This window comes from Terrapene carolina, unplaced genomic scaffold (assembly GCF_002925995.2).
Source record: "Terrapene carolina triunguis isolate 2854851 unplaced genomic scaffold, T_m_triunguis-2.0 Scaffold69, whole genome shotgun sequence".
In the NCBI taxonomy this organism is placed as follows: Eukaryota; Metazoa; Chordata; order Testudines; family Emydidae; genus Terrapene; species Terrapene triunguis.
In genome coordinates this window covers 35,874,267-35,935,214 of record NW_020664420.1, presented here as the reverse complement: position 1 = coordinate 35,935,214, position 60,948 = coordinate 35,874,267, and the positions used below count along the sequence as shown (strand labels likewise).

The window sequence follows — 60,948 nt, the reverse complement described above, 5'->3', positions numbered from 1 at the left end:
AGTCTGTGTTCATCTTCTGCACCACAAGCATGTTGCAAAAGGTAAAACGGAACCTTCTATATTTCAAATCTGCCCATTTATACATCTCATAAGATGAAAATAAAATCTTTAAAAAAATTGCACAAGTCAAGATGCAGTACATGATAAACATTCACAAAATATTTGTATTTTTTTGGCTGCACTATATACATACATTACTTGCTGCCACATATACAAATGAGAGAGTTGCAGTTTCAAAGATGAAACTGATTTAGAACATACAATGAAACACTATCTACCTGTACACAAATTAAATTACTAGAACAGGAACTTGTGAGCTGAAAAACTATCTTATAGTCCAGTTCTGCTTGATAGTGCAGTGCAACCTGAATCCTTTGCTTAAAAATATGGTTATAGCCTGAAGAGGGTTTCTATGGAAGCGGCAGAATGTCTCTCTTTGACTCTATCCTGATGGGCAAAAAAGATGTGGTTTCTAATTTTTAGCTTAAAACAATTGAAGAGCCCTCTTAATGCTTATTAAAATGCAGGGTAATATGTTTGAAAGCCTGATAGCTGGTCCTATTATAGGCTAGAGTGAGCCTAGGCTACACCACCACCACATAACATTTTAAATGCGCTCACCTGGGTCTCAGGCCTTATCTAGACAATTTAAGGTGTGATGTTAGCATGCTAGACAAGACCTTAATATGCATTAAGAGGTCTTTTCAATTGTTGTTAATTTGAATGAAAAAAATAATCATACCTTTTTGCCTATCAGGACATGCCAGTGGCTTCCTGCTCAGGTTGGTCAGTTTACAGTCACAACTGCCAGTACTGCAACTCAAACTTGACCATGATGTGTGAAGGTGGTCCCAAACATTTTGTCTGAAAGACCTGTTCAACAGTTTGTCAACACATTACTCTCCTCCTCTGATAATCAGGTTTAAGTTGCATGATAGCTGTGAACACATAAGATTACTAGTTCCATAGCTGACCAGAGCCATCCAGAAAAACAACTGGATGATGAAAAAATAAAAATCTAAGCAGAAAAAAAAATCCCCTTTGCACATTGAATTTGTGTTAGGATCTGCAAGTTAGTGGTTTTCTTTCTAGCTCACACACCATCAATAAAATAAATGCAATCAGAACATTAGCAATTCTGTTGATGTAGTCAGAAGACCATCCTGATCACACTTCCAGGGCTGTATTGGTTCTGTAGTGCTTACAGAAGTAAAAACATATTAAAGTTGCAAGCACAACTGAATACAGACACGTAAGATTGGTTGAGTAAGAAAGATGCCATTTTTACAGACTTTTTTTCTGGCCACAACTACATTTTAAAAAAAATCAGTCCAGTGGCCATAGAAATTATTCAAATTCAGCACTATTGGAAGACAAGGGAATGGTATGGAACATCCTTGTTTAAACACGCATATACTGGAAATTAATACAGAAGGCAAGAAAAATTCTGATCACAAAAGTTGGTTTGCTAAATGATATTTTAAATATTAAATTTGATATGATACAGTAGTTACTAGGTCATTGTATGCTAAATTCCACCAACACTAATTCAAGTCTTTCATAATTAAGAGCAAAATATAAGAATTCAGGTACCTTCCCCAAACTGTATAAAGAGGACAAGCTTTGTGCCACAATAAAAACAGTGAGCAAATATGTGGACTAAATGATGAAAGCACTACTCAGTTACATTAAGTTAACCATTGCATTCTGTGATTGCTGATTTCAAAGGACACATTTAAGTGTTTTTAATATAGGAAGAGGAAAAGCATGAGTGTGGCACAGGGAAATAAACTGATAGCTTTAAGGAAGTCTGTCTCCAACAACACAGTAAGAAACACGTGTTCACTTAACTACTGTAGATAATCTTATTACCAGGCTTTTGCTAACAGAATAGTGAGTAAGGCTTTTCTTCTGTTGTGTGTATATATTGGCTAAAGTAAATATTTTTCACTTAAATTTACACATTTTGTCTTATCTTGTAAAGCCCCAGACTGTTAATATGGATTACAGGGACATTTTCCTTAGTACTGTACAATGGTATAGTTTACATAAGTAAATCTGTTATAACAAGAGACATAATATACTAAATCCAGTCTATGGGTAAGTTTTTTGAACTAGATGACAGATTTAGGGTAGGCTCCATTACCTAGCCACAATAGAAAGTGTTTTTTTGTCTAGACATGGTACGTGTTCAGTTGATGGAAAGATACCATTCAGCTGCTCCTGAACAACACTGTGAGCTTCTTCACACCTATTCCAAAGAGTCTTCAATGATAAATAAGGTACTAAGAGTTCACTACCAGCTCATTCAGCTGCTCCTCCTCCCTCCTTATGAATTAACTTCAATTGACTATGAAATAGCTCTTTGCACAATACTGAGGTATTCAATGCCATAGAACTTACATATATCAATTGCATGAAATTCCACAATTAGTTACCCTGTCAAGGAGAAAGAAATCTAGGCATCTAAAAATAACTGGATTATACCATTTTAACAGGAAGAGCATGGCTAGAGGAGAGAGAGAGTTAGGATGTTCAGGGATGAAGTACTTTACACTTCAAACAATAATATTTCACTTGCAATTATCATAAAAAAGTATAAAATGTTTATTTTACATAGTGGTTCAAATTGATTTTCAGCCTCCCCAGTAAACAAGAACACAAAATAGTGCAAGGGCAAAACTTGCAATTCTGTTCTTCCCTACATCCACACTGCTAGCATGTGTACCGGTTGATTTTTTCTTACAAAAATTAGTCATTTTGATATAAATTTAAAATGATAGCATCTATTTGCCTTGGTGTACTAAAATTATGGTTAGAAATCAGTTTTATACAGAGTGAATAAATATAAAATTGTATATTCCTTTTTGTAGATAAAACTCTGCAAAAAACCTTGACTTCATATGCAGTTTAAGTTTTACTCTTCATAATAAATGTGTAAACATGCACGCACACACAGATTCCTCAAAATCGTTTTGAAGGAAATAAAGTATTTTTGGAGGCAATTTTGTTTCTCTTGTAAAGCGTTTTCTTTTCCCTTTAATTTTGACATGAACATGATTCTTGATTTGACTTTCCATACTTTAGGGAAGGTATGGAATACATTTGTGCTCATCCACACACATGTAGCAAGATTTCTGTTTAATAAACACCAAGTACAGTATTTCAGATTTACATTATTTCCACATATACAGCAAATGTTCTAGTCCATCTTATTTCCTTTATAAAAGCACCCTGATCCAGTCTCAACATATTAAGCTTTTATAAAAAAATCAAATATATACTATATTTGTTTCTGTACATTTATGTGCAAGATCTCCTGACAAAATAATACAAATATTGAATACTACAGTTTATATCCCAGTGGTGAATGTAACTTCACATCACATGATGTAAGTGCCATCTTTGTAGTATTTCATGGATTCCATTTGTTGTGTCATAGCAATGACTTCATGGAATCCTGTACTGAGGCCAGACATATGTTGAAAATAGGCTTCTTTCTCCACCTGGACAGTTAAATTGTTCACTCCAGCATCTTTCAGAACTGCTGTTACCTGAGCATAACAGAAATTCAATATTAAATCTCTTTAATTGTAACTTGTGATTATACTCAGACACTAGAACGGTAGTTACAGACGAGCACAAAAGGTCACATCAAATCTAAAGATACAACATTTATTATGGCCCGGAGAGGAGCCAGTCAGAAAATTAAAATGATTCAATTTGTAGCTAGAATTTTTTGGGGGAAAAAGTCAAGCAGTCAAAAGTTAGGAATCGCACAGGCAACCTTAATGCTTAATTGAGGGGGCTGAATTATGATATAGTCTAATATGACTACATATTTATTCCCTCGGGAATTCTGCCTCATTCATGCAAGAATGGACATTATGTTTTATCCTCACTGTTCAATGTGTGTCCTCAAGCCTTATTTATTGCAAACTATTCAAATCCTGCTCTGACTACAGAATTATTAATTTCCTCATAGGCTTTACTATGGTACTCATCACTATGGTATCTGAGTGCTTCACAAACAAACTATTTTTACAACACCCCTATTTTACAGATGGGGATCTGAGGCACAGAGATCAAGGTAAAAAGTATCCAATAGTTTCAGATGCCCAATTTAAGATGCCTAGGATCTGATTTTTTTTTTTCAGAGTACTTAGCATTGTATAAGGACTTTATATGTTCAAAGCACAGCTCCCATAGACTTCAACTGCACCGTCAGTGCTCAGCACTTCCACAAATCAGACCCCAGGGTCTCAAGGCAAGTGGCACCCAGAAAATGAGGAACACACAATTAATAGTGACTATGAAAGTTTGGTTTAAATCAGTGGTTTTCAACCTTTTTTCATTTGCGGATCCCTAATAAATTTCAAATGGAGGTTTGGGCCCCTTTGGAAATCTTAGGCATAGCATGTGGACCCCAAGCCCCAGCCTCACACCCCAGCTCCTGCTCAATTTCAGTCTTGCTCCCATGTCCTTCCCACACACCATTTTATTCATGGCTCCCAGTTTCCTTGCACAGCCATACCCAGTCAAAAGCCCCACACCCAAGCTCACTCCCAGTCTTCCTCCCTGCCCCCTAACTCTACTCCTAATCTACTCCTTCCATTACCCACACTGCCCTTCCAGGCCCAGCTCTTGTCCCTCCTGAATTAAGCTGCTCCCTCCTCCATGCTGCCTGGGTGCCAGAAAAGGGAGCATCAAGAACACTCCTGCTCTCAATTCCTAAGCCTAGTGCAACAGCAACTCCTGGCAGCTACGGGCACCAGTTGCAGGGAAAGTACAGGGAAGGGGCAAGGGCAAACCATGGTGAATCATTTTTGCTGAAACTTAATTTTTTTTTTAAAGTTGGAGGAAAACATCCAGCATGGAAAGTTTCAGCCCTAATCGTTAAAGTTTGGTAAAGTTATAAGTGGCTAAAAACAGGGTCTTTATAATGAGAAGTGTCTGACAACGTCAACTACAGGCAGAGCTGGTAGCAATGTCTAGAACATAAAAAAGATCGCCTGGAAAGGTTTCCCCATTTTTAAAAAAACATTATTAATTCAGGTCTCATCTAACTTGGAACAGTGAAAAGAGAACCAGTGAAATTGTATTTACAAGAGTAAAAAACTGAGCAGTTGAAAAAGTAAGGGATTTTTATTCAGACTGTTTAAAACCTTTGTTTCTTTTTATTAGTACCTATTTAACAGCACTGATTAATGAACATTTTGGAGAGAATGTCATAAAAAACATGTCACTCTTGCCCCTTCATTTAAGGTGAGAGTTCCTAAAATACATCTCAGATCCCCAGGAAGTCCTCCAGCAAAACAAAGGAAAAATAGGCTAAACACTTCTGATATTTCGAAGATTAAAAACAAGCAGAAAAAAGCCCCACACCACCACCCTGAAGAATTCGTTCAGGCTTTTGTTATACCATGAAAAAAAAAAAAAAACCTACAAAACTAGGTTCCCCCAAAAAATCCTTTTGGCAGGTCACCTCTAAAGCAAGACAAAAGAAACTGGCTGATCTGTTTTCAAATGTCAAAAGCCTACCACCAAACAAACTTTATAGGACAACAGCAGAAGGAGGAGCAGAGCAATACTGAAAAGGCTTGTCCTGGAACATCAGCTACTAGCTATGGAAATCATTACAACAGCAGCTTCAAACTTAAGCCTATGATTGAAATATTCAGGGTTAATCAACAGGGCGTAAAATATGAAGAGCCAACAGATTCTGAAAGTGTTATATGGTTACCTGCTGTATAATTCTCTGTTCCATCACATCTGACATCACCTGTACATGTATAGTACCTGCCACAACACTAGCAGAGTGACACCAGAAATGAGGATCTCTGTAGGATATTAAACCATCTATTTTCTGGATCTGTAAAAAATTGCATTAACAGTAAGAATTACTTTTGCAATATTCTACTTTATGCCTTCCTGCACACTTAGATAGCTACTGGTGGCAATTATTTCATGCAGCAGATACTATTATAGAGTGAAATAAACTGCCATCATTTTACGTTATATACAGAAATTGTTATATAGAAACATTTTTGGAATTGGGACAGTGTTCCATCATTGCCAAAAATAGAAGGCAAAATGAAAAGTTTGTGGGTAGGGGCTAAAAAGGAGGGACAAAGACACTGAAGTGGAGTCCCCAACTGGTGGCCAGACTATAGTAGCATCAAAGGAGAGACTAGCAGAGAGGCTGGCTTTGGGCACCCAAGCATTTCTAAGGACCTATCCCCATGATAACCAAGATAAACAGATACTTCAATATCCTAGTTGGACTTAATATGTTCACATTTCCTCTCCCTCCTTGTCCACATGAATTTTTTTTTTTTAAAGTGAACTTTATTAGGTTATTTATTGTAATATTTCTTTACTAAGTTTCATACTGGTTAATTTTTTTCTCCCCACTCCTAGCATTTGGATTATTTTCCGGTTTTGTTTCTGGTTTTTATTTATCCCACCTCAAGGTCACTCACTTCCATTCCCTCTTCTGCTTCGCCCAGTTTCCTTTTCCATCTCCTTTCACTAAATCACGTAAGTCCACAATCCTCACCTTCCTCCTCTTCTTCCTCTCCATGGATCTCCCTCATCCAATTTAATTCCATCCTGTATTCCCTGGTGGCAAGAATCTATTATTCCCATTCCCTGGTGACAGGCAGTGTTGAATACCCTTGTTGCTGGAGTCCCCCTTCTACTCTTGTTGATGGAATCCTGGAAGTTCCCACACCAGTTTCCCGATTTAGAAGTATTTAGCAAGCACGCCATATACTTCAGGACTATGCCCATTGGGGTTCTGGGCAGGGCACTCACAAGAGCTAACACTGGGAGCAACAATTAGTGGATAAGAGTTAACAATGGGAGTGGAGTGCTGCCATAGACTTCAGGTCTTGACTGATTTAGTAGGAGCAGAAAGCAGCCTAGACTGAAGGGGAAGGAAAAAAATCAGCAATAGAGACTGCAAATGGGAAGAAGAGAACTAGCTTCAGTTTTGCAGCCCCATTCACTACAAGCCAACCTGTCCCACAGTAGACTGGAAGACTGGCCAAACTGCAACTGCATGCCTAGGAAAGAATATTGCAGCCAAATGAAATCTGGTCATGCTAGAGTTAAAAAAAAAAAAAAAAAAAAAAAAAAAAAAACCAGCTTTTATGAGATTTATTGGATTTAGTAATTACAATTAAGTATTAAATAGTCCTCCCTCATTCTGCTGGATCGGTTTACAGAGTTACCAAGTTAGTCCAAGGTTGTGAGCTGTCCATAAAAGCAAAAGCAACATATGGCTGCCATTGTTATTTCAACAGTCTATTCCGCAAAAATCATGGATTTTTAAAATTGTAAATGTTAAACTAATAAAACCAAAAAAACTCAGGTATCTCTATAAAAACTGATGAAACTCAGACAAGCAATCTGGGATGCCCAAGAGTCTTAGACAAAGATAACTGGCACAATGAGGAATGATTGCATGTAAAAGTTAATAAATGCAGTCAGAAACTCATTATAAATCTATACTGTATATAAACAAAGAAATTAAAGTAAAACAAAATACAAGTTTAAGTTCCGACCTTTTCTAGCGCAATGTGCAGATCTTTGTCACATTCTGGTGGTAGCCTCAGCAAAAGTACTTGACAGGCATCTTTTATCAGTGGGATAACACTGAGAAAAATTAATGTAGCAATAAAGAGAGAGCACAGGGGATCAGCTATCAGCCATCCAAACTGTTGAATAAATATTGTAGATATGATCACACCAACACTACCCAGGGTGTCTGCCAACACATGTAAAAACACACCTGAAACAAAATAAGATTTTGAATGATTGAGTGCCTGCATTTAGTTGCCATCAGCACATGGACTATATAGCATGAGTATTAAAATTTCTCAGTACAGGGATCAAAATTCTCTCTTGGATCACTGGTCTTGGACCTATGGTAGAAAAGTTTACTGATGTGCTAAATTGTTTCTAATGCTGGCAAGTATTAAGATAGACCATTATCGTTGTGTGTTTTTACTCCAACTCTTGTGCGATTTACATCTCTCATAACCTGCTGCTGCTAGGATTAGTGTTTTAGATCATTTGAACTCTAGTACTCTCAGTTTGCATTTAGAAGGTACAAAATATTAACCTCTTAACACTAATAGTTTGTGAGATTAATCCTGATACTTCAGCTCCCACTAAAGAATATGCAAGTAGTGAGAAGCTGAGCAGACTTTACCAAGGAAAAAAAATTCAGATCGGTAGAATAGTCATCTAAGCTATTTGATTGCATTCAACTTCTCAATTAAAATAATATAGCATTGTGATAGTTAAATGCTTGAAACAATAAATTTTACATACTAAAATTTATTGTAATAGACTTAATGTGACAAATATTTGGTAGATTTGCTATATATTGTATTTTTTCCATACTATCAGGAAGATTCCAGCAAGTAACCACACTAATTAATATATATATATATTAAATAATGCTGCCAGCTTTGTGTTTTAGGTTAGTCTGGTCTTTAGCAGAACTGACGAGAAGTACTATTTTATATTATGAATCAGCGACAAACACGGTTTACAAAGTTTTGTAGAAACTGTGTTGCATGCTGGTTTGTAAAGGAAAACTATGAACAACTATGTCAGCCTCAATGTCCTATTGGTCTACTTAGCTCACAACCATCTCTATCGCTTTGTTCAGACTACTACCAATGTTACCAACACACAGAATGACTTCCCAGTCCTGGCCCACCCAGTCACTACTCTCTTCCCTCAAATCCTCTCAAAATTCACTTCTTCCTTACTGACCATAAATAGCAAGTTAATTATTTTTAAAAACCCAAGACTAACTGAACCAGAAGTTCAAGCCTATAGATGCTATCCCAGTGTAACAATCTATACTATTATGGTCACCATTTTTCATAAAATTATGATAACTCTTGTACAAAGTATGCCTTGTGAGGTGCAATTTGAAAACGGATACTCTGCTGAACATTATTGTCCTGTTGATGTGTGTAGCAACAATGTGTATGATGTTATAAGATTCTATTGTATGATTGTTACTGTAACATGCTGTACACTTCTGGGTAACATCCACAAACGAGTTTTTCAGAGTAAAAGGCACTCTGGCTCCAGCCAGGTGTGAAAGAGCAATCATCAGTTTAAGCAGCCGTTCTTCAGCAACAGGAATTGTAAGCAAGAAATTTACAATTCACCTGAAGGACAGCTGGCAGAGCATGTATGCAATACAACTGTTGACCCCAGGACCCAGCAAGGACTTTTCCAGTAAAAAGGGTCAGATATATGAAGGGGGAAAACAGGCCCCTGACCACCTCTCCTCCCCCATCTCTACTCACTGCAGCAAGATTGTTTGAAAGACAAAGAATCATCATTGAACTGGGGAGAGTGGTCCTAACGAAGGCTTTCCAGTTAGGACTGCTGAAAGTTTTGGGTGAGAAACCCTTTTGCTTTCAAATCTTAATTTAGCTTGGTAAAGTTTAGGATTTAGCTTGGTAAAGTTTCCGTGTTTATCTTTTATTTCTCTTGTAACCAATACTGACTTTTATGCCTTTACCACTTATAATCACTTAAAATCTTAAAAGAATAAAACATTTATTAACTAACCTAAACCAGCGTGTTTTGACTGAAGTGCTTGGGGAATCTCATTGTTCCCTTTGATAGAACGACGGACTTTTAATGAGCTTACACAGCTCGAGGAGAAGTGGGGGGAGTCCGAAGCAGTGCAAGAGACATTTCTGGGATGTAATGCTGGGACTGGGGGATTTGCGGGTGTCACCCTATATATAGTTCATGTGTGGCTGGGAGAGCATTCATATTTTCAGCTGGGTTTGATTTTGCATGCTGACGGCTGCGTGAGCAGGCCAGGAGTGGCTGTTCTGATAGCAAATCAGAGTAAAAGGCACCCCAGGCTGGAGAGTTAAGGGGACACAGTGGCTCCACAGTCTAGACTATACCCTGGGGGATGTCATACCATAAGTGGCAAGTTAATTATTTTTTAAAAAGCTAACACTAACTGAACCAGAAGTTCGGGCCTATAGATGCTACCCAAGTACAAATAATTAAATAGGTGAATGTGTCTAAATAGAGTAACTGTTTAAATGTATTGCTGTTAACCTTGGTTCTTCCACTCCCCATCCCTTTCCTAGTTATTATAATTGATCAGCTGTCATATGCCATCTAAAATTAGATACATGAATGTTGGAGTTCTACTTGGTCTTTAAGACATATAGTACATTTTAGGTACTGTAAAAATATTATGGATCAAATAATAATAAAAATAAATCAACATTAAGTGCCTCTAGGACCCATACCATCACAAATCTGAGAACATTAAGTGTGAGGGAAGAAGCTAGTGGAATATCCCAAATTATGTTTATTCTTTAAAACATTTTAGCTAGAAAAAGTGTTTCCAAAAAATTCTATGTGTGCTATATAAAAAGACTGCCAGAAAACAAGTTTTAGAGAGATTAAGAAAAGTGGACAAGGGATACTTTGATTTAAAGGTTTTTCGACGGCTAGTTTACTTTTAAAATTAAACAATTTGTACTTACCTCTCATGTTGGCATTCATGCCTCCTCCTGAAAACCCATGAGAGTGTCCATGGTCACTGTGGGAATGGCCATGACTGTGTCCATGTCCATGACCATGGTGTGAATGGCTGTGATCATGTGAGTGACAGCCTCCACGAGAAGCCCCATGGGAGTGGGCATGGCTAAAGGCACAGATACCAACGAGGTTTACTATGAGCCCTCCAACTGAGACTGGCTATGAGAGGGAGAAAAGAAAGAAAAAAAGCACAACCTTTAAATCCAATATTTCTTCCTTAACACTCAGATTAACTTGTTTGCTAGAAAACTACATTTTTTCTGTTAACAGCATCTAACATACTTCCGTGGCATGTCCAATTAGCTGAAGTTAACAATGACAATAGCAGAAGGATTCCCTTGCTGCTGAATGCTCACAAGTGAAACTTCTCTTCATATGAAGGACTTCTCTTTTCCTCTTTAAAAAAATCTGGTATCAGCAGGCACAGACATAGACAACTTTGGTTTCAACAAAGTGAGACTGAGTTCGTCTACTTCTCCCACAAGAAATAAAGCTCTGAGGATAGAGCGAAAGTTTTCTCTTAACTCCCCAGAATCACTTATCAAGTAGAACATACAGGAACAGTTAAAAAGGACCTGCACACTTCATCTTAAATTGTAAATATTTTGGGGGTAGGGACCATGTTGCCTTATGGGTTTGAGTAGTACATTGTGGGTGCTACCAGAATACAAATAACTCTCCACCACTCTTGCATGAAGAGACTGGAAAACTAACAGGAAAATGCCAGTTAGGAAGGAGACAGAAAGAACCCCCACCTCCTAGCAGAGGGTATAGGAATAGGAAGCTCTCCTTTGGAGAATGTGGCCACAGAGTTCAGTATGAGATATAGGATAGCAATGTTTTTAAAATAGGCCTTAACTCCAGATGAGTGTCTCTTTTAAATTACACTATTAACATTTACTATTTAAGTGTCTATATAAGCACTGGAGTTCAATGCCTTCAATGGGAGGAAAGAGGTAATTTCACACTTGTTTGAAAAACAAACAAAAAAAACAAAAGTAAAATTTATTTTTGTTTAAGAAATTAAGGCTTAGACTTAGGAAAAAAAAGCAAAAATTGTGAAAAGACAGGATCTACAGTTTTGATTCCATGATTTAGCTGTACCCATACATACATCAAGGACGGTTTTAAGACTACCTGCGGTAATCAGCACCAGTGTTCCCTCGAATTTTTTACGTCCATGTGTACCGATATGGGGCAGAGGGTTGGCGTGCGGGCGGGGGGATAGGGCTCTGGCTGGGGGGGCAGGCTCTGGGGTGGGACCAGGGATGAGTGGTTCAGGAGGGGGCTCAGGGCTGGAGCACAGGGGGGGGAGAAGATGAGGGCTCGAGCTGGGGGTGCGGGCTCTGGGGTGGGGCTGGGAATGAGGGGCTTGGGGGTCCGGGCTGCCCTGCAGCTGCGGTGGGGAGAGAGGACTCTCCCAGCCCTCTCTCACCCCAGCAGCTTGGGACAGGGGAAGGGGTGCCTCTCCCTGCTGCGGCAGGTCCACACTGGGGCCAGTGGGGAGGGGTGCCTCTCCCCACTGTAGCCCTGAGCCCCTACGTGGAGCTTAATAGGCAGCTGCGTGGCCGCACAGCTTAGAGAGGAAACTTAGATCAGCTCCTGTTTGAATAGTAAGCTAATCTGATCTATGTTCCTTCACATCTCTGCTGAAGCCTTGAGATTTGTTCCATCCAATTTGAGGCTTGCTTTTCTTACAGGAAAGCCACAAGGTTGAAAGATTCCCATTGAAGTAATCAGTGCTACTCTTTCTGCCCAAAGGATTGTTACTGAACATACAGCACTTTTCTCTCCAGGAACTGACCTAATACTTCTATAATCCTACTGGACTGGGGATCAAGAGGCTGGAATTTGAAATTGTGAGTTAATTCAATTTCAGTGAAGAGTTGTTAAAGTGACTGGGCTGATTCTAACACAAAGAAATCACAGAAATAACCAATTACACTAACACAATTATATGGTTTGACATTTTTGCAACTGAATATGAAGGGTACTAATTACCATTTCTCCAGCAATCAAAATCCTTATCTTGTTTTAAATTTTTTTGGAATCCAGCAGTATAATAATATACTGTATACAGTAATAAAATAGAGCAAGAGTAAGATACGTTATTATAGCTATACAATAAACACACTATAGTTACCAAGTATGATATACTTAGATTCTATTGACCAACTCCAATTACCTGCTTTGACTGACTTAAAATGCATGTTAACTACTTATGGCTCCATCATGGTTTTAACTAGAGACATATCTACCATACCTCTAAAGTCAGCTAGGATACAGTAACTCCTCACTTAAAGTTGTCCCGGGTAACTTTGTTTCATTGTTACGTTGCTGATCAATTAGAGAACATGCTCGTTTAAAGTTGCACAATGCTCCCTTACAACGTTGTTTTGCAGCTGCTTGCTTTGTTCACTGCTCGCAGAAAGAGCAGCCCGTTGGAGCTAGCTGGTGGGGGCTTGGAACCAGGGTGGATGGCAGCCCCCCCCGCCCCCCCCCATCAGCTCCCCACTCTCCTAAATTCCCTGTGTGGCAGCCGTCCAGCAGGCTATCAATTGCAGGGCAGTTCAGCTGTCCCTTCCCCCAACTGCCATGTACTACTCCTGCCTCTGCCTTGGAGCTGCTCCCAGAAGCCTCCTGTTTGCTGTGCAGAGGTGGGGGGGGGGGAGGGGGAAGAGGGGTGCTAATGTCAGGGTGTCCCCCTCCCCCCTCCCCCCGCTCCTGTACCTTATCTTCACAGAGTGGGGGGGCGGCGGGGATGGGAGACAAGACAGGGCTCAGGACGAAGGGAGCTTGCTGGCAGCAACTGCTGTCTCAACTTGCTGATCTACTTAAAAAGGCAATGTACTTAGAGTGGGGTCAGTGTACTTAAAGGGGCAATGCGCGACATACAGTGTGTGTCTCTGTCTCTCTCTGCCATGCTGTCTCCCCCCTCCCTCCATTCATGCTGCCTTGTAGAGTGTGAGGCTACATTAACAACGTGTTAACCCTTGAGGGCTCAGTCGAGTGCTAGGTCATCATTTAGCAGTAAGGCTATTCCACTCTCTTACTTCACCATCTCAACTAAGCTTCACAATCATCATTGCTGTGTACATATTCAATTGTTCGTTTAAAACTTATACTGTGTGTGTGTGTGTGTGTGTGTGTGTGTGTGTGTGTCTATATATATATATATATATATAGTCTTTTTATGGCAATTCCCCCCCACCCCCCACAGAACCTAACCGCCACCCACTTTACATTAATTCTTATGGGGAAATTGGATTCACTTAACATCGTTTCGCTTAAAGTAGTAGTTATGTTCCTGAAAAATGCAATGTTAAGTTACTGTATTCAATAGTTTATTTTGTAGATAAATGGAACTTCCTTCCATGTATGTAACAGGAGGATCAAATAATTAAAGCCTCATTCACAAAGCTAACCACACTCTATCCCCCTTTCCAACAGACAAATGCCATTCATTATAAAACTAGGATTGTAATATAAGAAATTACTTCTGTAATTTAACTACTTTTGAATAGGTTTAGAGAGAATCTTTTTTCCTCTTTAAAATAGGAGAAGGTAACATTTAGAAGCCGGCAATATAATGAAGTTTTTATCTTTAGACGTATGGACTTTTAATCCTGTTAGTCACTATATAATAGAAAGCAAAGAAACATTTTGAAGTCATACTGAAAACAAATGCTTGACATTATATAATTTGAGTCCCCACTATTCAGATGAGTGGATCTGATTACGGAATAAATATTCTACAGGAGTAACTAAAACTGTTTTTAACAGAAGAAAATGACAAAACTTACAGTTAACATATTTGTATCTATGTCTGGAGGATCTACCAGTCTGGCCACAGACTCCATGAACACGAAGAAAGCTATTACCATTAGAAAAAGGCCATTAATAAATCCAGAGAGAATTTCTACACGGCCATACCTGAAAGTGAACAAGTGTAATGTACATTTAAGAAAGACTGAGGAATAGCTAGATTTATCATATTTGAAAATATTATTTGGCTTATTCATGCATTTAATACAGTATTTCCTTTTCAAGTCAGTTTGATTTTTCACAATGTTAGAACAAACTACCATAACAAATACGTTACACAATTATTTTCTGCTCTGTCCTGTGGTAGCACTCACAAAGTGGTAGGTGCTTTCCCAACACAGCACAATCTCTACCCCAAAAAGCTTACAAATCAAAGACAAAATAAAGAGATGGTAGGTAGACAAAAGGGATGAAAGATGGCCATGTGGTAATTGGCCTTGTCCTCATAATACAAAGTGTATCACTATAAATTAAAAAAGTTAACTATACTACACATATTACAGCTGATAGTTGACAAGCTGGCTAGGGAATTTAGCCACATAATTCTGCTAATTTCATTGGGAGTTATATGGCTAAATACCCCATTAAATTCTGAATATCCCAACGTGTACACACACATTTCCAAATCCCTTCCTGCAATCATGCTGACATAACTGCTTGTATTTTTCACATGTAATACCTCATTTTCTTTTTGAAAAACTGACTGATCTAGAGTAGCACAATGGGTTCATAACACTGACAGACATTTTTGAGAGGCAGGGAGAAAGAGGAGGGGTAATAAAGTGTTGAAATAGTAAGTGCCATGAAAAGATTTCATAATAGGAACATACCCCAAGTCCCTTGTGTTTAAGAGGAAAAAATGAGGACCTACAACTAACTAGCAGCATCTCTTCAAAATAATTATGTAAAAATTAGTGTACATACCCATATGAAAATATGCGGGTTGCTTTCCATCTAGTCATTAGAGCTGCGAAAAGTCCCATAACTAAAGCAGAACAATCAAAAAGCATATGAAATCCATCTGAGATTAGACCAAGGCTATTGGTCCACACTCCATAGAAGAGTTCCACAAAAGTGAAAGCCTAAAATGAAAGAAAAATTGATTTTTTTTCTTGTAACATGTTCTGAGATGAAATTGTGCTTTTATTTTGCATATGCAGTTGGCATGAAGCTCTGCCATGAAGGGCGCTACTAATTTTAGAGCGTTTAAATATTTCTGCACCAATTTTACTCTATTCTCCTACAAAACAAAAAGATGGATTGTAATATTAAGTTTTGTATTAAAAGTCAATGTAAATGCAGACATTTTAAAACTCCCCCTCTCTTCTGCACAAACATATTTTCTATAAAAGGGACAGCATCTATATGGGAAACTAGAATTCTTTATTTACAAACAAATCAATATAAACAGTACTGAGCAGGGAGTTTCAAGCACATTGGCATGGCAATGTAGCTCAACTGTGATCTGATCTCTTGGGCTGAAAGGACAATATAATTTGCAAGCCCATCTAGTCTACAGTGTGTCTATCAAAGCAGTCAACATGGGAAACAGTTCTCATCAATTATGATGGTAATAATTATCTGGAACCAGGCAGTTTACCAATTCATTTTGCCAAGGCAATAGTGAACAGGGAGATGAAAAGTTTAGATGAAAAATTTCCCTAGAGATGAAAGCTTCTGTAGCCATTTGTTTACATGTTTTGGTGGGTGCTTTTTACAGATAATGACTGGTCCATCCTGCAAGATTATGAATATCTGAAAATTGGACAGCTGCTGTTCATAAATGATTTGTATCAAAGCTAGCGCACTCCTTAAGTGGTTAGCGAGTACCTCAGATATCTGATATGACCAACCAGCATATATTGGTTACATTAAACTCCTGCAGAAAAAAGTACTCCTGTTAACAAGTCTTTACACAAGTCCCCTTACTCAGTAACATAATTGTCCCCAACACTGATTTTGAATTCCTCCCAAACAAGCATTACTTGTAACAAATCAAAAGGCTGTTTACCTCAAAGATTGTCACCTAATGGATGGTTTCTTATTCACTGAGCAGGTTTCAAAAAGCCATTGCATTAAGATGTAGTTTAACGAAAGTGTTTTTCAGTCACTACACATTTTATTTATGGAGGTTGCTTTAGAGAAATTACTTCTGTTTTCTTTGCTAACTAAAGGTTTTAAGTAGTTTAGGAATTAGTCTTGAGAGGAAGATGGTACCTACCTCATATCTCCTCCTGCATGACCCATCGTTATCTATAAATCTGTGTCTCTATAAAATCAAGCTTTCTTCCTAATCCTTCTCCAGTTCCTTCTTTCTCCATTAACTTCCCCATCCTCTACATTCATACTTTTGAAGTCATCTTTGGGTATATCTACACTGCAATTAACAACCTGCAGTTGGCCCATGACAGCTGACACAGGCTTGCGGGGCTTTAGCTGTTGGCTGTTTTATTGCAGTGTCCAGTTCCAGACTCCTGCCTGAGCTCTGGGACCCTCCCACCTCGCAGGATCCAAGAGCTCGGGCTGCAGCCCAAGCCCAGAAGTCTACATTGCAATTAAAGAGCCCCTCAGCCAGAGTCCCGTGAACCTGAGTCAGCTGGCATGGGCCAGCCGTGACACTTTACTCCCCTCATACCCAAACTTTCACACTCCTGGAAAATTACTAGCATCTTATTTGCTAACATTTTTGTGCATTCTTTGATCTCCCCCCTCAATTACTATAACTTAAGTCCATGCAGCTTCCCCATTTCTCACCTCTACTCCTATCTATTCCAAAAGGACACTAAACTGATCTCCCTCTACTGCTGTTGTCATCCCCCTTCGAATGCCTTCAACTAACTTCCCACTTTCTATCTTATCTGCAGGCACTCAAGCTCATTGTTCATATTTCTAGGTCTTATTTGATCTCCCGTTCCCCCACTACATCTCTGATTTTGTTCCTGCTGCCAATTACTCATTTTGTTTCTCAGTCATCTTTCATCTCCATCATCACACCATCATCCTGTGCCACACATTTGGAATTGTTTCCCAATTCTTGTCCACCAACCACCCTCTCCATTTCTTCAAATAGATTTATTTCAGAAATCCTTCATACCTTGATCTCTGTCTTTCAACACTCTTTCCTGAATTACTGTTGAGTGTCTTGTGTGTATTGGATTGTACGGTCTTCAGGGCAGGAAACAGGTGCCAGTCTTTGTAAATGCATTCAGTGCTTTGTCAGAGTATATTTACATTGCAGTAGGGCCCAGAAGAGTCAATAATGAGTGAGGCCCCTTGTGCTAGTCGCTATACAAATACATACAAGGTGCCATGACTATTCATATTAACCTGACAAGTACAACTGTAAGTCAAACTATCCTGTCTTTCACAGAAGACCCAGCAAAAATGTATTCAATCTTAAGATTCCATTAAGTTAACTATGCCAAAACTAACTAAGTTTTGGAAAAACTTCCTAACTGTCATAGTGGTTAAGCACTGGAATAAATTGCCTAGGGAGGTGGTGGAATCTCCATCACTGGAGATTTTTAAGAGCAGGTTGGACAAACACCTGTCAGGGATGGTCTAGATAATACTTAGTCCTGCCATGAGTGCAGGGGACTGGACTAGATGACCTCTCGAGATGCCTTCCAGTTCTATGATTCTAAGTTAAAAGGTCATATTAAAAGTTGCCAGTAAATTTTAAAGAGAGATTGACATTTTTTCTACTATGATTTGTCATTAGAGTTAAAAAAGTGCACTTACCAGATTTAGGCACAAGAAGTAGAAAATCTGTCTAGAGTCATACTCCTCAAGGATTTGTTTCAGTGACTCTTTAATAAACCGGGGTAACGACTGAGAACTATGCTGCAAAGCATCACCCATAAAATTATATAGAGGAATACCTTCAGGAGAATAGCCAATAAGAGTGCCTTTCTGCCCTTTCCTGGAGGGGGAGGACAGAATATTGGCAGCTGCAAAGAGAGGTAGATGTTTTTGTTGTTGTTTTTAACCTTTATGGATGATTGATAATGCAAGTGTTTTATCAGTGATTAAAACTTCCACAAGCATATCAAGGTGGTGAAAGTCACCAGCTTCATTTTCAAGGCTAATGTTTTATTGTTATACTAGATTGGATCATCATTTCCACAAGCAGAAAGATTTACTGTATCCTTTTTTGGAGGCAATGAATTATGAATGTAGCTGTGGGTCTACAATACTGTGCTGTTCCCCCTCACCCATGGAATCCACAGAAGCAACTGTGGTGGAATTCTACAGAGAATGTGTGTGACCTTCCAGTAATATATAATTATTTTTAACTGGTTTATCATTTAAAGGGGAAAAAAAGGAATACGTACATAAAATGAAGAAAATGGCACTCACTACCACTCCTCCAGAGAGAACGTGCTCTGTGATTTCATGGTGTGCTGGCTTGTTCATAGCTCGAAGCTGATCTGTTATCGGATGTGTCCAGAAGCTGCCAAAGAGCAGCGCACTAATCAAAATGAGCAGCGATCCATAACGGGCACACTTTGAGGCTTCCATCTTGACAGAACATATGGACTCCACATAAAAATCCAAGATCACGACGAAAAAGATAACAGTTATAAAAGGCATGATGAGAGAGGACCAGGATTCTACTTTACTCTGTGATAAAAAGAACAAATTCTTAGCAGTATTGATCACAGGTTGGCAGAAGTGTCACCTACATATAGTACCAGTTTATGTATCTAGTATTTAATCTATTGCATGTTTGCTATACTTTAGACACTTTAAATAAACAGGTATTCACAGATTCATAGATTATAAGGCCACAAGGGACCATCATGATCATCTAGTCTGACCTCCTGTATTAACATAGATCACAGAACTTCCCTGAATTAATTACTGCTTCAAGTCCAATATCTGTGCTTGAACTAGAACAAGTCTTCTAGAAAAACAATCCAGTTAGGAAATTAATGAAGTTGATTTGCTATAAAAATGTTTTCTATTGATTTAATTCTCTCTATATAGAAAGATAGTGGTGTAAAAGCTGCAAATTTAGAACAAAACATGTATTCCCCAAGACAGACAATATCTTCATCATCACTGCCTCTGTAAGGTTAGTAGAGAAACCAAACTACCGCACACAGTCCAACATATCCTCTTCCTATGAGTCTTGAGAGAGCAAACCCAAACAAACAAAAAATCAAATCACACATATGTACGTATCAGAAACACTGTGCATATAAAACCAATCTATTTTTCAAGCAAAAATCTCAAGAAAAGTTCCAATAATGTAAAATAAATTCTTGTAAAGGAAAGGTATATGTTGCAGTTTACAAATGCAGTTGTTAGAATATCAGTCACTTTTGCTGATGAACCCTTGCTATGCTGTTACCTCAGTTGTCAGAGATAGGACGATGACCCATGGGCACAACAGAAGGACGGAAACAAGATGAGACAAAGCTTGAAGACGCTTGGCTCCACCTACATCTATAGAGAGCTTTCGGGAAGCCATATGAAAACCAACCTTGCAACACAATGCCAGTACCAGCAACAGCACTCCACCCTGCAACACAGATAGATCCTATTAACAGTACTTAAGTCAACTACCTCACTCCAATATAAGTAGTATTTACATGACAGAATATTAATATTCTTTTCCTTATTTCCTCCTTTTACTTATTAACATAAGACACAGACAAGGTATTCCCCCGTCCCCTCCAAAGATAAGCTTTATTTGCTAACGCTAATGTTCTATGACTTAGTTTGCAACTCCCAGTATTTCTAACTGGAACTCCATCTTCAATTTCTCTCTTGCCATTCTCCCTTCTTCCACCCACAAAGTAGCACATTGGAAATGTTTGAAAATAAAATGGAATCATCTTATATCATCCACACTCTTTGTATTTATTTATCTTCATTCAAGCCCTGTGTCATTTCTCCCCAACCTTTTATTTAGAAATTGTTCCCTAATCTTTACAAAATATATTTACATATACAAAATTAGCTTCTCATATTTCTTAGGTCTAATCTACCCTGTGCTAGGCTAACCAATTTAAATCAGACAGATGAGTTAAGTTATTTTTAAATAAGGCCAATGTTTTCTAGCGGTGTCATAAATTCAGTATTTTCTTTTCGGCTTTTCATTTGCCAGTGCAGCAGTTCCAGCAACAAGACTAACTAGCTGGAGTGTGACAGGCAGTTCCAGTCAAATACAGCAATAAGCCTCATACAGCATGATTCTGATACTTTACTCAGTAAAAAGCAGCACTAATTAAAATAGGGCTACAGAGAAAATTGGGGTATCACCCAACTCAAGTGAGGGTATCAGAATCTGGCTCTTAGGCTCCAAGTAGCGTGGGAAAGAGACAGACACACAAGACAATGACTGATAACACTAGGGAACAGAGGGCTTGTCTATTAAGGGTCATGAATATCTAAGTCACAGTTGAAATGAAACTACTTCAAGTAAAAAAGGAACAAATTTAACAAATACTTTCAGCTTATGTATTAAAGTAAAATGCTGCTAATAGTTGATAGGACATTTTGAATTAATGCAGCTCTCTTCTCAGAATTTTTATGAACACATTCAATAATTCAGCATATAGATTACAGAAGAAAGCAATTTACCTTGTGATCTGCAACTCCTAGGAAAGCAATGATTGTATGAAGAACATGGGTAAGAGCACTGTCATGATGGCCCTCAGCTAAACAAAGTTAAGGGAGATTCTCCAAATGAACCCTCTTCCAACTGCCCAACCACATCTCAACAGCACCTCATTCTCATAAGGATCACAAATGATTTACTGATGTTATTTAAAAAATAATGAAAAACACAGCTACAGGTATATAAGAGGACCAGAAACTGTAAATACCATAGGAGAGCAATGGAGGAAACATTGTACATTTAAAGAAAGTAAAATTTGAATCAAATTAAGCTTTGAAGTTTGGATAATTCTAAAATTTTAAATTACAGAAGTCCATAAGTCTATTGCTTCCTTAGGTAAAATATCTGAAATGATGTTACTCAATGAAAGAACTTGAAACATTTCACATAAGCTAGTCTTAACATTGATGTTAAATCTGGTAATTATTTGGACTTACGAGGATGAACTGGATACCAGAAATAAAATTTTAGATGAATTTTCACTGGAAGCATTACAATATTTATTTATCAATGAAATGTCTAAAGTATGAAACATTCTGTTAATAGACAGCTTTTGAAGAGTTTCCGAACAAAAATTTAAACTTGAGAAAATTAATGAAATTGACAAATAAAAAAAGAGGTGCAATCAAGATAAAAATTTTTAAAAAATGATTCCTTCTGAATAGACAAAAATTATATTTTAACTTAGAAGCAAGTGAAATCGGTCTAACAGAAAATGAAGGAAGACAATTGGTAAGATTGGGTGTGGATGAGCCTGCTAAATCAGTCCTCTAATGTCCTTCCCACAATTCCTTCCAAAGGACAGATAAGCTCTCCTGCAGCTAACACAAATGACTGACAAAGAACGGTTTCAGAGTAGCAGCCGTGTTAGTCTGTATCCGCAAAAAGAACAGGAGTACTTGTGGCACCTTAGAGACTAACAAATTTATTAGAGCATAAGCTTTCGTGGGCTACAACCCACTTCGTACCTCAGCACAAGAAACCATGGGATGTACCCCAGACACACATGGGATTGCATAAACAGGGAGGACACAAAAATGTGGGTACAGCTTTGCAGTGGGGATTCACACCAGGCTAGGCTAACCCACGTGTCAATCCTCGCAGGTTAACTGCACAGTAGAGACATATTATGAGGTGCTGAGCATCCACCACTCCTGGGACATAGGCCTCAAGCTTTCTCTGAGAGGGAAACTGAACAGAGAGGCTTCTAGTTAGTTGAAGGGGCCTGGTAACTAAATTGGGATTTTTCTGTCATTATGTTCATTTAGATTGTAATTGTTTATAGCAAATGTATAGCCGATGCTGTTATCCCTAAAGTGACTAATAACCTGCATTTGACTGGATTAGTTGCTCGGAATGACTGTTTCCTCTTTTCTTTCCAGTCACAAGTACAATGCTCTGGAAAGGAAAATGCAGTTGAAACAAGGCTAACTTACACTTTTACTCCAAACACATGATAAAGGATACGATGTTCTGCAATTTTAGCCATGAGATCATCATTATCAAAAAGCAATAAGCAGATCACAGCAATGATGAAAAACGCAGCACCTCTTGTCTGGAAAGACAACAAAAGGGCATCAATATAAAATGGCTTACTTGGATGGCAAACATTAAAAGTTGCACAAAAACCATGCAAAGGGCTTTTCCCTTCCCCACAGGTGTGTACATGTAAGAAAAACAAAGTCCAAACAAAATCCTTAAAGCAAAAATTACATTTGGAGAAACTGATCTTGGTTATAAAAAAAAAAACTATTTTCAGCTTTTATCAGACTTGTTAGGTGACTTTGGACAAGTCACAGCAGTTCTGTGTCTCATTTCCCCCTTCTGTAAAATGGGGATAATCATATTTGCTTCCTTTGTAAAGCACATTGAGATCTATAGATGAAAGGTATCAGAATTATTTGTTTTGAGAATATGGCTATGGTTGCTGTATATGACCCTGGGAATGTCACCTAATCTCTCTGTACTTCAGTTGAAACATCCATAAGATGGGGATAATATTTCCTTGTTTCTCTGCTCCCAGAAATATGAAGTTTAATTTACTAATGTTTGTAAATCACTTTGAAGTCCTTGGGTGGAAAGTGCTATACAAGTGCAAAATACTATATTTTAAGTTTCTTCGGCATACAAATGATAAACTTCTTCCATCTCTTCATCACTGTGAATCTCAAACACCTTTTCATGTTGTTACTCCTTGTATGTGTGCCTGTTTGCATATTTATTTCATTAAAAAAGGAAGTACAGATTGTAGTTTCACCTACATTTAAACTTAAAATATACATAATTTACCTATCCCTTTTATGAATTTGAGTGAGAAAGAATTAGGTTTACCTCTTCTGTATTCCTGAATACCAGTTACATTTTAAAGTTATACATTATAATGGTCTTTTTCAACAAAAAATATTTAAATACCTTTGCTGGTCCTCCTCCTGAACTTGTGAACAAAACACTAAGCAGTGACACAACAACCACATCACTGTGCTCAAACAGCAACAATGTCCTACAAAACAAGAGAGACACCAATTTTTATCACGTCCATTTCAATATGATGCACTAGCTTGATATACCTGGTTTCAACTAAAATTAAATGGAAGGGAGGTCAAGAATTTAATCTATGGCTTCAATAGGAACATTGTGCAATTCAAAAGAATGGTAGGGAACCTGAAGTGTAGTCCAGCAATCCAGCTGTTGATAGACTCTGCCATGATGACAAATCACATAAAAACACCTATTTTCTAGCTCAAACAATAGATCATGTACAGTAATTGAGTAGTAGTAACTACCTAAACACTTTTTAAACAGTAGCGTGCTTTATTAGAGCATCAAGAATCAAACTGCTCAAGATGGAATTAATGTTCATATTACAATAATGTCTGATAAATCTGAAGTTCCCTGTTCTCTGGCTGGGAAAAGGACCTTTTCTTTTCCTGTTAACTTCTGATTACTGAGGAGCTGATTTCCACTACTCTCCCTTCTCATACAATCGCCTCAATGCAGACAACGTATAGTTCTCACTTTTGGATCCTCATCCACCATTCATAACTCCACTGACTTCCTCTACTGCTGGTAGCTTTCCCAAGCAGCAGAAGTTTGAAAGTGTCAGTTTTTACAAATGTGCATAGTTTTCTTAATAGCAGCAGTAAAAGTGACTACAAGACATATCATTTTCACTGCTTCTGCTTGGGAAAACATCTAGCATTCACAAAGGCACTGGAACTTTCAGCTGACCTGAGAAAACAGCAGTAAATTGATTCGCATTTGGACATCTTTGCTATCATAAGAGCTAAACCTCCCCCCTCCCTTTTTTTTTTTTAGGCAAACTAAAGCTTAACCTTTGCAGAATTAGATAGCTTTAAGCCCTATCTCCACATATTAACTATTCAGAGAGAGGCTTTCCCGAAGCTCTTCCCCTCTGGAAGTCCAATGTTGTCATCTTTTTTCTGATCCTTTCTGAATCAGTCAAGATAGTCCCTTGCATCACTCAGTGATTGCCACTTAATGAACTAAAGGGACTTTTTCTCTACACAGACCTAAGAGTATTACCATCACCACAGTACGCTCAGCCCCTCCACACTAAAAGAGTAAACTAGGATGTCCTGTAGCAAACCAGGAACTGAATAATGGCTGCTCATCTGAGGATTTATTTTTATAAACAAACAAAAGTACATTTCTATCAAACACACTTCATTTAAAAATAAATTAAGTGTACAGACTTGCTATTTCAAATAACTATAAAACAAATTAAGTTCGTGTATACAAATAAAGTATGCTTTCAGGCATGTACGTTACCTGAGAGGTCCACAAAGAGTGAGGCCAAAAAACCACAAAAGTGAAATGATACAGCCAACAACAGCATGTTTAACTATTTTGATCCACTATAAAAGAAAAACATTTTATTAACATTTTTTGCCTGCTTTCCAAACAAACATCTTGCATTCAGTTCACATACCAATCATTACATTAAAGGAACGTTAAAATGTATGCTGTAGAGCATCTTCAGAAATGAAAACGATCTGACTTGTCTTGACTACTTCACAATGACCCATTATGTTTACTTTTGGAAATACATTTTATGGCTGAAATTCTTTACTTTTATCATTTTCTATCACAGCAGCAAGTTCTTTTGATGTAGTTTTAGTGCCTTTTTAAAAAAAATCCATGGGTTACAATAGCTAGGCTGAAGTCAAATTTACTTAGTGGTCAAAAAATGCTAACACTCAGTGTATTACACAATAAAATACATCTGACAGACATTCACAGTGCTAGATAAAGTTGTTCAACATTATAAAACTAAGGCCTTGACCCTACAAATATTTATGTATGTACTTAATTTTAATCCCAGTCAACTGGGACTACTTACGTGCTTACAATTAAGCATGCACCTAAAATTTGAAGGATTATGATTTAAGAAGTCTTTATCAGGAGATGCAGCTCATTTTTATTAAAATAAAACTACTTAGGATATATTTTAGTGAGACAAGTGGGTGAGAAGTTCTGTTGGCCCAATAAAAGATATTAACTCACCCACCAGGTCTCTCTAATATCCTGGGACCAACTTGGCTACAACACCACTGCAAATAATAGATGTATTTTCTTGTTTTAAACCAGACAAACAACTAGATAAAGTTAGATGCGATTTTTATTTTTTAAATAATCCACTCAAGTTATTCTTACGCCAAAAATCTTAAAAATCCAACATTTGAGTTAAGACCAAATTAATACCTTTAGCAGACAGAAAGATAGATTTTTCCTGATGTATGACAAAACCAAGAAATTTGGTCCCCCTCTCACTTTCTTTTAAATTCTGCGATGAGCTTTCTCAAGCCAAATTTACCTTTAGGACATTTCCTGGTTCAGATCCTCTATACTAAATACATTCCAAATTACTATGTAGTGGCACAATCAATTATTTTATATAAAGATGAATGCAGGGAAGGGATGACGACAAAAGTTCTTCCTCTCCATATTTCAGGCTCCATTCTGACAACTGCTCGGACTCCTCTGCACTGTGGGATCAGCACAAAGGGGCTGAAAAGCTGGTGGCCCAAACCCTCCTGCACAATACAATCCTCTGGGCCACCCTCCTCCTCTTGGTCCCTGGTACAGGAGGCATTCCCCAGGGTGCAGCTCAGGACTGATCTCTTCATATTTACAGCTATTTGCATGTTAGTTGGTAAAGAACAGAGTGCTCACGCAGGATGTAATTTTCCATGGGACTTGAGCTCCTAAGTCACTTAGGTCATTTTGAAAATCCCAGCCATGTTTTCCAGATGAAACCAGAAACATCCCTTTCACTTCCAGCAAGCAACTAAACATTTTACTAGAGCCATTATTCATATTGTCCCAGAGTATCTAAAAGTGAGTGTTCAAGCATTAGGTATAAGTCAACTCACCTGGCGCTTGGTCACAGTTTTTCCAGAAGAAAATGGCTTTTGAAACAAAACCATAAAAAATGCAGACCTGTTAGGGGAAATATTCTCCATTAGTGTACTAGTTCAAGTGCACTTTCAGTCAAAGTTCAAATGTAGCTATTTTATTATTCACACTAGTTCTAGGCAACTGTTTCTCCCCCGTAACAAGTAACTATTCTACAGCTCCACTTGTATTTTAAATGAATGCTACCTGGCTTTTGCGGGAGGGAAAAAACAACAGTGGCTCAATATGTTTCTGTCCCCCATAGCCCATTTCAGCTATTCAAGTAGCCATAAGCTTCAGTAAGCTTTTTGTAGCAAATGAATTTTAGTCCTGCCTATTTTGCCAGCCATACAAGTCTGGCAGAGGATAGCCAAATGGTTGTTAATTCACACTTAGCAGGGATCAAAATAAGTGAATGTGTAGAAAAGAATAGAGTTTTAAAGGGGAGCATGATTATATAATACTACTGTTACATTTTCATTTCTAAGGTGCCCCTACCTGAAGGCTTCTGAGTGCATAAAAACTAAATAAAGCCACTCATCCACACACCTGTACTAGAACTGGCCTGAAAGAGTATACAGGTCTGTCGCATCTTACGCGCATTTAACATGCGCGATTTCAACTTTACGCGGTCGGCAAAAACAAAACAAAAACAAACAAAAAAGAAAAACAACAATTTTAATACTATACCTGTAGTGTGGGCGATTTCGCCCGCCATTGAACTCAATGGGGTTTTGGCTATACGCGGTTTTCGCTTTACGTGCTAACCGTGGAACGGAACCCCCGTGTAAGATGAGACAGACCTGTACCCTATATCCTACCTTCCCAACAACCATAAAAAATAAACTAAAAGAAAAAAAAAAGATTATGTTGTTTGGAAATAGCCAAGTGAAAAACCCAAAAGTGGAAATAAAATGGGAACATAAAGCTAATTGATATTAGTCAATGTTATCAAGTTAGTTATAGCACAGCTTTCACAACTCATTATGAGCTAAGCTTAAATTAGTATTGGTCCAGCTACCAACAAAGCTATTAATGATGACAATAGATGTAGAAAGTAAGATTCTAGAGTGGAGGGCAGCTTAGCTTCCTTCCAAAGAAAAGAGTAGCATAAGAAGAGACCATACTGATCTTACTTGTAATTTTTACTTAAATGAAATATTCTAGATACACATTTATTCTCTTTACTCAGTATTTGTCATTACATCATCTGTCTAAAAGTAGCAACTACAAGCACTTTAATGAATTAAAAAATTTTTCCTTCTTCCCTATAGTTTCTCAAACTACAGTAAGTATGCTTAAAGATTAGGGTTTTAGATACTATTGATTCTAATAAGATATTCTTCCTCTTAAGTACAGGGACTATTACTAGAACTGGGGATGATCATTTTAAATGCATCTACCATTGTATTTCTATTATCAATTAAATGGTTAGTTTTGTAGCATCATACAGCTGTGCATTACAACACAAATTCTTTTACCATCCATGGCAAAAGGATGCTTAGACTACCCTTTATCTAATAAAGTCAAAGCACAACAGCTACACTCTAACCATCACTACATCAGTACCTACAAATTCCCCATTGAAAATAAAAATCTGAAAAGGGGTAAAGGAAAAGCAGGCCGAGTAGCTGGATAGGACAACAAAGCATCTCAACTTTTTTCTTGCACATCTGTCAGGAGCTGTTATCCTTTGTCAAAATGTACATCCCATCAGAAACAAGGAAGGTTTTTCCCTTTAACAACCGGTCATGCAGCACACAAAAGGAACAAACGCCCTTGACTTATTATGAACGAAACTTTTCTTTCCTTTCCGAATGAATCTTTTACAAACCCAATGGAAAGAAACCCAGGCATTCATTGCCACAAAACTATTCTCAAATGAAAGAAGCTGCAGCAGTGTTATAAAAGGCTTAAACAACAGCACACTTACCCCAGCTGTACTATAAAGATAAACTGGACAAGGTGGACCACTTTCAGGAGATCATAGGATTCAAAAAGTCCCAGAGCCTTTAAAAACTTGGTGAAACACAGCAGCACAATGTATCTGGTCAGCCTGCAAAAGAAAAATGATCAGAGGCATTTCCTAAGCAGGCGGCAACAGGGACCGAGATCCACTCGGGGACGCAGGCTGGCTCAGAGGCCCTCTGCCCGCCTGGGCACTGGGTGAAATACAGCCTGAGCGGGCGGCGCAGGGACTCCCCTCACCCCCCTGCTGGCAGCCTGAGTAGAGACCCCGGAGAGGGTCCCAGTCCCCCCCTTCCTCGCGCTGGGAGCTGCAGTTACCGGGCGCTGGGCACATCCACGGGCCCCAGCCCCCCGCCTCCGGCCAGGGCCTCGCCGCTGTAGGGCGTCTCCATGCCGGGTCTCAGGAGCCGCGGAGGCCGCCTCCCCCGCCGCGGGGCCTCCTCATCCTCCGCGTGCTGCGAGCTCGGGCCGGGCGCACTCACTCGCCGAGCTCGGGAGGGAGGCAAGGCCCGTAAGCCGCGGCCCGCAGCGGAACTTGCGGAAGCTGAGCCGGGCCAGCCACGTCCTCAGCGGCCGGAACCCCACACTACAGCGCGGCGCGCGGGGGAGCGCTAGCGCCCTCCCCCTCTCCGGCCCAATGGACCCGCCCGGCTCGGGACAGGGCCCGGCTCGCGGCAGCGCCACCTGTCGGCCTGGGGCGGCCGCTGAGCACAGCAGCGACCCTCCCGCTACGGAGCGCGGGGGAAGAGCAGGGAACGGGTCACTGGCACTGCCCGATGCGGCGCAGGCAGTGAGCCGGGCCTCCCCTGACCTCTGCCCCCACGGAATCCTGTCTCGCCCCCGCTTTGCCCCTTCTCCCACTGCCCCCCTTGGCCTTGCCCCTCCCCCCAGTCCCCTTTGCCCTACCCCGCCCCTTCCTCCTCGTCCTCCCTCCTTCCTCTGCTCCTTCCCCCACAGTGCCCCCCTTGCCCTGCCCCTTCCTCATTCTCCCCTTCCCCCACACTGCCCCCTTGCCCTGCCTCTTCCTTCCCCCCCGCACTGCCCCCCCTTGCCCTGCACCTTCCTCCTCCTTCCCGCACTGCCCCCTTGCCCTGCCCCTTTCTCCTCCTCCCCTTGCCCTGCACCTTCCTTCTCCTCCCCCCCGCACAGACCCCCCTTGCCCTGCCTCTTCCTCCTCCCCCACACTGCTCCCTTGCCCTGTCCCCTCCTGTGCACTGACCCCCCTTGCCCTGCCCCTTCCTCCTTTGCCCCTTCCCCTGCACTGACCCCCCCCTTGCCCTGCCCCCTCCCCAGTACCACTTGGGACCCCCACCCCTGCCCTGAGCCTCTCCCTGCCCTACCTTGCCTCTTTCTTCCCCCCACATCCCATGCAGCCTGGGACCCCCCTGTGCCTTCCACCTTATGCCCTGGGTGGGAGCCTGTGCCTCCCCCACCCTGTGTGCCCCCTTCCACTTTGCAGCCTGGGCTGCCTCCTCCCCTGTGTCCTTCCTCCCAGCCTGGGCCTTGTCATGCTGTCTGGTCCGTGAGTGCAAACCTCAGGGAAGACTCTCAAGACACAGGGCAGACACCCCAAACTAGTGGTATGTTCTGTAATTAGGTTTCACCAACCCAGTAACAGATGTGAACTTCTAAAGTCCTATAACAGTCTGTGTTGCCAACTCTCATAATTTTGTCATGAGTCTCATGGTAATTATTGTTTTCCTTAACCCCCCAGCTCCTGGAGTCAAGTGGATAGATGATGGTTTCTGCCGTCATTTATTAAAGAAAAAGTAAGTTTCTAGCTCTCTTGTTTGTGAAAAAAGTTTCAAAATGTGACTCCAGTGCACCCTAAAGGCTCAAAAAGCAGAAGGCAAATAAAAAGAATTCCAAATCTATTATTTTTACACAATCTCTTGATTTTAAAGCCAATCTCATGATTTTTGATGAGCCTGACTCATGATTTTTGAACATTTGGGGTTGGCAATACTGCCACGGAGTTACAGACCGTCCCTTTGGGCATTCCAGTTTTTCCCACCCCCCAGGCAAGCTGGATTTTGTAATAGATGGTTGCTATATTCCAAAATTCACAAAATATTCAGGTTGCTCCCAGTCATTTACCCCAGGTCAATTTGCACCTCAGATTTCACACCAAAGACAACGCTTGTAGCAAATCCTATAGTAAAATACTAAGAATTTATTAACTAGCTAAAAGAAATGAGAGTTATTTACAGATTAAAGCAGGTACTATATATACATAAATGGGTTACAATCTATATGGTTCCAAAAGATGACATCTGAATGTCTTTTTAGGGCTAACCCAGGTTGACCCTGGGGATCTGTGCTTTTGTTTCCTAGCTCCAACCCTGTGAGAGTCCAAACAGCAAAGTGAGATGAAGAACTTTCATGTCAGCTATCTTTATTTCCTTCCTTCAGAATTCAAACTGATGCAAGGAGCTTCCTTGCATGTAGTATCTTCACGGATGTGAGGGCCATTAGCCCAGTCTTTGTATCATGGTGCTTCACAATGGCCCACTTAGTTTTGATAGTCCTTGATGGGTGGGGTAACCCTCCTGCATCCTGGGTTCACAAGTTGAGAGCAGGCATTTTAACAGTTATAAACTAAAACGTACAGATTACCTTATAGCATGGGGTACAGACATTACAATAAAGAGTAATGCATGCAGCAAGTTACAAACATTTTATAGTAGCTAATCACATCTTTATAAGTCTAATACCTAACTGGAACAATACTAACATACAGGTGAGCTGGTCTAGTTTCCAGCTATGAATTTGTCAGTGCTCAGCTGATGCCTACAGCCTTGGCAAAAGCTGGCCCCTGGTCTATCAGTGTCACAGGCCTCCTCATCCCTCTCACCCGTGCAGCCTGAGTCTTCCCCTGCCCCGTGCAGCCTCGGCCTCCACTTGCCCCTGTGACCCCTCTCCCCTGTGAGACTGGGCCTCCCCCTGCCCTGTGTCCCCTCCTCTCCATGCAGCCTGGACCTCCCCCTGTGCACTTTAAAGCCTGGGCTTCCCACTTTCCCAACAGCAGCCTGCCCTATGCCCCCCAATAACAGCCTAGCCTCTGCCTCCCCTTATCTGTCCCTCGCGGCAGCCTGGCCTCCCCTTCCCATCTGCCCCCCAGTGGCAACCCAGGCTGTCCATCTCTCCTGGGGATCGCCCTATCAGTCAATCTTCTTTCAGCTTTTCCTAGCAACCTCTACCTCCCCTCCATTTCCCTGTGGGTCTGGCCTTCCTGGCGTGCCTGTCACAGAGGAAGCATGTGTAATTCGCAGCAGTGTGGTGCTCAGACCAAGGCACTACCAGACTCAAGTTGAGCACCATCTCTCCTATGCACGTGGGCCAGGTGTGCTCACAGGGCTCATTTACATTGTGCAACATAACCACCATCAGACACAGTTGTGGAGGTTTGAGTGAGCTGACACAATGCTGACCATGTCAGCGTAGGCCAGGGCAAAGAGTGTGCTGCATGGTATCAGCTAGTCCTGGTTAAACCCTGGTCCCAGGGAACTCAGACATGTTGGGAGAGGGATGTGTATGTGGGACAAAGCTGCGCTGAACAGCTGGTGGGCCGGCCAATGTACGATTATGTCTTGGCCTTACACATGCTATGGAGCACTTGCTTGAGCAAGGATTGACTACTCTTCTGATTATGTTTTGATTTAGGACCTGATTCAGTGAGGTGATTAATTCTAATGCCAGTTCAAATGTCTTTGTAATTTGACATTACATCAAATCAAAGAAATCAGCATATAGTTTTCTCATGCAGGGATGATACTTTAACGTCTGAGCATTCAAAATCATAGTCCACAAGCATTAAATTCTTCTCTGTCTTTATAAATAAGGTTACAGTTTTCAAAAATTAATAGAAAGGAAAAGCTGTGGGGTCAAAAACTTCATTAATCTTTTTTCAATTAAGATTAAAAAAAAAAATCTAACTGCACAGTGACTTATATTTGGTTAACCTGCTAACACAGAAAAATCCTGTTACGTTAGGCCTTTTCACCTTTTCAGATGGGTGTTTGTTCTTTACTCCCATTTACTGCTTATTATATAGATCTATTTCTGTTGATTTTTGTCTGTGCAGATGCTTATTTCTCAAGGCTGCCAACTGATGCTCTGTATCATTGTGTTTGCTGACATTTCAGAAATACTGTTAGACTCTCAATCCAGAGATCTGAAATAACTGCCAGGAGTGTGGCAACATCTACTTGTTTGTGGGAAAAGGAGGTGTACTGGTACATTTTACCAAACTTTTAATTAGTGCCACCTTCAGTCTGGCACCCATTGCCATATTCTGCAAAGATCACTTTCACTTACAGCCTACTGCCAGCATGCTGATGTACAGCGGTCCTGTGTCCTACTGCCTCAGACAAGTATGAGAGCTGTGCCTGCACTGACTGATTCTTTCTCTTTCAACCAGTAAGCACAGGACTAGCCAGAATACTGATTTTTCTCAGTGACCTGATTGATATCACCCTGCTTCTTGTGAGCTTGGCAACTGCTGTAAATGAGCAGCCTTTCCAATGGTTTTGATACCATTCTTCGTGTTTATTTATACCATGCTACCACTAACTATACCCACTGCAGCCTATGCACATGGGGTAGGACTGTAATTTGATCAATGGTACAGTGTAGCAAGAGCAACCCTCCTGTAGTGCAGTTTTGTGCATATCTTTCCCCTTACATTTTTGGGGAGCACTATTATTTGATTTAAGAGGAATGATCTGGCCCTGTGCTCATCTCTGTCCTCTTGTCTCCCGGAATGAATAGAAATTGACAAGAATCACATAAATAAGGCACTGGAGATAGCACTTCAGATAAATTGATTTTAGTCATTTTCCATTGCTGCAGCCACTTCACCTCACCTAATGCTACTCAGAAACAATCAACTTGCATGTGGAACAGGCTGGAAGGAAAAAATCACTTGAGCTATTGGGGCTAGTGTGTCTCTTTTGTGTTTTCTAAAAGGATGTAACAACATTGAAGGGGAAGCTTCCAAGAAGCACTTGTGAAGCATCTATGCATGTTTAATCAGAAGGCAGTTGACCTGATAAACATGTAGATAAGTCAAACTAATGCATTTATTGTGCATCAGATTATAAATTCTCCTTTCCTTTGTCTACAGGATTATTTCATTTAAATGTATTGCTAATTAGGATACCTCATAATTGGGCTTTGCAGAATTTGATTTTTTAAAATGATTTTGACCTATAATATTGATATTTTATTTGTATCTTAAAATTTTTACAGTTGCACAAAATTATGGTGTTTATGCATTTTTGATTTTTATCAATTTAAATTTTCACAATTGCAGGAAAATTTTGTGGGGAGGGGGGAAGTCAGTCAATTATTTAATGACAGCAGACACTGAGATTCAAAAAGTTAAAGCTTTATAACTGTTAAAACACAAATTGTCGACATCACATGTCAAAATATAAAAAGGAAATAGCCTTAAATCAACAAATCATACCTGTTTTTACTGTTCATTTGCTAGTAGTCCATTTGTAACAAGCCTAATTTAAAAGTCTAAATCATTGGATTTTGACTCTAATAAGTTCTCAGGCAGCATTTTTCTTTCTTTGCCTATCTGTATATTTTGATGTTTATTGATAAAAATATTTGTTATTGGTTTGTGTGCATACAGTGACATCAACATTTAGCGACATTTAGTGATAAAAATCAAAACCTTCCAAGCTTACTCATAATATAAACGTCTCATTTTCATGAGGATCCCAAAAGGGGTGGTAGAAATATATAGTGTCTGTTGCCAGCATTATAGGACAAATGATATCAGGCAGGACACTAGGGTTGCCAAGTGTCCGGTTTTTGACTGGAAAGTCCGGTCTAAAAGGGGATCTGGCAGTGTCCAGTCAGATGTGCTGATCGGACACCAAAAGTCCGGTTACCGCAGGGCCGGGGGAGGCACCAGGTCACTAACCTGTCCCAGCCCTGGAGCAGAGGAGCCCAGCTGGGGGACAGTGGAGATGATCCAGCAAGCAAGGGGGGACGCTTGTGGGGAGAGATGGGGTCTTGGGGGTCTGGTTACCAGCAATTGGAAAGGTGGCACCCCTACAGGACACCTAGTCTAAAATAGCAGACAATACTGAATTGTCACATTTACAATCATAATGGAGAATACTTATGCAAATCTTAGGGCAGTAAAAGGAGTAGACTGCAAGCTCTTTGGTGCCGGGACTTTCTTTTAATTGTTTTTGTGTATAGTGCCTAGCCCCTGATTGAGGCTTCCTAAGTGCTACTGCAATGCTAATTAACCATACCAATAATTAATAATGTATTTTTGGAGCACCATATTATCTTGTTTGGATCATGACAAATTGTACCACAGTGCTAGCTCTGGGACACTTAGAGAAATTGCAACTTACAGGTCAAAAACATCAGCCCTTGTCTCTTGACACTTCAAGCTTTAGAAAATTTGAGATTTTCAACACCGCAACTTGATTGGTGTTAAAAAGAAACATCAAGATGTCCAGTTGTACTGTTTTCTGATATGTGACTTTTTCATTCAGTGAATTGCACTTTTAAAACTTTTTATTGTTCCTGGCGTTTTATACACAGCACCATACAGCAGAGGATTTAAGTCACAAGCTGTTCTTGTAGCAAGACTGAGAATGAAACTGTGATTCACTATATTTTAAAAATGGTAAAAGTATGCAGCATTTAGGATGAAAATTTTTTTACAGAATTTTTTTGCACTTTCACTACTTCTTAATTAGATCTTCTGTTCTTGCTTTTGAGTATAAACTTCTTTGTCTTTAAACTTGAACATGATACATACCACTTTCCTTATCAAGTTTTTATGCATTATGTGATGTGGTCTAAGTTACAAGTCCCCCCAGTGCTCAGCTGGCTTTAGATTTTTTGATGTACTAAACAAGACTAGAATTTAGTGCACCTTATGAGACTGGAGGGATTTTCTGTCTGTTTCTGTGGTGTATCTGTTGCTTGTCTCTCACGCACACATCTCCATCAAACAGCCAGCCAGCCCCCGGGTTTGCATTCAGCCTCCAGTCAACTGTCTCCACCCACACAGCTCAGATTCCTGGCATGTGACTTATGATATGAGTAGTGGTATCTATTGTTTCAACTATCTTATTACTTAAAGGAGTTTAATTGTTGTTTACATTTATCCTGAATGAAGCACAGCTGTTATTCCCACCAGCTTCACCAAGGTTTTACTCCCAGCATAACAATTAAATCTTCTCACAGGGAGTACTTCATCCACTAATGAAAAATATTTACATCTTGGAAAAGAAACAAAGTATTTATTAGATTACAGCAGTGGTGGTTCTTAAGCTATTTACCATTGTGGGCCACATCTCTGGCCCACAATGTGTTATGTGGGCCGCATCCAATACTACCTCTATGGCCCTGAGGATGTCACATGGGTTGCAGCTCTGTGCTGATTGGGCTGCAAGTGGCCCACGGGCCGCAGGTTGAGAACCACTGGTTTACAGCACACTACAGAAGAGTTGAGGACAAGAAGGGAAGGTTACAATAACCAAATGAAACTTCATTGGGAATTTAGTGAGTAGAAGGTAATTACCCAAACTAGATTTGGGCTAACGCCCTGCATTAACAACGCTAACTCTTGCAAAAAGTGATGTGGAATTTTTAATGATCACAAGAGGTGAGGATCTTGGTTTTAGCTCATCCATATGGCATCTCCAGCAGCATGGGACCTTCTAACACCATTTTGAGGCATTGGGTCAGTACTGATTCTGGGAAAAGCATCCAAGAATAAATTTAAGATCAATTGATTAATGAACTGGGAGAGGGGCAATAGTAGGGATATTGATTAAATATCTCTCAGGGCCCTTCAACAGGTGAGGCACGTGGAAAGGTCAGAAAAAGAGAGATTCCAGTCTGCATTTGTTTATCTTACCCACCCTTAATTCTGTTCCTATGAGTACCACCTACTGAATCACACTCAGCAGTGTCCAGTTGTTTCTTGGAGGTCTTCTACCCAAGCACAATACTGTTTAGCTTATGAGGCATGATGAAGGTATCAGAGTACATAGCAGTATGGCTGCTGGAAAATGAAAGCATTAGGGTTTTGCTTTACAGAAATAATAGCAATAGAACCTGATCATCTTGTTGCATTCATAAACAGGGACATTATTAAAATATATGTTACTTATGCAAGGTGCAATTGACATGTCACGAGTCCTATGTCCAGAAGGGGGAGATGTTAACAAACAGCACAAAGTTTAGTTAGAGAATTATAAATTAGACAGTTGGAAGACAGCAGCTGGAGAGTTTAAAAAGTTGGTGAATGATTGGGGAATTGAAGAGAGACATGCTGTGGAAAGGTGGGGGAAATGGAAAAAAGGAAGAACAAACATCCCCTTTCAAGAAAGTGAAAATGGGGAAAGGAAATTGAAAGGAAGTAGATACGTACAGGGAGTATTTTAAAAGGAACAAAAATAGGAGAAAAATCCATACCAGCAATAAAGACAGAAATATTGAAAATAAAAGCTTTTAAAACAGTGAAACAACAACATTTTAAAGACGATGAAATACAGGAATTCATTCACAACATTCCATAAGGATTATAATAGATGGGTATGTATTCCAAGTATAAGTTGTTCAGTCAATGCAATCATTAAGTATTTTGTTTAGAAAATACCTTTATAGTTTTGTGTTTATTGAATAATGGCAATTTGGACATCCGTTCCACAAAAACTTGCTGGGATTAACTAAATAACCAGAGTGGCAGAGAATGTCTGTGTCTCTTCCCTCTGATTCAGTATGAGGGGACACAGAGTTTGCTATGACTTCACTTCTTATTTTTCTTCCCATTCTAATGCAACCACCCACACTTGCCTTTTTCAGGTATGAAAGCACAATAAGCCACTGCAGAGAAGCATGCAAAGGACTACATTCCAGGGACCTTGGTTCAGTTCTTATTGCCTGCATTCAGTAATGAGATCTACAGCAAGTGGTGGAGAATTCCAGGATTGGCATCTGTTCTGGGGGGGAGGAGTGGAAAAGGGGGGACCGTTTCCAAAAAAGGATTATAATGACTTGGTTTACTATGCATCTGATTCTCCTCTCACTTACACTGTTGTAAATAGGAGTAACTCTGTTGAAACGGGTGGAGTTATACTATAAGTGAGAGAAAAATCAGGCCCTATATATTTAATTTGTTTAGATAAAGGAAACCCTTTAATAAGAAAGCTTTACTGTTACTTTAAAATCTGACATTTTCTGCTTTATAAAGCTCCAGTATTGACTCAGAAGCAATAGCAGATTGAGAAGGCAAAAGATTTGATGCAAAATCAGGAAAGCTCCTGAAAATCAGTCACTTGAGAGGCTTTTGTGATTTCCTGTAATGTGACATAACCCATTTATTGTGGTTTTACTGGGAAATTATCAGTTGAGGTCAATGTAGCAGAAAATAAAACAGTAGAGAAAACATGTTCAGACTTGCTGAGATGGTGTGTGAGCTCTGTTCCTTACCAAATCAGTAGCAGACTATAGTGCCAGATCAAATTTTCATAAAGCAAATCCTGCAGCATCTATCATTCCACACTTTAACATGTGTGTTATTTCCTGTCAGTTTAATTTCATATTATCAGAAAACTTTTGTTTAACAATAAACCAATCTTGGTACTTGATTGTATAAATACAGGACTATACCACTGATTTTCCTTTCTATCCTGCCTGCTCATATACAGCATGATGCTCAGCAGTACTAAGCCCAAATCCTGCCTTCCTTGCCTAGAGGAGCTCTGATACTGAGTGGGCCTAGTGGAAGGCACAGAGAAAATCCTCAGCTACTCTGCAGTCTGGACCTGCTGCATGACCTCTCTGCCCCTCCACCTACCTTTTGAGGATCCTGCTGCTTTCCCTGTTACAAAGGAGACAACAGACTCCTAGGGTTGCATGCAGTGCAGCCTCCACAGGGAAGGCAGAGGGATGAGGAGGGGCTCAGACACAGCATCCCCCCCAAAACTGGTAACCGTGAGTGAGGATTTGGTGGTTCCTAGAGGCGCTGCTGCTCTCCCTTCTAGTTGTAGTGTCCTGCGAAAGTGGGTTCCCTTAGTTTCAATGGGCAAACTCCAATGAGAAACTGCAGAATTGGAATTAATTTGCAAACTGGACACCATTAAATTAGGCTTGAATAAAGACTGGGCCATTACACAAAGTAAAAACTATTTCCCCATGCTAATTTTCCCGCCTACTGTTACTCACACCTTCTTGTCAACTGTTGGAAATGGGCCATCCTGATTATCACTACAAAAGTCTTTTTTCTCTTACTGATAATAGCCCACCTTAACTGATTACTCTCGTTATAGTTAGTATGGCAACACCCATTTTTTCATGTTCTCTGTGTGTATATATATCTTCTTACTGTATTTTCCACTGCATGCATTCGATGAAGTGGGTTTTAGCCCACGAAAGCTTGTGCTCAAATAAATTTGTTAGTCTCTAAGGTGCCACAAGTACTCCTGTTCTTTTTGCTGATACAGACTAACACGCCTACCACTCTGAAACCTGTTCCAGGCTGACAGCTCTGGTTTGGAGCTGCCAGATGGCTTTGCTGGCAAAGGACAACAGTATTTTCCTGATTCATAGTCATTTGGAGAGAGCCTGAACCCTATGCAGAGCCATCAGAAGAGGTATTGCCTCTGTTAATTCACTCCTTAGCAACCTCCATGGATATGTAGGACAGTGAGGGTGGAGTTACAGACTCAGAGGGGTGGGGCTGGGCAGTTTTGAATCAGCTTTGCTGCTGAGAAAACCTGCCCTCTCAGGATGGAAACTTGCAGACATGCAGGGCCCTGGCCACCAGCCTGCACACCTGCTCAGCAACTGCTTCTGGATTTGACTACTGATGTCAATGTGAGATGTAGGAGCTCAGCACCTCTCAGGATCCAGTGCTCAGTTTATTAAGAAAACATTAATAATTGTCTTTAGCCAAGGCAGGAACTCATGAGCTTGTGCTAATAAAACACAGAGCAATTAAGTGACTTTCCAGAGGTCACATGGGAATTTATGGCTGAGTTGGCAATTGAATCCAAACCCCTGGGGCCCAGCCCAGTGCCTTAACCATGAGACCAACTTTCCACTACGTACCAGTTTTTGATTTGATGTATAAACTGTAATAACTAATTGAAATCACCTCAAGTATTTTTGCACTGTAAACTAACTGGGTTCTGAGACCAAAACTCCTACTCCTTTTCTCTCTGAGTACACCTGAACCATTAGAAATGTTTTACTTCTCCCCTTAGAATTTACAATATACATGTTTTATAATACCCCTTTTTGCTGACAGAGCTGAGTGCTGCTCTAGGAAACCTGTGAAGCAAGATCAGTGTCAGCAAAGACAAATGACACTAACTCTGAGTATTAAGGCTGCAGCTTTGCTTTGGTTGTATCTTACATCATCTCTCCATTGTGATATTTATAATTCCAAAAGAATGAGGAGCACATGCTGTCTAGAAACTGAACCTCATGGGCCTGTTTGCACTAGCTTTTTACTTCAAATTTCTCACCCTTCCAGTATCACTGGCTGTGGCAATGGTGGGAACATTAGAGTAGGACAGCCACTGGCGTTGTATACAGCAACTTCTCTAGACGTACTCTGAGCAGGGTTCAATGGCTTGGTAGTTAAAATGCCAGGGGTCAGCATGAGCGGTGCCAGGGTTTTTGGCGCCCTAGGCGGGGGTCCTTCCGCGCTCCCGGTCGTCGTCGGCAATTCTGCGGCGGGGGGGTCCTTCCGCACTCCCGGTCTTCAGGGCACTTCGGTGGCGGGTCCCGGAGCAAGTGAAGGACCCGCCGCAGAATTGCCACCGAAGACCCGGAGCGCGGAAGGACCCCCCGCCGCCGAATTGCCGCCCCCACAAATCCTGGTGCCCTAGGCAACCACCTAGGTTGCCTAAATGGAAGCGCTGGCCCTGGGGGTCAGTTTACACTAGTTCTCCCACAGTTACTACCCCTGGTTGCACTGCACTGGTGGGAAATTTGAAGGAAACTAACAGGGTAGACATAGCCACACAGAGTCTATTGTCAGGACACAGAGATAAATGAAAGCTGTAGAAAAGAGATAGAAAGCAGAGCTCAGACTACAATCTATTTATGATATTCCTGTTCATATTTTATTTCCAATTATTTTAATATTAAGCCATAAAATGAAGTCAGAGTCCATGTTACACATTCTTCTTCCATTCCGCAGACCTCAAGGGGATCAATGCTGCTTTATCATGATACATAGAGAATAGACGACCATTATCCATCATATGAGCTCTCTCTCTCTCTCTCTCTCTCTCTCCTCTGTATATATATGAATGAGCTTGGGTCCAGATCCTCAAAGGTATGTAAGTGCCTAGCTTCCAGTGATTTCAGTGGGAGTTAGGCCACCTAAATGCCTTTGAGGATCTTGACTTTGGTTCCAGTGTAAGCAGGACATATACTGAGGTCACACTTCTGTCCCTGGCAGAACATGTTCATTGGCCTTCGGAAATATCTTCATGAAAGCACTTAAAGTGAGAAGAAGGAGAAGGAAGGCGAGAAATATTGAGGCATTGAGAATAAGGGAACATTTTAGTATCAAATAAATAAATAATTATTAATAATACTTTGGCTGTCGAGAATGACATTGAGATCCTCAAAGTCTTTCCAAGCAATTAATCAATTAATTAAGCCCACAAGCCTCTGAGGAATGCAAGGGATATAGGGATCACTTTACCTGCCACTGAAATGCAGCCCCCTCTGTGGTGGAATATGGCAGCTGTTTAATAGTAAATAGCAGCACTTCACAATAGGGCAGGATGTGAACTGCATACAACTGAAACTGCCAGGCAGATTATAATGACCAGAACTGGATCCTGAGAAGGACATCCCAGTTCTTCTAAAAAGTACCATGGGATCAAAGTGGTCAGGACATGGGTTACATTTCATTTAAAAATTACACCTCCAGCAGCCGTGTGCTCCCTAATACCATTCTGGGACGTTGGTTTGGTTCTGACTCAGAAGGGAAAGTGATACATAAGAACACACCAGCATCACTTCCTCCAGCACCTCCGTGTTCCTTGGAGGTCTCCCATCTCATTGCTGAGGCCAACCATACTTAGCTTGTGAGATTTAATGGAATCAAAGTAGGATGGAATGGAAAGCTTGTTTAAGAAAACAGGGTGAATTGTTTAGGGAGAAATGGGAATAAGGAAATACAGGGGTTGTTAGGAGAAGCAATTATAGGGAACTGAGGCTGTGGTTGAAAAAGGAAGTAATGCAAATGAAATCTGAGGGAAGAGATGCTGAAACATGGAAGGAAACAAGAGAAGAGAGAAATGTTAAGGAAGACATGGATATATAGTGCTAAACTCCATCTCCTCCCTTCAAAGCCCGATGTGCGTCTCTGATCTTATTTTCTTCTACTCCTAACTAGCTCTATATGCTCCCATTTTCTCAATGGTACTGTATTAGAGAGGTAGCATTTTCATGCTTGGGCCTTCAGAATCTATGCCACAGACAGTGGCTGGGATTGAGCTTTCATTACATTTTGGCTTGACAGGCTCTATTTCCCCCTCAATTCAAATAATTTTTCCTTTTGCCATCGAGTATCCATCCAGGCAGGTGACAGCCTCTCTCTATTAGACCAATGCTGCAGCAGTATCCTACAGCCAATGAGCCAGACCTTTATAAAGCATAGCTTCTCACTCAAATTTGCTAATAGGACAAGTGTGGGAATGGCCAGAAGCAATTCCTTTTTTATATGACAAAAAAAGCCCTAGTAAAACTTCCTTGAATTTATGTGTGTAGGTGTGTTTTTGTGTGTGTGTGTGAGTGTGTGTGTGTGTGTAAAGTGCCAGTGTCCATTTTGCATAACTATCTAAGGTTTTGTATTTGTAACATACTGTAAAAACAAGACAGGACATAGCCAGCAAGATGATGCCCCAGATAATTGTACAAATGTGTTAAATCATATGTCCCTGTGAAACAGTTTGTTTCTTGCTAGTGGTCAGGACATTTATCATAACTACCCTAAATTGTCTCAGCGTGCCATGATACTAAACATGGTGAGCATCTCGCCTTGAAGCGGCTTTTCTTGCAGTAGGTGAATTTTTTAAAAAAGGATTTAGTCAAAGGATATTAGAGCAGTCCAAAAATCACTGAGATCAGAAGCATCACATACACTACTAGGTAGATAGTTACTTTTTACAGAACTCATGTGCAATGAGACAATTACAGTCTAGGTGCCATCAGTGTCTGTTTTTAAGAGAGCTAATAGTGAAAGGCAAATTTCACCACTGGCATAAGCATGTGCAACTCCTTTGAAGGTTGATAGGATTTACCTGTTTATGCCAGAGCTGAATTTGCCCCAAAGTGTTAAGAAAGATGGGAATGGGAGAGAAGGGGATTGATAGAATTTAGAAATGCCTGCAAGCTGCAAAGAAACTATTTAAAACCACCATAACTGAGGTTTAAACTAAATGTATACCCCAAATAATAAAAAAAAAAAACAGCAAGAGGACCAAAAATGCCACAATGGCTAAACAATGGAGTAAAAGAGGCAGTTAGAGACAAAAAGGCATAATTTAAAAATTGGAACTCAAATCTTACTAAGGAAAACAGAAAGGTACACCTCTACCCCGATATAACGCTGTCCTCGGGAGCCAAAAAATCTTACTGCATTATAGGTGAAACCGCGTTATATTAAACTTGCTTTGATCCGCCGGAGCATGCAGCCCCGTCCCCCCAGAGCGCTGCTTTACCGCGTTATATCCGAATTCGTGTTATATCGCGTCGCGTTATATCGGGATAGAGGTGTACATAAACTCTGGTAAGTCACACATACAAGTATAATTATGCAGGCCAAAAAAAAAAAAATTGAAGAGCAAGTAGCAAAAGACACAAAAACGAACAGCCCATTTTTTAAAGTACATCTTAAGCAGGAAGCCTGCCAAATAATCAGTGAGGCCACTGGATGATCAAGGTGCTAAAGAATCACTCAAGAAAGACAAGGCCATTGCGGAGAAGCTAAATGAATTCTTTGCATCAGTCTTCACTGCAGAGGATGTGAGGAAGATTCCCACATCAGAGCCATTTTTTTAGGTGACAAATCTGAGGAACTGTTCTAGATTGAGATGTCAATACAATACATTTTGAAACAAATTTATACATTTAACAATAATAAGTTACCAGGATCAAATTCTATTCACCAAAGAGTTCTGTAGAAACTCAGATATGAAATTGCAGAACTATTAACTGTGCTAGGTAACCTATCACTTAAATTGGTCTCTGTACCAGATGTCTGGAGGATAGTGTAATGCCATTTTTAAAAAAAGTCTCCAGAGGTGATCCCAGTAATTACAAGCCAGTAAGCCTAACTTCAGTACCAGGCAAATTGGTTGAAACTATAGTAAAGAAGAGAATTATCAGACACATAGATGAATGTGATTTGTAGGGGAAGAGTCAGGAAGGCTCTTGCAAAGGGAAAACATGCCTCACCAATCTATTAGAATTCTTTGAGGGTTTCGACAAACATGTGGACAAGGGTGATCCAGTTGATATAGTGTAGTTGGACTTTCAGAAAGCCTTGGACAAGATCCCATACTAAAGGCTCTTAAGGAAAGTAAGCAGTCATGGGATAAGAGGGAAGGTCCTCTCAGGGTCAGAAACTCGTTAAAAGATAGGAAACAAAGGATAGGAATAAATGATCAGTTTTCCCAGTGGAGAGAGGTAAATAGCTGGGTCCCCCAGGGGTCTGTACTGGAACCAGTGCTGTTCAATATAGTCATAAATGATCTGGAAAAAGGGGTAAACAGTGAGATGGCAAGGTCCAGGACGGGCTCCAGGCACCAGCGCAGAAAGCAGGTGCTTGGGGAGGCCAATGGAAAGGGGCGGCACGTCCGGGTCTTTGGCGGCAATTCGGCGGCGGGTTCCCTCAGTCCCTCTCGGAGGGAAGGACCCACCGCCGAATTGCTGCCAAAGAATGAAGGAGCGCGGTAGAGCTGCCGCCGAAGTGCCGCAGATCGCGGCTTTATCTTTTTTTTTCCCCTTCGCCGCTTGGGGCGGCAAAAAAACTGGAGCCGGCCCTGGCAAGGGCTGCAGATGCTACAAAATTACTCAAAATAGTTAAGTTCAAAGCTGACTGCGAAGAGTTACAAAGGGATCTCACTAAACTAGCTGACTGGGCAACAAAATGGCAGATGAAATTCAATGTTGATAAGTGCAAAGTAATGCACATTAGAAAACATAGTCCCAACTATATAGGTACAAAATGATGGGGTCTAAATTAGCTATTACCATCCAAGAAATATCTTGGAGTCATTATGGATAGTTCTCGGAAAACATCTTCTCAATGTGCAGCAGAGGTCAAAAAAGATAGAATGATAGGAGCCATTAGGAAAGGGATAAATAAAACAGAAAAAAGCACATCTACACCTGGATTCTGAATGCAGTTCTGGTCGTCCCATCTCAAAAAAGATATGCTAGAATAGGAAAAAGTACAGGGAAGGGAAACAAAACTGATCTGGGGTATGGAACAGCTTCTGTATGAGGAGAGATTTAAAAGACTGGGACTGTTCAGCTTAGAAAAGAGATAAATAAAAGGCAATATGATAGAGGTCTATAAAATCATGAATAATGTGGAGAAAATGCATAATACAAGAACCAGGGATCACCCAATGAAATTAATAGGCAGGAAGTTTAAAAGAAACCTAAGGAAGTACTTATTCATCCAACACACAGCCAACTTGTGAAACTTTTGCCAGGGGATTTTGTGAAGACCAAATGCATAAAAGGATTTAAAAAATAATTAGATAAGCTCATGGAGGACAGGTCCACCAATGGCTATTAGCCAAGATAGTCCATGACACAACCCCATGCTTTTATATTCTTAAATACATTGAGAATAAAGCTAACATTTCCAAACCTCAGATAATCAGTTTGTTCCCTGACTCCTGAGGCAGTTATCAGCAATCACTCTGGTATCAGAGTATTTTTTATGGAGAGATGTGTTGTGTCTCTTAGATTCATAGATTCCCAGGCCAGAAGGGACCATTGTTGAGTATTTAGTTTGACCTGCTGTATAACACAGGCAATAGGATTTCTCCATATAATACTTAGAGTAGATCTTTTAGAAAAAACATCCAATCTTGATTTAGAAATTGTCAGTGATGGAGAATCCACTACAACCCTTGGTAAATTGTTCCAATGCTTAATTACTCTCACCATTAAAAATTACACCTTATTTCCAGTCTGAATTTGTCTAGCTTCCACTTCCAGCCATTGGATCATGTTATACTTTTGTCTGCTATATTGAAGAGCCCATTTGTTCCCCATGTAGATACTTACAGGCTGTAATCAAGTCAACCCTTAATCTTCTCTGCGCTAAGCTAAATAGATTGAGCTTTTTGTGTCTATCACTCTAAGGCATATTTCCTAATCCTTTAATCATTCTTTTGACCTTTCTCTGAACCCTCTCCAGTTTATCAAGATCCTTCTTGAATTGTGGGTACCAGAACTGGACACTCTCTTCCAGCAGCGGTTGTACCAGTACCAAATATAGAGGTAAACTAACCTCTCTACTCCTACTTGAGATTCCCCTGTTTATGCATCCCAGGATTGCATTAGCTCTTTTGGCCACAGCATCACACATTTTGAGACTTATCCGTTAGCCAGCTTTTATCCATTTTGTCTCAATAGTTCTGGTTGAGCCTGTCATGAGGCTTATTTTCTCACATCTCTAGCTTTTGGATACAAACCAGAAACCATTTGACATCCACAAAGCCACATCTTAACATGACATAAAAAGTTTGATTCTCATGTCCACTAAGTCTGCTTTGTGCCGCCCCCTGTGCAAAGCAGTCATAAGCTTGGCATACCCAACTCCCTGAGCATTCTTCTGGTACAGGGGAATCTTTGGGTGGTCTAGTCCTACATCTCCCCCTGTCTACATGGGAGTGGGGGGCATAGCCAAGGCATTCCTGGGCTCCACTGATCCCTGGATGTAGGATGAGCCCCTGGGAGCTATGACAGCTGGGCACAAAATAGGCCTGTAGAGTAATAGATGAGATGGGCAAAGTTAGACAGTGAAACATTCAAAGTCAGCGTAATTGGTTGTACTGCAGAGATGGGAACCATTTCAACTAGGAAGACAATTACAGTGCCCTAGGAAAGCTCCATGATGAAGGGTGCGTTATGGTGCATGGAGGAGCATGGAGAGGCATGTGTGCTTATAATAAAGGGGAGTACTCTGGGCCTCGTTCTGCCATTCTTACACTCAATTGCACCTTACTAGGTGAATAGCCCCCTTGAAATTGAGAGGATCTTGTTCTTCTCATTCCCTCTCCAAAAGCTTTAATGGCATATTGCTACCCCATTGCACGTTGCCCTAGTACTTGCTACTGCATCCTATAGTCACGGATAAGCCCTTTAGCTGGATGTTTCTGCTAAAAGGATCAGAAGTGAAATACTGACATTTAAATGGTCATAGCTGGGTTTCAGAGTTAAAACCCCAGAGCTGTGTTTGAAGCAGTTCAGACCTCTCTTACAACTATTATTAGAAGCTGTTTGCAGAATCGGGAAGACAGCAATGCACAGGTTTGCAGAGAATCCCTGTTGGGAAGGTTAGCTCTGCCACAACATTGAATAGAAACCATATTTTTTTAAATGAAAGCTTAGATTCTGGAGCATAATTCTGTGGCAAGTGGTAGATTCTGCAGCCAAGGAATCACTGAACACATGGGGTCTTGGATACTGGTGTTTGGCAACCACTGTTCTAAAACGTAGGGTCAGAGTCTCTGTTCTGATCTGACCCCTTTAACATAGACAGCACAAATGGGATGGATTCTGGCTGTAAAAAACTAGCAGAAAATTCCTCTGGCAAGGGGAATTCCCTATTGGCATAAAGCCAGCAGAACCACCTCCTAATGCCTGCAGTCCCATCTCCCTCTAGGCATAGGGATATGGGTGGGTGGGTTTTGGGAATGGAGAGAGGGAATCATAGTTGAGCTCAGCTCTGCTAATCCCCCACTGATATAACTCAGAGCAGTCCCACAACTGCTTTACATCATGCTGGTACTAGACCAATGTAGAATCAGGGAACTATATAACCAGCTCAATGAAAGTCATCCTCTCCTCTGTGTGCTGAGCAGAGGTCAGAGATGTTCTAAAGGTGAAGTAGGTTTTGCTTTCTAAAAAACATCACCCCAGACTTGGTATCATCCTACTGACAGGCTTCATCCTTCAGGGACTCTCCTATAAAACACAGTTCACTGAAGGGCACCATCACATTTATGTGTGTTGACACTGTTATAGAGTATCATTTTTTATTTACACTATTCAGAGTTTTATTGTGTTACAGAGACTAAGGTTTCAGGGCATAGGGAAGGGGTATGAGTTAGAAAAACAAGCAGGACCACAGTGCAAGTCACGTTTCTTTACTGTAAACACGAAAATACTTTGCTAACAACACAATATGGTAAAAGCAAACTTTGATAAAACCAGAACTCAGGGATGGTCGATCCACTGCAGATAAAAGAAAAGCTATGCTGAATCTTCAAACCATACTCAAACCAGACAAAACCCAAAGCTTTCTTGGCTGTACTGCAGGGATCAGGTACATTGCAACCATGAAGGCAATTATATCTTCCTATTTTCTTGAGCTGTGTAAAAGATTTTGGTAAGCTTCCCCCCCCCCCATTTTTGTATCCCTGTGCACTTCCTGATTTCAGACATTACCAAAGTGGATCAAAAGTTCTATGAGAAAGACTGTTATAGTGGTATTTCCAGCATAGCTGAAACACGGAAGTGTTGGAAAACTCCTGAGAAAATCTGATCCTGTGAGGGTCTCAGTCTCATTTCCAGGCCAAAGAGGCTTGAATACGTTAAACAATGTTATAATTTTTTCCGCAAGTTAATGGCAGCTCCATGAATACAAACACTGAATCTTCTGTACTAGACTATTGAGTTAATAGGTTTATTGAATGTATCTACATTACATGGGTATCTAAACAGCAGTGATTAAAATCCTATGGTCTCATTTACATGAAGGCCCCTTTATATCACTCTGGCAGTGTAAACAGGTTCTTAAAGTGGGAGTAGATTACATTTATATAAGGGCTAAACATTACTACATACAGATCAGTGTGGTAAATGCAATATTTCTGTTTTACAAATGATAATCAATATAACATTTTTAATTTGCTAGTGAAGTCAATGCAAGTTTTGGGTGTGCAAAGAATGTAGGATCAGGCTCTTCTTTTGTGGTATCTATATTGTAAATTCAGGTTCAGCTGGTACCTGAGGGCCAAATTCTGATTACATGGAAGTCAATGGTAGTTTTCTCATTTACTTCAGTGCAACAAGGCTTTGGCTCTCAATCTCAATATGCACTGTGTCTTTAATAGTTTTGTTTCTTTCATATGTTTAAATCATAAGATAGGCATGGGGGGGGAGGGAAAGCATAATAGGGATGGTTTAATTTATTTCTGGGTCTACCAAACATTTGTGTTGATAGTATTTTTATGTTCTTAGTTTTCATTATAAAATAAACAATAACACTGTGATGGGAGATTTCCTAATTTCCTGTTAATAGAATTTAAATTGAAATGCATTTTTCAATGGGAATGCTGCCCATTTAAATTATAGATGGCAATTTTGTTGCATTTTTTTTTTTTAGCTCTTCTCTTCTGGCTGGAGATCCTTGAGTCATAAGGCATTTATAGCTTCTGTCACAATATATAGCAGTGATAGGGCTGCCATTTTTGCATCATATTGTATATATGTATAAAGATGTTAACAGCACGTTGTGATTATAACAAAATAACTCTGCAGCAGTGCAGAGGAGGCAGTGCAACACACTTCATGGAGAGTTGTGTCTACAGTGCAAAACACAACTCTTAGGGGGAAATCCTAGCCCAACTGAAGTCAATGGCAAAACTCCTATTGACTTCAACACGGCCAGGAACTCCCCAAGTACAAAAAGGAGAAAACCTAATGACCAATGTCCATAGGAAAGAAATCAGGAAAAGTACATGATAGCTTAATGAGGCTTTAGTTTAGCAACACATTTTATTCTGTTCAGGTTTGATGTAGTGTGGCAGTGATTTTTCAAATCTGAATTTATTTGCTTGTATTGGTTTTGTGTCATAATGTTATAGATTTTTTAAAATGGTAGTATAATTAAAGGCCTCCAAAGGCCAAAAATCTAGAAAGTAAAGTTTTATTATTCCTTTTACTTTGTGAGTCAGACATCTGTGTTTCAGTCCTGCTGTGATGCTTCAAGGGGTGCTATTGTAACACTGACAAATCACAGTCGTCGGCGGGCGGGATCAAACCTACGATCTCTGGAGCTTAGTGCATGAGCCTCTACATCATGAACTAAAAGCCAACTGCCTATTAGCTAAGGCTGTAGTGCAAACTCATTTTCTCTCCCGCTCTATGTGGTCTCAGTGCCACTAGATGTGACAGAACACCAAACCCAGGAGATGTGTCAGTTAGACTATGAAGCTTGATGCAACTTAATAAATGTTCAGCACCCTATGGATGACTGAAAATGGGATAATCTGGATATTTCTGTATTGGTTCATTTTTGGTATAAAGGATCCCTTAGATTACTGATGCATTATAATTATTGATAATGTATCCTAATTGCTCATATGGAGGTGGATATAGAGTACATTACCAAACTTGTTAGGGTGCCATTAAGCAACAAATCATTGACAAGGTAAATACTAATGTCTCTTCTTGTGCCTTTGGATATGAAGGAAAAAGGATGAATGTTACAGAACTGTTATAGGGGGAATAAACAAGCATTGCTGACTTCCTGGGGAGTGTATATATTTTATTTGTGATAGGGCCACATTTTCTTTAATTTGCCCATGAAGTTTAATAGGCACGTATCAGAGAACATTTTGCTGGCTGCATACCAATTGCCAAAGCAATTCACAAGATGCACATTCAAGATTTTATGGAAAGAAAAAGAAAAATTGTTTGGGGCAGTCTGGGTGGATCCTGGGTTTGGATTGCAAATGGAATCCTAAACTTGCTTGGAGAGCAGACTTAAAGACTCAGTCTTCTCTCCTAGGACAGAAGTAGCAGCTATGCGGCACATTTGACTGTTGAGGCTATCAAGGGTTAACACAGCTTCCATTCTCATGACAGAAACTGGGGTAAATGGTATGTATCATTTTACATAGGGATATGGTTATCATTTATAATCCAACATACTTGTAATTTGGCATTCTAATGCAGTATGCACTGAAATGTTGGCTGTTTTAGTGGTTTTCTTAGTTACATTTTCAAGCTTGGTTCAATCTTCTTTTCCTGTAGGGGTATTTAGCCTTTTGCTAGAGTTAGAGACTTTTAAATAAATGTTCTCTTTCTATATATTTTCTCCCACTTTGTGAGACAGCTTTGTTTGAGCTAATAGAAAGAATAGACCAAAAAGGAGTAGGGGACAGGAGAGAAAAATGAAGCTAACGATCACATTTGAAGCATGTTACTCAATATTATAGAATGATGCAGTGAAATGTGCTTAGCCCTGGTAAATTTAAACACTGACTCAGGGACAGAGCCTTAGCTGCAATATATTGGTTCAGCTCCACGTACTTCAAATTTACACTACTAGAACATTTTACCCTAAAATCTGCTCATCCCTGGTGAACTTCAAGCAATCACCTGATCAGCACATCCCAAATCCTTTTGTCTCTATTACTCTACACTGCTACCAGAGCCACTCATATTCTGTGTCCACTTGCTCACAACAGCATACAGTGCAATACTGTAGAGGCACAAAGGCCCTTAGGCACAAAACTTAAAGGCACTAACGCTCTTTACCCTACTGCCACTCATGTACGTGCTCTAACTTTAAAGGTGACAGACTAGTCCCTTTGATATTAATGATTACGCAAGGGCTTAAAAGTAAGCAAATGCATAAATGTTTGAAAGACTAGGGCCTAAGAACCTCACAGTATTGGACCTTAAATGAAGAAGGAAAATGCATCACAAGCTGTATTTTATTCTTTTGACAAATATATTTTAGTTTTAATTATTTATAACATTTCAGAGGTTATTAGTACAGATGTTAGTTGCTGCACAAAGGCATAGTAAAATATCCCTGCCCCAAAAGCCTATAGTCTCACTGGGCAGGTAGTAGTAAAATCATGTTTTATCATCCCTGTTTTACAGCTGGGGAACTGTAGCACAGTGGCTACTTAATGCTAGGCACTCTCATGGCCAGGTCTGATGTTACAGCTCTCTTGCTGGGCTCGCATCCCCTGACAATGATCCCTCCTGCCCGGTGGCAGTTTCTCTGCCTGCTAACTCCATCCTCTGGCCAGGTCACCAACTTTAGTCCACCTCTTCTGGGGTCCCAAATTAAAAGTCCAAAAATGCTTTAACAGAAACAAAAGAATTTTTCTGCCCTCTCTGCGGCTCTTTCCTAGCCAGTCTTCAGCTCAGCCTGCTGCCCCCTTGCAGGACTTGACAGCCCTGACAATGGGTATGTATGCCCCCTTCCATGGCGGTGGTAGGGAAACCAGTCTCATTCCCCAGCCCAGGGCCTTATATCAAAGAGCTAGGTCTGCTTCTTTACCCGTGGCTGTGATTTTCCCTGGGCCATTTCCTACCTCTCTTCTCAAATTCTCCTCTGGGTCTCCCAGTCACTTCTCTGGTTCATCAGGGTCTCCCTCAGGCCTCTCAGCCTAGAGAGCTTTCTTCCCCTCACTCTCTTCTATGCAGTTTCCTTTCTTGTTCTGAGCTTTTTCCCCTGTGGGCTCAGGGCTCTGCAGGAGCCTTCTTGCTTCCTTCAGTCTCTATAGACACCTCTGCAGTCTCCTTTTATACAGAAATCACCTGAACCCTCACAGGTGGTGCTCCCCCGTAATCAGGATTGGCTTAGGCTCAGGCTCTCCAGCCCACAGGGCAAATAGGAACCAAGGCACAGAGAGATGAAGTGACAAGGCCATTGCCAGTTACAGGACTAAATTGACCATAAGGATGCAGTACAGCAGTTCCTATGTCCTAACTGAGCCGAGCTCAGTTCAGTGCCTTAACCACAAAACCATCCTTCCTTTTGGCTTCAGTTAAATTCAGTGGAGTTACTCTAATTCACACCAGCGCAAATGAGAGCAGACTCAGGCCCTTTGTAGCTGGCCCCACTCTCTATAACAGGCGGCATTAACACTCTGGATACAAATTGCCCTAATCTTTAGGAAAATTCAGATTCAGAACCAGATCTGGATATGAACTTTGGCCCGTAGGCCCATCTTTAATATGCACCAAGAAAACCGGCATTTTGAAATCAGGATGGGGGCTTGCTATGTCATTCTATAATAAATTGCTACATATTTCTTCTCTCTATGCTGCCCAGTGGATGGAAACATACACCTATCTGTGGGTACTGCAGTGGCAGTGAAGTTGAAGGTCAGAGTTGATTGCCGTCTACCAGCAAGATTTTAAAAGGGGTCTTATTAATGAGTTAGGATTCCCCATCAGCTAGAAAAATTTCATTGCTACTACATTAGGTAAATATCTGGGGGGTTATCACCAGGGTGATGTAGATGCCAGAAGTGGTGCAGTTTTTCTGTATCACGTAAACATTACTGAGCACCTAATCTGAAAAAAAAAAGTCACAAAAAGGGCCATAACTTGAAGAAACATAGTCTAATTGTGACCAAAATTGGCAGATTGGTTCTAGATATAATTGATAATACAACTATGTACTCAAAATAGTACTGTTTTGGAAAGTTTGGGAAATATTTAGCTTCAGGTGATATAATTTATGCATTTTCCCGTACTTTTTTGCCTTTGGTTAAAGCAACAGTCTATAGCCACATGACAGTATGAACTTGTTTGTACCATGTAACACATGAAAATATTTATCGTTATTTGTAGAATGGACTGATTTGAGAAAAGGTTTTCTATCTACTATTTTTTACAGAATTATGCAGATAAAAAGACCCCTACCTCTTAATTATAAAATTATAAAATGGCAGACTTTCTGACCCAATCACTCCACCAGCTCATGGTCATTTAAGTTACCCAAAGAAAAAGCTGTTCAGATATATAGTCTTCCCAGAACAGAAATGTAACGGATTTCTCCCAACTACTGATGGATTACATAGTGGAAAGAGAGACAATAACAAGTCGCTGGAGCTTGAGACATTTGCAAAGGTGATTTCACTAGACTTCCAGGGTGGTCATGTGAATTGTGCTAGATGGGGTTATGTAAATGTAGCAGAAGCCAGACTTCTGGAAGAGGAGAAGCTAGATATATATCAGACCCTAGATGATAGTCAGGGAGCAGTGGATCAGAATGCCGGGCCCTTCAGTGATGTACGGCATGATATGGTCATCAAGCAATCTCTCATCAAGGACTGTGGGAAGCATGAGCACTTTTGCACAAAAGATAAGGCTCTGACCAAGTATTACCTGACTGCACATATTACGGCAGCTGTAACAGCTATGTATGACAAAACAAATGTGTGGAATGCTACTTTCAACAACACTCTCCACAAAGAAGCTACTGCCAAGTGGATAGCTGCAGAGTTGTGACTGAAAGAATAACAAACCCTTTTAGCATCGAACCTGGAACAAGCCCAGGCAATAGACATTGCAACATCTACTGCAGTCCTACCTGAAACTGCAGAAAGTTTGTGCATGATGAGAGAGAATGACACACAGAAGTTTGCAACCAGTAGGCTACAAAGGGGTGAAATGCAATTTTCCCCCTGGAATTTCAGTTTGTGGGAAATTTAGAATTTTTTTTTGCTTCATTCTGTTCCAGAATGGAAGAAATTTTGAAATTGTGAAACTCCAGAACTAAAAATCTAGTTCCTGCACAGCTCTAGAATTAAGTCTCATATAATCCTTGAGTAGTAAATATTGCTATCTCCATTTTACAGATGGAGAAATTGAGGCATGGAGAGGTTAAACCCTACTTTTTTAGTATCCACTAACTTTGGGTGCCTAAATTTGGTCCTGAATTTCAGAGGGGCTCAGCACCCACAATTCCTGTTGAAGTCAGAAGGAGTTGTGGGTTTTCAAGGCCCCTTAAAATTAGGCTCTATGTGTCTCAGACTGTGTACCAAAAAATTGAGGCATTGAAAATTAGTGGAAAACTTTGAAATTTTAGATCTAAATTACTTGTGCACATCACCCAGGAAATCTATGGAGGACTTCAGAGTAGAACCCAGGCCTCTTAATGTCCAATGCCTGAGCTGTACCCACATGACTGCATGTTCCAGAACCCTCCCTGACCTTCCATCTGCACTGATCATGTTCCTCCATTGGAGAAGATTTTTGGAGTGGGATGCCACTAAGAGTTTTAGTCTCATCTCTTCTGCTGGCTGTTGTTAATAATGCTGTGTTCTTCACAGCACTTCTTACTGAGCATGGCCTCCTACCCCTGCCTTAGGAGAAACCTAACTAAGGGATATTTGCCTAACTGAGAGGTTGAACAAGATCACTTCTGGTTGTTCAAGCCTCTAGAAAAGTGTCTTTTGCATCCCCCTTTAGTGGTTGGTCCAAAGAGGATGACAGCCTACTACTTCAAACAGTTAATTTAGCTGAAGAGGTAGAGGACACCAAGGGCCTTAGTTCATACCCTGGTGCTGACCCTTGCAGGGGGGTACAATACGTTCCATATGATGGAATTTCTGTCCTCTTTTTCAAAAAATGAGGAAATTACATAAAACAAGAAAAAGCTATGTTAAAAGAATGTTAAAGTTGCAAAGTCAAGCACTCGAAAGCTAAGAAATGCCAAGATTTACAGTGACTGAGGGTAATGGGAAGAGAGAGGATGTTCTCTCATGGCTAAGGCACTATACTGGAACTCAGGAGAGTTGGGTTATATTCATAGCACACACACACACTTCTTATTTAATGGGTAAGATTGTAGCAAAATGCATTTTACAAGGGCGGCAAATGAAGGTTGCAAGGGCAATCTTAATTCTGGCATTTCCTATCTTTTCAGGGCTTGATGTCGCTATCTTAATATTCTCTTAACACTTGTTTTAAATATAATATTATATATAGTAACTCCTCGCTTAATGTTGTAGTTATGTTCCTGAAAAATGCGACTTTAAGCGAAACGATGTTAAGCAAATCCAATTTCCCCATAAGAATTAATGTAAATAGGGGCGGTTAGGTTCCAGGGAAATTTTTTTCACCAGACAAAAGACTATATATATATATATATATATACACAGTATAAGTTTTAAACAAACAATTTAATACTGTTCACAGCAGTGATGATTGTGAAGCTTGGTTGAGGTGGTGAAGTCAGAGGGTGGGGTATTTCCCAGGGAATGCCTTACTGCTAAATGATGAACTAGTACTCTGCTGAACCCTCAAGGGTTAACACATTGTTTTTAATGTAGCCTCACACTCTACAAGGCACCACACATGGAGGGAGGGGAGACAGCATGGCAGACAGAGACAGAGACACACACCCTGTGTGTGTGAGAGAGATAGAGAGAGATGAGCATTGCCCCTTTAAGTACGCTGACCCCACTCTAAGTACATTGCCTTTTTAAGTAGATCAGCAAGTTGAGACAGCAGCTGCTGTCAGCAAACTCCCTCTGTCCTGAACCCTGTCATGTCCCGCCCCTGCTCTACGGAGTTGGGGTAAGCGGGGGGCAGGAGCAGGGGGGAAGGGGACACCCTGACATTAGCCCCTCTCTTCCCTGCCCCTGCACAGCAAGCAGGAGGCTCCTGGGAGCAGCTCCAAGGCAGAGGGAAGGAGCAGCACATGGTAGTGCGGGGAGGGACAGCTGAACTGCTGGCAATTGATAACCTGCTGGGCAGCTGCCGCATAGAGAACTTAGGGGAGTGGGGAGCTGCCCTTAGGGGAGTGGGGAGCTGATGGGGGGCTGCCGGTCCACCCTGGTTCCAAGTCCCCACCAGCGAGCTGCAATGGGCTGCTCTTTCTGCAAGCAGTGGACAAAGCAGGCAGCTGCCAAACAACGTTATAAGGGAGGATTGCACAACTTTAAACGAGCATGTTCTCTAATTGATCAGCAATGAAACAATGTTAACTGGGACGACTTTAAGTGAGGAGTTACTGTATTGTTAAAAAAAGTATATGGGCCAGATTATGGTTCCTTTGCGTTGTGGCTCTGTTTTAACCCAATTTAATTGAGTGCCAATTAACTCAAGTTAACTAACATGAGTGTAAATGTTAGTCTGGACCTCCACTAAAGTTTGTTGCAGAACACAAACATTTGATGTTTACCCTCAGCAGTTTGCTGGCTGCCAAAGTCTATGAAATTCCACCTGATGTGGCCAGCGTGATGAAAGCTGTGATAGAAAGGCTTTAGCATCATCAAAGAAACAAAAGGTTTTTTAAAAAGGCTACTCTCCCTGATAGTTTTTCCTACCTGGTTATCTGATTACCAACACGATGGAAGCAGGTAATGTGGCTAAGTAGCTCTGAACCCTGACAGTCACTCATACATTTATATGCACAATCTGGAACTGCTGTAACAATTAGATCACCTGGCACCTCCCAATCTTGCCTATTTTGTAATGCTATTTTCACTCCTGTTTAATATTCTGATAGAGTAATCACCAATATGTACAAATTATAAACAGATCAATATACCATAAAAGATGACCATTAGGAAGATAAGACCTCCCTAGCTTGTTGGCAATTATTTTATGATATTTCTGATTAATGATTTCATTTTAGCCATTACAGTGTTCAGCAGTCTTCATTTGTTAGTGTTGATTATGGGACTTCATGCCTTGCCTGAATCTGAATAATTTCGACCAACAAATGTGAATTAAAATCAATAGGAATGTCATTAGCATCCCAGTACCATGAAAGATAATGCAACCATTTCTCATGCATTCAGTTTATTAAAATCTGCTAAAGTGTGAAGTATGTACGACAAGTAATGATATTTTAATCTTTCACCAAGGTAACAATTTAAAGCTGATTGATTCCATTCAGTAATTATAAAATCAAAATGATGGAAGATTGTAATCAAGACGGATTCTGTCTCACACTTTGTGACGCCTCCATGCAAGACAAAATTCTCATTTGCATCATTTCTTTTATCTGAAAAGAAATCAAACTCCTATTTGCTCCAGTTTAAATCTCATGAATGGGTAGATAATAGCCTTTTTTGACTCCAATGAGAAAAGAAAAGCAGCCTGTCCCCATTGACTGAAAGATTGTGTCCCCATGTGTGCCAGAGTTTCTTAAAAACAGCTCATTTCTATTTTCACTAAGTACAGGGTTGCACATCTCCTCCTACAGGAAAGGTTGGCAGGGCCATCACTTCATTTTCCGTCTTAAGTGCTAGACTGTACCTAGCCCTAATGCATCCTTGCCTTGGAGTAAGGGCTGCCCACGCTGTGTGGCCGGGTTAGGGCTACCTACATTGCAGCTCTGGGTGCAGGGGTGAGCTCAAGGGCTGTGGTACTTCTCTAGTACTTCCCCACCCCTACAGCAAGTGGTGGGGAATGGGTGGAGCCAGGACTCTGCTCCACCCCTTCCATGTGCCAGCCAATGGGGCTAGCAAGGAGAAAGGTGAGGGAGTAAGTGGTTCCCTGAGAAGGGATGAAGTAACATACTCCTCCCCAGAACCAAAGTTGTTTGGTTTCTTAATAACTGTGTAAGGTCTCCTCCAAAAAGGTGTAAGTCTGTGATTTTTTCCAAGATGCTTTTTCCATTTGCGTTGCCACACCTTCTCTCTTTCCTGGATGGGCATGTAATTTTCCTTTTTTCCTGGGGTCTTGTGCCTGGCATGCTCACTGCTGGCTCATCCGTTCCTCTGTCTTCTGGAATGCTGTCCTCAGGTCACTAATATAAGACTCCGCCACATCACCCACCTGTGTAGATGCGAGGAGCCTTGCCAGTTCTTTCTGCCTGAACATCAAGGCACAGGGAAGCATGGGTTTGCGGGGTCCCAAAATAATCTCATAAGGAAAGTAAAGGATAGTTGAGTGCTGGCTGGTATTATAGGCAAACATGAAAAGAGGCGAATTTGTATCTGAGTCTCATTAGTCTTCACTGACTAAGATTCTAAGCATAGAACCAATAGTGCAGTTTACTCTTGCCATTCCCAGACACAGGGTGGGCAACACTGGTCCTCACCTTGGTTATCTGGAGAGGCTGTCAAACTTTGAGTAAAAACTGTGATTCCAATTCCTTCCCCTGATCACAGCAGATGCAGTTTGGTGGGCTGAACAGCAACGCTACAAGTTTCATCAATACATCTGTAACTGTCTCAGTCCTTTTACCCTTCAGTGGTTGCGACACCACATATTTGGAGATGTCATATACTAGCAGCAAACACTGATTTCCAGCTGGTGTTTCTGGTAGTGGGCCTTTTAAGTCAATCTGTGTGAACTCCTAGGGCTTACTAGGTTGGGGAATTTTTCCTAAAGGAATTATGCCTCTCCTTGATGGTGCTGTTCTTTCTTGATGGGTAAGACATTATGGGCTGGGTACTTTCCTACCGGTGGTTATACCCAGCCAAAAAAATCAGTTAGATACCTGGCTCAGTATCTTTTCATACCTCAGGTGGCCAGGTGCTTCATTATTATGAAGACACTACAATACCATTCTCTGTAAACTTGCTGGTGAGACAATCCTGTTACCTTCATACACCGGGAAGTTGGCAGCCAGATCAATGCATAATCATTCCCGAAATGCATTGAACCACCCCAGTCTGGCTCTCCTTCGGTAGATCTGTTGGCTCACTGAACACTTCTCCAGGTCCTTAGGCTGTTTTTGACACATGTGCTCACAAGACCAGGCTGGTCTATTCTCACTGCCCTCTCCTGATTAAGAGCATTTGCCACCACATTTTGATTTCCAGGTTATGGTGCACTGTGATTGTATATTCAGTTAGTTTGTGAATTCTTCTCCACAAGTGTCCTTCTAGGTTGTGCTCTGTAAGCAGTCACTGCAGGGCACTGTGGTCTGTGTACACTGTGAATTCCACACCCACTATATAGGGATTATAGGCTGTAATGGGTGCCTGCTACACACTGCTTGGTAGCGCCTCCTTGTGGCTCATCTGGGGAATCAGCTCCTCACTGTTTGTGTCCCATCCTGCAGTCGCTCAGTCTGTTGCCTCGGTCACTCACTCTGTGGCCCCTTTCTCACTAGTCAGGAACTGCAGTGCCTCATCTTTGTGGCTTAGCCCTCAGGCCAAGTCACCACTGTCCTCTCCTTCAGTCTTATCAGTCTCCTTCCTCAAAGTCTCAGGCAGTCTCCATCTCCACTGCGCTGACTGCACCACTCCTGCAGTGGCTGGTAGGGGAACCCAGGCCTGCCCTCTACACCAGGTTCCAATCTAGGGACCCTCGAACCAGCAGTTCAGGTCTATTACTCTCCGACCTTACTGCTTCCTCCCTGCACTGCTTTCTACCCTGCCCTTTTCAGGCTCCTCATCTCCCCCTTGTATCAGGGAACATGACTCCAGGCTCACCTCACTGAAGCCCCCTTCCATCCTTAAATCCTAGGCTTTATAGAAGATCTGCCTATTCCTGCCCAGCTGAGCTTTGTTCTTAATCAGTCTAATTTCCCCTTATATCCCGAGCAGGTGCAGACTAAGGCTAATTGGCCTCTCTTGCCACTTTCACCCCCTCCATGCTGGTGTGGGGTGAACGCCTGTTCACATAGGCCATGAGGGCCTCCACAATAGCCTGACACTCCCGTTCTGTAGCTGAATACTTGGTTTCCCTTTCATTTAACTTGTGACCTTCAAAAGACACTGGTCTGCAGCAACCAAACTCACAAACTCAAGTGCAAATCTGACAGTAACCTTTGAGTAGGGTTACCAGATAGCAACTGTGAAAAAACGGAACAGAGAGTGTGTGTGTGTGTGTGGGGGGGGGGGGGGAAATAGGCACCTATATAAGAAAGAGTCCCAAAAAACGGGACTGTCCCTTTAAAAACGGCACATCTGGTCACCCTACCTTTGAGGCATCAGTAATTACTGTGAATGGATGGGATGGATCTGGGAATTTAAGCACAGCATGGTTTAGAAGTCTGTCCTTAGGTGACTCAAATGCTTTTTGGTGTTCCTCCATCCAAAGTTACTCTTAGTGAGTTGGTATAATGTTGCTCTGCAAAAGTTATTACAAATCTCCTGTAGAATCTGCAGAGGCTTACAAATCACTGTACCTCTTCCAGGTATGTAGGAACCTTCTTTGCCTTTATAACATTCAGTTTCTGGGGTTGGAGCTCCAACCCATTCTTACTGATTATATGTCCTATGGAGATGATATGACTTCTAGCAAACTGAAATTTGTTTCCTGCAAGTTTAAATCCTGACTCCTTAAAAAGCTTTAGAATCCTTTTCACTCCTTCCCGACATTCGTCCCATGTTGTGTGGAAACAAATGAAGTACACGAGAATGTCTTCAATTCTCAAAACTTGGGTTAGATCATTTACTGCCCTCTGAAACGTCCCTGGTACATTTATGAGTCTGAAAGGCATTCTGCAGAACTGAAACAGTCCATAAGATGTCACAACGGCAGTTTTTTCTTGATCTTCAGGGCCACTTTAATCT

The 60,948-nt window shown here is 40.7% G+C and overlaps 1 protein-coding gene across 1 annotated transcript; it reads right to left on the bottom strand.

The window, feature by feature from the left end:
• Positions 1 to 227: 227 nt before the first annotated feature.
• Positions 228 to 29,179, bottom strand: SLC30A5 (solute carrier family 30 member 5). Its single transcript, XM_024197853.3, has 16 exons — positions 28,763 to 29,179; positions 28,410 to 28,532; positions 26,455 to 26,521; positions 24,851 to 24,936; positions 23,474 to 23,561; positions 22,529 to 22,616; positions 21,025 to 21,101; positions 19,790 to 19,960; positions 18,768 to 19,056; positions 18,175 to 18,383; positions 15,358 to 15,515; positions 14,412 to 14,541; positions 10,554 to 10,767; positions 7,569 to 7,795; positions 5,744 to 5,872; positions 228 to 3,554 (listed from the first exon to the last, which is right to left on the bottom strand). The coding sequence occupies exons 1-16, from the start codon at positions 28,834 to 28,836 to the stop codon at positions 3,384 to 3,386; spliced, it is 2,301 nt and encodes a 766-aa protein (XP_024053621.2). The 5' UTR covers positions 28,837 to 29,179; the 3' UTR covers positions 228 to 3,383.
• Between the last annotated feature and the right edge of the window lie 31,769 nt (positions 29,180 to 60,948).

What these genes read in the sequence shown, in the direction of transcription:
- SLC30A5 (XM_024197853.3), bottom strand. Translation starts at nt 28,836, where the DNA reads ATGGAGACGCCCTACAGCGGCGAGGCCCTGGCCGGAGGCGGGGGGCTG. An exon ending in GTGGATGTGCCCAGCGCCCG is followed by an intron (nt 28,533 to 28,762) that starts GTAACTGCAGCT and finishes TTTCTTTTGCAG; the next exon opens with GCTGACCAGATACATTGTGC. An exon ending in CAGGAGGAGGACCAGCAAAG is followed by an intron (nt 22,617 to 23,473) that starts GTATTTAAATAT and finishes TTGTCTTTCCAG; the next exon opens with ACAAGAGGTGCTGCGTTTTT.